Source organism: Pan paniscus, chromosome 19 (assembly GCF_029289425.2).
Source record: "Pan paniscus chromosome 19, NHGRI_mPanPan1-v2.0_pri, whole genome shotgun sequence".
Lineage (NCBI taxonomy): Eukaryota > Metazoa > Chordata > Mammalia > Primates > Hominidae > Pan > Pan paniscus.
Window position 1 is genome coordinate 12,378,691 of NC_073268.2, and position 60,862 is coordinate 12,439,552.

Genomic DNA, 60,862 nt, shown 5'->3' on the forward strand with positions numbered 1-60,862 from the left:
AAATAGCAGAGATTCTGGCTTTTCTCCATTTTCCACATTTCTGTAGTGGTCTGAGTGGGCCGCAGGGAGGGGCTGCATCAGGGGCCACTGGCTGGTGACACTTTCCAGGTGACAGCCTCATTGCATACCCTCTGAAGCCCTGCAGCCCTTCCTGCTACCCTCATCTCTTCATGGCACTCCCACATCCTACTTGAGCTAGGGTTCATTCTGTGGGGGCCTTCACTCTCCTGTTTGCTTCTGAGACCCAGGAGGCAGAGGTTGCAGTGAGCCGAGATCACACCACTAAACTCCAGCCCGGGCGACAGAGCAAGACTCCGTCTCAAAAAAAACAAAAAACCATTAGCCAGGTGTGGTGGCACACACCTATAGTCCTAGCTATTCGGGAGGCTGAGGTGGGAGGATCACTTAAGCCCAGGTGGTCAGGGCTGCAGGGAGCCATGATCCACTCCACACCAGCCTGGGCAACAAAGGGAGACCCTGGTCTCAAAAACATTTTTTTAATTAAAAAAAAAGAAGTCGACTGGGCGGCTTGGCTCATGCTTGTAATCCCAGCAGTTTGGGAGGCTGAGGCAGGTGGATCATTTGAGGTGAGGAGTTGGAGACCAGCCTGGCCAACATGGTGAAACCCCGTCTCTACTAAAAATACAAAAATTAGCTGGGTGTGGTGGTGGGCGCCTGTAATCCCAGCTACTTGGGAGGCTGAGGCAGGAGAATCGCTTGAACCCAGGAGGCGGAGGTTGCAGTGAGCCAAGATCACGCCACTGCTCTCCAGCCTGGGCGGCAGAGTGAGACTCTGTCTCAAGAAAAAAGAAGTTATCAAGGAAACTGCAGCACCCCAACAAAAACAGAACTTCTTTGACCTCAGAATGGAAAAAAGGCAGAAGCTGATTCTCACAGAGTTGGCTCAGATCGCATGGCTGTTGCTAAATCAAACACCGAGGCCAGCAGGATAGAACGCTCTCATCAATGAGGCCTAGGTCCCGAGCCCACCCTGAGAGACAGGTAGTGGCCTCAAGAGGAGGAGACATCAATAATCAAATACCAAGAAGACGAAATGCAAGGACAATAAGAGCCCACAATCACCTCTTTAATTTCTCCCTGGGAAGAATGCTGCCTGAGAGGCTAGCAGAAACGAAGAGGCCACCAAACATCTGCTCTGTGCTTCCTAGTTTACAAAATACTTCTCAGGTTGTCCCATTTAATCCTCACAAGTAGCGCACAAGGCAAGTGGCATCACTTATTTATTTATCTATTTATTTATTTATTTATTTATTTATTTATTTACTTTTTGAGACAGAGTTTCACTCTTGTCACTTATTTATTTATTTATTTTTCGAGACAGAGTTTCACTCTTGTCACCCAGGCTGGAGTGCAATGGCACAATCTCAGCTCACTGCAACCTCCACCTTCCAGGTTCAAGTGATCCTCCTGCTTCAGCCTCTCGAGTAGCTGGGATTACAGGTGCCCGCCACCATGCCCAGATAACTTTTGCATTTTTAGTAGTGACGGGGTTTCACCACGTTGGCCAGGCTGGTCTCAAACTCCTGACCTCAGGTGATCCACCCTCCTCGGCCTCCCAAAGTGCTGGGATTACAGGTGTGAGCCACCGTGCCCAGACACAAGTGGCAACTGAGACTTAAGAGACATGAAGGGGCTTGGCTAAGTTGCAAAGCAGGTATGGAACCAACAGAGGGGCTGCGGAGCTGTGCAGAAAAAGCAGGAAGGCACCAACCCGGGGTAGTGTGTCCATAGCCCCCACCTTGTCCAGCACCACATCCTCTCTTCACCTCAGGGCTGCAGCTCCTCCGCCTCCGCCTCCTCAGGGCCCACATCCTGTGCCTCTCTCCCTTATCATTCTGATCCTGCCAGTTTCTGCCACGCCTCTGTCTGAACTTTGCTCTGTGCTCCAGGCTTGTTTTCCTCTGGACCTGGGAACCACTGGCTTACTTTCACTCAGCGCCTGTCCTTCCTGACACCTCACCATGTGTACAGGAAAATGTGCCCGCTGTGTGGGGCTCTCCCTCATTACCCTCTGCCTGGTCTGCATTGTGGCCAACGCCCTCCTGCTGGTACCTAATGGGGAGACCTCCTGGACCAACACCAACCATCTCAGCTTGCAAGTCTGGCTCATGGGCGGCTTCATCGGCGGGGGCCTAATGGTGAGAAGGCTGGCAGGGGAGCCCGGGCCAGCTGGCTCGGTGCCACCTAAGGGGTTCCGAACAGGAGGGAGAGGGAGAGAGGAATAAGAATGGTTGCTTGGGAGAGGATGGCAATGGCTTCGTGGGGGCTAGCAGCCCTCTGGAGTCAGTCCTGGAGGAGCCCCAGGGTCCCAAGCTGAATGCCTGAGGGGCACAGAAAGGACGAGAGCCTCACTGCTCTAAAGAGCTCCCCTACCGGGTAGGGAGCATGTCCTGCCTGTCCTCCCTGTCCCCACTGTTGAGCAGATGCTGGGAAAACCTCACTACAATGGTCGAGGCAGAAGGAGCAGCTGGTTGTCAGAGACGTCATCAGGGCAGGATAATAACAGGCATGAGGGTGGGGTGCAGCGAAATTACCCAGAGCCAGGGACTGCCCTCACGGATCAGTCGCCCTCCCTTGCCTCCACGTCCATTCACTCTCACCCCACATTTCTGGAAGCCCAATCTGTGCGGACTGCTAAGGATAAACTCAGAACTTAGGTCAGCATGGCAGGGAGGATGCCCTCAAGTCGTCTTCCAGGAGATGAGAATCTATTTGCCAGGGGCGGAGGTGGGGGTTGGTTTTTGTGTTTGTTTGTTTGTTTGTTTGTTTGTTTTTGAGACAGGGTCTCTCTCTGTTGCCCAGGCTGGAGTGTGGTGGTGCGAACATGGCTCACTGTAGCCCCAAACTCCTGGGCCCAAGCAGTCCTCCCACCTCAGCCTCCGAGCAGCTGGAACCACAGGTGGGCATCACCACACCCAGCTAACTTTTAAATATTTTGTTTATTTTTATTATTTTTTTATTTTTTTTGAGCCGGAGTCTCGCTCTGTCGCCCAGGCTGGAGTGCAGTGGCGCCATCTCCGTTCACTGCAACCTCTGTCTCCTGGGTTTAAGCAATTCTCCTGCCTCAGCCTCCTGAGTAGCTGGGATTACGGTCACGTGCCACCACACCCAGCTAATTTTTGCATTTTCAGTAGAGACAGGGTTTCGCCACGTTGGCCAGGCTGGTCTCGAACTCCTGACCTCAGGTGATCCGCCCCCCTCGGCCTCCCAAAGTGCTGGGATTACAGATGTGAGCCACCGCCCCAGTTTACATTTTTTGTAGAGACGGAGTATCCCTGTGTTGCCCAGACTGGTCTCAAACTCCTGGGTTCAAGTGATCCTCCTGCCTCAGCCTCCCAAAGTGCTAGAATTATAGATGTGAGCCACCACGCCTGGCCAAGACTAGGATCTGTCAGAAGTGGAGGAAAAGGAGACACAGATTTCCCCAATTTACTAACCCCCATCTTCCAACTCTCCACCCACTTAGGGAAACTTCGGGATGGTCAACCTCGTTTAATAGCTTCATGCGATAAGGACAAAAGATCTACCCAGCACAGTTCCCCACTCCTCAGGACGGTTGGCTAATGACATTCTCCAGGGGAGAGCTCCCCTTGGTCCCTTTTGCTGGTCACACCTCGCTGGTCACACCTCTATTTGCTAAAAGAAGATACCTCTCCTTTAACCAACAATCCCCTCTTACTCTCTAGTATCTTTTCTTCTACTCCCTCCTCCTGCATGGATTCTTGGCTGCTGCACTCTACTCTATCGCTCTAAACTCAACTCTCTTTGAGAGTCACACTCCTCTCAGGCTGACACACTTAGCCATTGTCACGGGGTGCTCCCTCTGCAACCTAAATCACCCCTGTCTCCCCACACTCCTCTGCCCCATCTAACCAGCTTGCTTCAGCGGAGCTCCCTGAGTCTGCCTTCCCCAAATATGCATTCACAGCTGCCTTCCTTCCACCTCTGTGCCCAGAGTCACTCTCAAGAAGCACCACCCGGCGGGCATGGTGGCTCACGCCTGTAATCCCAACACTTTGGGAGGCCGAGGCGGGCCAATCACCTGAGGTCAGGAGTTCAAGACCAGCCTGGCCAACATGGTGAAACCCCATCTCTACTTAAAGAAATATACAAAAATTAGCCAGGCATAGTGGCGGGCGCCTGTAATCCCAGCTACTCAGGAGAGTGAGGCAGGAGAACCCGGGAGGCAGAGGTTGCAGTGAGCCGAGATTGCGCCCTTGTGCTCCAGCCTGGGCGACAGAGCAAGACTCCATCTCATACATAAATAAACAAATAAATAAGCACTGCTCTATATCACAGGGACACAGACAGGTTCCTGCTCTCCCTGAAGCTTGTGTTCCCTTTGGTAAGGCCACCAGTCTCACGGAAGCAAGGCTGGAAGTCCCACGAGAGCAAGCACTGCCTTCTTTGTTGGCCACTATGTACCCAGTGCTAGACCGGCACCTTGCACTAAACAGACACCCAATTAATAGTCATGGAATGGCAGCGTGTGCCTGTAGTCCTAGTTTGGGCCCAGAAATGAAAGATTGCAGTGAGCTATGACCACGCGCCACTGCACTCCAGCCTGGGCAACAGAGCGAGACCCTGTCTCAAGAAAATAAAAAATAAAAAAGTCATTGAATGAAGTATAGAACTAGGCAAGGCAATTTCAGATAGAAGTAGGTACCATCGGCCGGGCGCAGTGGCTCATGCCTGTAATCCCAGCACTTTGGGAGGCTGAGGCAGGCGGATCACCAAGGTCAGGAGTTCACGACCAGCCTGACCAACATGCAGAAATCCTGTCTCTACTAAAAATACAAAAATTAGCCAGGCGTGGTGGCGCATGCCTGTAGTCCCAGCTACTCAGGAAGCTGAGGCAGGAGAATTGCTTGAACCCGAGAGGCGGAGGTTGCAGTGAACCAAGATTGCACCATTGTACTCCAGCCTGGGCAACAAGAGTGAAACTCTGTCTCAAAAGTAAAAAATAAAAATAAAATGAAATGGTGCTGGCATGAAGAGCTCCTAGGCAAAGCAGATGCCACTTTTTATAGGATTTTCAGGGACGGGCTCTATGAGGTGATGTCTGAACTGAGACCCAAATGACAAGAAGAAGGTGTGAGTGTTGCAGACACTAGGGGCTGGTAGTACAAAGCCTAAGGTGGGAACAAGCTCTACACTTCTGAGGATCAGACAGGTGGCCGGTGAGGTGAGATGTAATGAGATGTGTTCTGAGGAGGGCAGAGGCTAGGCCTGGAACACCCTGAAAAGCCACAGTGGAGTCATTTGAATTTTTATTATTATAAGTACAACAGAAAACTATTGAAGGACTTTTTTTTTTTTTTGAGACCGAATCTCACTGTGTCGCCCGGGCTGCAGTGCAGTGGTGCGATCTTGGCTCACTACAAGCTCCACCTCTTGGGTTCACGCCATTCTCCTGCCTCAGCCTCCCGAGTAGCTGGGACTACAGGCGCCCGCCAACACGCACGGCAAATTTTTTTTTTGTATTTTTAGTAGAGATGGGGTTTCACCGTGTTAGCCAGGATGGTCTCGATCTCCTGACCTCATGATCCACCCGCCTCGGCCTCCCAAAGTGCTGGGATTACAGGAGTGAACCACCGCGCCAGGCCCTATTGAAGGACTTTTGGCACTTTGTTTTTTGACGGTTTAAAACTTTTTATTTAAGTCACACAGACAAGTACCCAGATCCTTAGTACAAAGCTCAACAAACTTTTACAAAGTGAGCACATCTGAGCCCAGGTCAAGAAACAGATCATTACCAGAAGCCCAGACATGCCTCTCACCACACACGGAACCCCAGAATCACTTCACCAACAAGCGTAACCACTATTCTGTCTTCTAACCCCATAGACGAGTTTGGCTTATTTTGCACTTTACACAAATGGAATCATAGAGTATGTGTCTGGCTTTTTTTTGAGACGGAGCTGTTGCCCAGGCTGGAGTGCAGTGGCGTTATCTCAGCTCACCGCAACCTCCGCCTCCCAGGTTCAAATGATTCTCATGCCTCAGCCTCCAGAGTAGCTGGGGTTACAGGCATGCGCCACCACGCCTGGCTAATTTTTGTATTTACTTTAGTAGAGATGGGGGTTTCGCCATGTTGGTCAGGCTGGTCTCGCACTCCCGACCTCAGGTGATCCACCCACCTCGGCCTCCCCAAGTGTTGGGATTACGAGCGTGAGCCACCGCGCCTGGCCTGTGTCTGGCTTCTTTAGCTCCATATTATGTTTGTGAGAGCCACCCATATTATTAGGTGTAGCTGTAGTTTTCTTTTTTTCTTATACATTCTATATGTGACTATACCTCATTTATACATTCTACTGTTTGTTTGTTTGTTTGTTTTGCTTTTTTGCTTTTTTTGTTTTTTTTGAAACAGAGTCTCGCTCTGTCACCCAGGCTGGAGTACAATGGCGCCATCTCGGCTCACTGCAACCTCTGACTCCCAGGTTCACATGATTCTCCTGCCTCAGCCTCCTGAGTAGCTGGGATTACAGGCATGTGCCACCGTGCCCAGTTAATTTTTGTATTTTTAGTAGAGACGGGGTTTCGCGATATTGGTCAGGCTGGTTTTGAACTCCCAACCTTAGGTGATCCGCCTGCCTCGGCCTCCCAGAGTACTGGGATTACAGGCATAAGCCACTGTGCCCGGCCCATTCTACTGTTGAAGGAGATCTGGATCATTCCCAGTTTGGTTTTTTTGCAAATAATGCTGCTATAAATATTCTTGTAGATGTATTTAGGTACAAATATGTGTGCATTTCTATGGGATAAAAACCTAGCAGTAAAACTGCTGATTCTTAAGACATGCAAATATTCAGTGTTAATAGATATTGCCAGTTTTCTGTAGTTCTTATGCCAATTTCATTCCCATTGGCAGTGTGAGAGGTCTGGTTGCTCCACATGCCACTGGAATGAAGAAGACTCCTTTGACCACTGTATGGAGAATGGGTAGTAGAAGGTCTGCAATATATACAGAAAAAGACCAAACTGAGCTGGGCGTGGGGCCTCACGCCTGTAATCCCAGCACTTTTGGAGGCCGAGGCCAGCGGATCATGAGGTCAGGAGTTCGAGACCAGCCTGACCAACATGGCGAAACCCCTCTCTACTAAAAATACAAAGTTAGCAGGGCATGGTGGTGCATGCCTGTAATCCCAGCTACTCGGAAGGCTGAGGCAGGAGAATCTCCTGAACCCAGCAGACAGAGGTTGCAGTGAGCCGAGATCATGCCACTGCACTCCAGCCTGGGTGACAGAGCAAGACTCCATCTCAAAAAGAAAAAAGAAAAAGAAAAGATCAAACTGAGGTCACGGAAGACATCCAGGAGGGATGAGAGTGGCTTGGACTAGGCCAGTGGCTATGGAAATGGAGAAATATGAGCTGATTCAGGCTATAAACACAGTGTTTTCTTCTTCATTTATGATGACACTTTTCACTAAGACAAAAAGATAGTGAAGAATGAGACAGAGAAGCACATACTACAAAGGGAAGCAAACACTTTAATCAAAAGAGTAAAAATCTCAAATAGGGCCAGGTGTGGTGGCTCATGCCTGTAAAATCCCAGCACTTTGGGAGGTGGAGGCAGGAGAATCGCTTGAGTCCCAGCATTCAAGACCAGCCTGGGCAACATAGTGAGACTCTATCTCAACAAAAATTTAAAAATTAGCTGGGTCTGGCCAGGTGCGGTGGCTCACACCTGTAATCCCAGCACTTTGGGAGGCCGAAGCAGCCTGATCAGCTGAGGTCAGGAGTTTGAGACCAGCCTGACCAACATGGAGAAACTTTGTCTCTACTAAAAATACAAAGTTAGCAGGGCGTGGTGGCGCATGCATGTAATCCCAGCTACTCAGGAGGCTGAGGCAGGAGAATCACCTGAACACGGGAGGCAGAGGTTACAGCGAGCCAAGATCGCGCCATTGCACTCCAGCCTGGGCAACAAGAGCAAAACTTCATCTCAAAAAAGAAAAAATTAGCTGAGTGTGGTGGAACAAGCCTGTAATCCCAGCTACTCTAATGCTAAGGTGAGAGGATCACTTGAGCCCAGGAGGTCGAGGCTGCAGTGAGCCATGATCATGCCACTGCACTCCAGTCTGGGCAACAGTATGAGACCCTCTCTCAAACAAAAGCAGAAACCTCAGACAAGTAGATCATTCAAAATTGGTAAATCCAAAAGGCAATTCTAGGTGTGTTTGGATCCATAAGCCTCCAGTAAGTGACCTAACCAGGGAGGTAAAGTAAGGTGTCAGCATGGGTCCTGGCCCTGCCATGAGACAGGAAGAGGAGAGAGCAGGTGTCTCTCTGAGGTTGCTGGGGATGACATAATAGAACTGAAACTCTCAGCCCTTTCCCTGGAGAAGCACAAAATGCTGTCTTGGATGGTATGTGCCAGATAAGACACATGAGGAGCCAGGCACAGTGGCTCATGCCTGTAATCCCAGCAATTTGGGACGCTGAAGCAGGAGGATTGCTTGAGCCCAGGAGTTCGAGATCAGCTAGGCAACATAGTAAGACATGAACTCTACAAAAAAATTAGCCAGGCATGTTGTTCCGCACCTTTAGCCCAGCTACTCGGGAGGCCGAGGTGAGAAGATCGTTTGAGCCCAGGAGGTTGAGGATGCAGTGAGCCATGATTGCGCCACTGCATTCCAGCCTGGGTGACAGAGTGAGATCCTGTCTCAAAAAGCAAACACACACACACATGAAAGCAAAAAGCAAGACAGCTGTGGAATTCCAGAGATAGGAGACAGGCAAAGAACCTGACCTGGTGCAACAAAGATAAAGGTAACGGAGCCAGATGAGGAGGCTTAAATGCCTTACAAGAGTTAGGCGTTCAAGTTACAAGTCTTGGCCAGGCGCGGTGGCTCACGCCTGTAATCCCAGCACTTTGGGAGGCTGAGGCGGGCGGATCACGAGGTCAGGAGATCAAGAACATCCTGGCCAACATGGTGAAACCCCGTCTCTACTAAAAATACAAAAAAATTAGCCCGGCGTGGTGGCATGTGCATGTAGTCCCAGCTACTCAGGAGGCTGAGGCAGGAGAATCACTTGAACCTGGGAGGTGGAGGTTGCAGTGAGCCAAGATCACACCACTGTACTCCAACCTGGTGACAGAGTGAGACTCCGTCTCAAAAAAAAAAAAAAAAAAAAAAGAGTTCAGTCTTGATGGGCTTCTCTGTGAAGAGACCCTAAAGGATTTGAGCAGAGAAAAGACCAGTTGAAAGCTATGTTTAGGCCAGATGCAGTGACTTACACCTGTAATCCCAGCAATTTGGTAGGCCAGGGCAGGAGGAGCCCAGGAGTTCAAGACCAGCCTGAGCAAATAGCAAGACCCCATGTCTACAAAATTTTTTTTAATTAGCTGGGAATGATGACACATGCCTGCGATACCAGCTACTCAGGAGGCTGAGGCAGGAGGATCACTTGAGCCCAGGAGGTCAAGGCTAAAGTCAGCCATGATCAAGCCACTGCATTCCAGCCTGGGTGGCAGAGTGAGACCCTGTTTCAAAAAGAAAGAAAGAAAGGAAAAAAACCTATGTTTAACCTGATAGAGGATAGAGTGTAGGGTGGCATGGGGCAAGAGCTATGGGAATGTAATAGGGAGGCTGAGAACACCCTCATGGGAGGTGATTAGGGATTCAATGTGGGGAGGAACTCGCAGATTCAGGAGCCACTTAAGGAAAAGTTGAGAAAATTTGATGTCTTTCTGGGTGCAAGATTAAAGATTTCCAGCCTGGCTGACCTAGTAGATGTTATTTTTTCCACTGATGGAGACAAGAAAGTCAAAGGGAGATGAATTTGAGGAATATTGTGAGATGAGCGTGAGGCTGGTTGAATTTGAGCTAAAACCAAGATATTCAAGTGAACATAGGATCTGGAGGCATCAGTTTTGGAGGCAACTTCTGGCAGAGTGAAGAGCTGATTCCCTGAAAGGGGATGGGCATTGTTAGGAAAGCCACAGGGAGAAAAAAAGACCAAGGGTTGAATCTTGGAAAATGCTACACTCCATATCAGACCATCCACTCGCACTCTTCCACACTCTACTGTAATCCCAATTCACCAGACACTCCAACACCTCTATCCCTTCCTGCTGCTGAGGGAACTTATAAATATTGAGTTACTCTGAGCTAGTCTTTTTTTTTTTTTTTTTTTTTTTGAGATGGAGTTTCGCTCTTATTGCCCAGGTTGGAGTACAATGGCACAATCTCAGCTCACCACAACCTCCACCTCCCAGGTTCAAGTAATTCTCCTGCCTCAGCCTCCCGAGTAGCTGAGATTATAGGCATGTGCCAACACGCCCGGCTAATTTTGTATTTTTAGCAGAGTTGGGGTTTCTCCATGTTGGTCAGGCTGGTCTTGAACTTCCGACCTCAGGTGATCCACCCGCCTCAGCCTCTCAACATGCTGGGATTTCAGGCGTGAACCACCGCGCCCGGCCCCTGAGCCAGTCTTAACACCTAGTCAGCTTGTTCTCCCATTAAATCCTGAGAACAGACCTGTGAGGTAGATCTTCCAGACCCATTTTACACAGGCAAAACTGAGACCCTGAGAGATGAATCAATTCATAGCCTGTGAAGTAGTTTCCCTGATTTCCATTCAGTAGGGCACCTACTATGTGCCAAGATTGGGGAAAATAATGATATTGGGCCCTACCCTCTAGAGGCCACAATCTGGACAGAGATAAGGTAGGCACATAAATAAGGATAAAGTAAGGTGAAGCCCAGCAGCTCCAGGAGACGTAGAGATAAGGTCTTCTACAGTCCAAAGGGCTGAAGGCATCACAGGCAGCTTCCTGAAGGAGGTAGGCACTGATGCAAGTCAGGCCTGGAGGATCTAGGGGGACGTGCTGTAACAATGACTCTTGTCCCACAGGTACTGTGTCCGGGGATTGCAGCCGTTCGGGCAGGGGGCAAGGGCTGCTGTGGTGCTGGGTGCTGTGGAAACCGCTGCAGGGTAAGATCCAGATTAAGAAGGAATTCAGGGCTGGGGGTGGTGTCTCATGCCTGTAATCCCAACACTTTAGCAGGCTGAGGTGGGAGTACGGCTTGAGCCAGGAGTTCTAGACCAGCCCAGGAAACATGGCAAGATCCCTATCTCTACTAACAATACAAAAATTAGCTGGGCGTGGTGGCAAGCACCTGCAATCTCGGCTACTCGGGAGGCTGAGGTGGGAGGGCCGCTTGAGCCCAGGAGGTCCAGGCTGCAGTAAGCAGTGATTTTAAAAAAACAAAGAGAAAAGATACAGAAATTAGCCAGGCGTGGTGGCGGGCACCTGTAATCCCAGCTACTCAGGAGGCTGAGGCAGGAAAATCACTTGAACCCAGGAGGCAGAGGTTGCAGTGGGCCGAGATCACGCCATTGCACTCCAGCCTGGGCAACAAGAGTGAAACTCTGTCTCAAAAAAAAGAAAAGAAAAGATACAGAAATTAGCCAGGTGTGGTGGCGGGCGCCTGTAATCCCAGCTACTCAGGAGGCTGAGGCAGGAGATTGCGGTGAGCCAAGATTGTGCCATTGCATTCCAGCCTGGGCAACAAGAGCAAAACTCCGCCTCAAAAAAAATGTATTTTTATTTTATTTTACATTTATTTATTTTATTTATTTTAGACATAGCCTTGGTCTGTCACCCAGGCTGGAGTGCAGTGGCACGATCTTGGCTCACTGCAGCTTCCACCTCCCTAGTTCAAGCCATTCTTGTTCTTCCAGCCTCCCAAATAGCTGGGACTACAGGCGCCTGCCACCACACCCAGCTAATTTTTATATTTTTAGTAGAGACGGGGTTTCACTGTTGGCCAGACTGGTCTGAAACTCCTGGCCTCAGTTGATCTGCCCCCCTTGGCCTCCCAAAGTGCTGGGATTACAGGTGTGAGATATCGTGCCCAGCCTCGAGTCAGGTTTAAAATAAATTTCCCTTCAAACCCCGGGCTTGCAGTTAGGCTAACCTGAAAGCCAGCGGCCGCCGAGATTCACTGGGGTTGTAGTTCCCCCCTCTCCCCCTCACCCGCCTACCCCTCAGGATCATTGAGATCTGAGATTTGTGGGTGCCAGGGAGGGGTGGGGTGGGGCCTGGGAGTCTGCAGAGGAGCTTGTGTAGCTAGGAATTCCATAGAGAGTGCTGTGGTTCTGCGAGGACAGGTGCAGAAACCGAGTCCGAATTTCTAATTTTTTTTTTTTTCTTTTTGAGACGGGGTCTCACTCTGTCGCCCAGGCTGGAGTGCAGTGGCGCGATCTCGGCTCACTGCAACCTCCGCCTCCCGTGTTCAAGCTATTCTCCTGCCTCAGCCTCGGGCATGTGCCACCACACCCGGCTAATTTTTGTATTTTCAGTAAAGACAAGGTTTCTCCATGTTGGCCAGGCTGGTCTTGAACTCTCGACCTCAGGAGATCCACCCGCCTCAGCCTCCCAAAGTGCTGAGATTACAGGGGTGAGCCACCGCGCCCGGCATTGAAAAATACATTTTAACAACCCGACTGGAGCAGATTTCGATAATGCGTGGGGGCTGGCGCTGAGCGTCGTCACCCACAGGTGGGGAGATTGGGCCTTACCTCCCCTTCCACACCACATCCAGATGCTGCGCTCGGTCTTCTCTTCGGCGTTCGGGGTGCTTGGTGCCATCTACTGCCTCTCGGTGTCTGGAGCTGGGCTCCGAAATGGACCCAGATGCTTAATAAACGGCGAGTGGGGCTACCACTTCGAAGACACCGCGTAAGGTTTAGCCTGTATTCGTGTCCTCCATTCTCTGCCTCTTCCCTCCCGCCCTTCCCCCGTGGACTGGGACACCTGGGCGGGACTCGACTTCGAGGGCACTCGTTCCACGTGGGCTACCTGGGCCTTAGCAAATCCCCTGGGACGTATCCTTGGGGGCGGGGGTGGCGCACGCGCACGCTGCCTTCTCCCACGTGGCCTTACCCCTCCCACAGGGGAGCTTACTTGCTCAACCGCACTCTATGGGATCGGTGCGAGGCGCCCCCTCGCGTGGTCCCCTGGAATGTGACGCTCTTCTCGCTGCTGGTGGCCGCCTCCTGCCTGGAGATAGTACTGTGTGGGATCCAGCTGGTGAACGCGACCATTGGTGTCTTCTGTGGCGATTGCAGGAAAAAACAGGTGAAATGGCTTGCGGTGGAGTTGTAGAGGGAACCTGCCTGGTCCTGGCTGCGTTCTCACCTTCTCTTTTCCGCAGGACGCCCCTCACTGAGGCTCCACTGACCGCCGGGTTACACCTGCTCCTTCCTGGACGCCTACCTGGCTCGCTCACTCCCTTGCTCGCTAGAATAAACTGCTTTGCGCTCTCTTCTCTGTCTGAGATTGTGCCTTCTGTAAGGAGGAGTGTGCGAGAGGCTACGGATACACCTGGCCTTTGGGGCCCCTGCACCCCAGTTGTACTTTCTTAACGAATAGATACTGAGCTATTTGGTTGCGCTGGAAATAAGGATGGTAAACAAGACAGACAAGTTTTATTCTCTCAAAGAACTTGGCATTCCAAGGGTGGAAGATAGGCAATTTTTAAAAGAAGCAAAAAATTATTTCAATAGGTAATAAGCACTTTTTTTTTTTTTTTTTTTTGACAGGGTCTCGCTGTCACTCAGGCTGGAAGGCCGTGGCACGATCTCGGCTCACTGCATCCTCCACCTCCTGGGCTCAAGCAATCCTCCCGTCTCAGCCTCCCAAGTAGCTGGGACCATAGGCATATGCCACCATGCCTTGCTAACTTTTTTGTATTTTTTGTAGAGACGAGGTTGCCCAGGCTGGTCTCGAACTCCTGAGCAAAAGTAATCCTCCCACTTCAGGCTCCCAAAGTATTGGGATTACAGGCTTGAGCCACCGTGCGCGGCCAATAAGCACTTTTTAAAAGCATGTTGGTAATGGGATTGACATTGACTTATGGAGAGACTCTCTTTTATGACAGGGAAAATTTGAGAAAATGAAATTTGAGCTAAGATCAGGAGGGCTTGCTAACCATCTGGATATTTGGGGGATTATAGGCAGAGAGAACAGCAAGGACAAAGATCCTAAACAGGGATCAGTTTTGTAGGAGAAAATAATGAAAACTATGGAAAAGACACTGTAACCTCTTAAGCTCTAGAAAATGGAACTGTGAAGCCATTGTGGCCTTGTCACCTCCTAATTTGGTAGAATTTTTTTTTTTTTTTTTTTTGACAGGGTCTCACTTTGTCACTCAGGCTGGAGTGCAGTGGCACGATCTTGGCTCATTGCAGCCTCCACCTCCTGGGCTAAAGCAATCCTCCTGCCTCTGCCTCCTGAGTAGCTGGGACTACAGGCGCACACCACCATACCCCTGCTAATTTTTGTACTTTTTGTAGAGAGGGGATTTCACCATGTTGCCCAGGCTGGTCTCCAACTGCTGAGCTTAAACAATCCACCCACCTCAGCCTCCCAGAGTGCTGAGATCACAGCTGTGAGCCACCACATCTGGCCATAATTTGGTAGAATTTTCTTAATCTTAGGTCACTGGTTCAGAAAGGAGACAACCTAGGCACCTAATGGGGGCAGGGTGTCTGCAGACTCTCTCAGAAAGCCAGACTTCCTGGCCCCGCACGATGGTGCAAGCCGGTAATCTCAACACTTTGGAAGGCTGAAGCCAGTGGATCACTTGAGGTCAGGAGTTTGAGACCAGCTTGGCCAACATGGGGAAACCCCATCTCTACTAAAAATATAAAAATTAGCTGGGCATGGTGGTGGGTACCAGTAGTCCCAACTACTCAGGAGGCTGAGGCAGAAGAATCGCTTGAACCCAGGAGGTGGAAGTTGCAGTGAGCCAAGATCATACCACTGCACTCCAGCCTGAGTGACAGAGTGAGACTCCTAAAAAAAAAAAAAAAAAAGCCAGACTTCCATCACTTCTCTGAAAATTATGTTTAAGTGCGTTTTTCTCGAGTCCATAACTTTTCAGCAATCTACCATAGACCCCTGAGACCAAATCCAAATGTATGCCTCACCTAATGCTAAATTAGGAGGGGAAAAGGAGACTCAGTTCCCCATCCCTTAAACAGGCGAGACCAGCCGGGCATGGTGTCTTACGCCTGTAATCCCAGCACTTTGGGAGGCCAAGGTGGGCGGATCATGAGGTCAGGAGATCGAGACCATCCTGGCTAACACGGTGAAACCCCGTCTCTACTAAAAATACCAAAAAAAAAAAAAAAAAAAAAATTAGCCGGGCGTGGTGGCGGGCGCCTGTAGTCCCAGCTACTCGGGAGGCTGAGGCAGGAGAATGGCGTGAACCCGGGAGGCAGAGCTTGCAGTGAGCCGAGTGAGCCACTGCACTCCAGCCTGGGGGACAGAGCGATACTCCGTCTCAAATAAATAAATAAATAAATAAATAAATAAATGAAATAAACAGGCGAGACCAAAGTCAACTCAGAGAAGCTTTAACAGCAAGGGGTGGGACTAGCCTCCTGGCCCGGGAGAGAGCGGCGGCGGCGGCGCCGTTCAACTGCGGCAGCAGAATAAGCGCGCGTCGTTCAGCGCAGTGTCATCGCCGAGGCCTCTAGGTCCCTGGATCTTGGTCTGCAGGCCGCACGCGCCCTTGGGGCAATGGTCACTCCAGTCTCCAAAGTCTCCCCAGCTCAGCCCAGGCCCCTGCAGTTCCTCGCCGTCTGAACAGCGGAAGCGCACGTTGTTCGCTGCTGTGTTGTCACCGAGGGTCGTGGGTGCCTCCACGCGAAGCGAGAAAGCCACTAGGTAGGCGCCGCCGCGACACCACAGCGGCTCACTCCATTCGCCCCAGCTGCAAGGCAAAGGGAGATGCGTTGCCTCTGCGGGCCCCCCATTCACCAAGCCCTTGAGACTTTCCAAGCCAAGTGCTGTGTATATGACCTGGTGGGCTGGGTGCTCCCCGACCTCCGCCGAGGAGCGGAGGAGGGGTCTTCCATCCACCTTTCGCCTCCCCGGTCTATACTGCCCCGTAGCTCTGGAGGAGCCAGCCTGCCTGTTGCGACGGAGTATGTAATAGAGGGTAAGGGACATACCATCACCCCAAGGGATCCTCGACCCCTGTGCCCCACCTTCCAGACTGGGACTCTACCACGTGCGTATTGCCTAGGACGTTCCCGCGCGCGCAGTGCAGCCTGATCCCATTCAGTGCAGTGTCGTCGCCAGGAATGCCTTGGGGAGGCTCCACCTGGGTATCGAGGAGAGGGGCAAGGGCGAGTCACGGAATTATCATCCTTGGCTCTATGGTCCCACGCATCTCCGCCCTCTCCAGGACCTACGCCTGAGCCCCAACCTTGAGCGAGAACCCGCTGGCGAAGAATCCATCGGGACACATCTCAGGCCAGGCCCAGTCGCCCCAGGGACCCCCGCTGGTCACTTCGATGACCGCCGTGTAGCCGTTCCGGCCATCTGCCTGTGCACATGTGAAACCAGTCGCCCGCAGAAGCAGCAGCAGCGGCAGCAGCTTGGCTCCTGCGCCCCGCTCCATCCTGCAGCGTCTGTGAATCAGGCCTCCTAAGCAGATTTATATCAGTTTGGCCTCTGTGAGGGCTCCGATTGCGGAAGGGCCTCCCAGATTAAGTGAAACCCAAAACTAATCCACTCCCGGAACCCTATTTCCTGCTCCCGGAGGCAGAGGCTCCCAGAGCTAGGGTAGGAGGGGCAGTGAGAGAGGGCGAATTAAAATAACCATCACCTACTGAATATTTACTATAGGCTACGAATTATGGTTAGCGCTTTGCAGTATTTTGTTTAACCCTCACAACAATTTTTTGGGGGTGAGAATTATCCTTCCTATTTTGTAGATGAGGGAACTGGCTCAAAAATGGCAAGCAACTTGCCTTAGGTTTACAGCCAAGCAAGCTGGGAAACATTCCAGCAGTGAGAGCGGAGACAGAGCGGAGACCAGGGCTAGGGATGGAAGTGACCTCCCGGGAGTCCCACCAGTGACGGGATGGGGCAAGAGCAACCCAGAGACCTCCAGGATGTGAGGGGACATCAGAGTGAGGATAGGACAAGAATCCTCGAACTGGAGAAGCTGAGAAAACTCCTGTCAGCTCAGAAGTCTCTTCCTCCTCTGAGAGGTCTTGAGAGATCAGGGCCCTAACACCTTGAGAATCCGGGACACTCCTCCCTACCTTAGAAGAAGACATACACAAACAGAAATAATTCTTTTTTATTTTTATTTTTTATTTTTTGAGTCGAGGTCTCACTCTGTCGCCCAGTGGCGGCATCGCAGTGGCGCGATCTCGGCTCACTGCTACCTCCACCTCCTGGGTTCAAGCGATTCTCCTGCCTCAGCCTCCCGAGTAGCTGGGACTACAGGCGCGCGCCAAGACGCCGCCCCGCTAATTTTTGTATTTTTAGTAGAGACCGGGTTTCACCGTGTTGGCCAGGATGGTCTCTATCTCTTGACCTTGTGATCCGCCTGCCTCGGCCTCCCAAAGTGCTGGGATTACAGGCGTGAGCCACCGCGCCCGGTCCAACAGGAATAACTCTAAGAAGTTTGGGGACAGGAGACTAAGAACCCCTAAGAAAAGATCATGCTGTTTCTTCCATTGCTTTCTGTATCCTTCTATCCTTTCCTGGAATGCCTTTCCCCCTGTAACCACCAGATGGACTCCTAATTTGCAAAACAAAAAGCGAGAAAATCTGGCTAAGTATGTTTTTTGTTTGTTTGTTTGTTTTGAGACGAAGTCTCACTCTGTTGCCCAGGTTGGAGTGCAGTGACGCCATCTCGGCTCACTGCAACCTCTGCCTCCCGGGTTCAAGCGATTCTCTTCCGTTAACCTCCCGAGTAGCTGGGATTACGGGCGTTCGCCACCACGCCCGGCTAATTTGTATATTTTTAGTAGAGACGGGGTGTTGCCATGTTAGCCAGGCTAACCTCAGGTGATCCGCCCATCTCGGCCTCCCAAAGTGCTGGGATTACAGACGTGAGCCACCGTGCCTGGCCTAAAAATGCCTGGCTAAATTTGTTAGGGGCCACAACCCCAGATTTACCTGCCCCTCATACACACTCCTTTGTTTATTCAATACCTATTTAGCAATAATATGTTTTGGCTTAAGCAATATTCCACTTGCTGTAAGCAAGAATAACAAGGCCCCTGTCATCAGAGGTCACATTCCAGTGGGGGAGACAGAGGATAAATTCTCCCCCAGTGGACCTTGAGCTCTGTGAAGGCACTTTTGTATTCTTGAAGCCTAGTACGTGCGGAAGTACTTAATAAAAGTTGGTGCAATGAATGATTGAAGAGCCAATCTGGAGTTTTGAAAATTAAACCACAAAAATGCAAAAGGATAAAGCCTGACGTACGTATATGATTGCAAGAGGTCATGTATCCAGGTCAAGACAAAGTCCCCTGGGAATAAGATAGAGAATTTAGAAGTGGGTGTTCCCGGCTGGGCGCGGTGGTTTACGCCTGTAATCCCAGCACTTTGGGAGGCCAAGTTGGGCGGATCACAAGGTCAGGAGTTCGAGACCAGCCTGGCCAGTATGGTGAAACCCTGTCTCTACTAAAAATATAAAAATTAGCCGGCACTTTCCAGCCTGGGCGACAGAGCGAGACTTTGTCTCAAAAAACAAAAAAAAAAAAAAAAAAAGAGAGAGAGAGAGAGCGAGAGAGAAGTGGGTGTTCTCTGGATCCCAGAGCCGTGCAATGCTTGAACTTAATAAGATTTATAGGGCAATTGTGGTCAGCTTTTCCATTTAGTGTTTTCACATACGTTATCATTTAATCCTCACATGAGGCTTGCAAAGTACCTATTATTATCCTCAATTTACAGTGGAGGGAACTCAAGCCCAGAGTGAATTTAGGGCCCACACCACTGCTCAGTAGGGGAGCTGTTCTGGACCCTGCCTCTCTTCCCAATACTCAGAGTGCCTCTTACTACAGCTGGCCCTACAGGGAACGGAAATGCACTGATCTGTCACTGCTGTCGAATCCCCCAAATTCCCTTCACCCAGTTCCTCACACCCAGGGTAGCTGCCCTTTGGGGCGAAGGGCACAGGGGAAGGGGCCTTAGTAGGTTAATTATTAACCCTTTGCGCCTCAGGGCACCACGGGCTTCTGTCCCCTCCTGGAGGCGGAGGGACACGGACTGGCTAGGCGCTGGTGAGGGGGCGGCGGTCCCAGCAGCAGGCATGGGAGTGGCGGTGCGGCCCCCAGCCCTGCGGCACTGGTTCAGCCACTCAATTCCTCTCGCTATCTTCGCGCTGCTGCTGCTTTATCTCAGTGTTCGGAGCCTAGGTGAGCTGCCCCTTCCCTCACTTGCTCCGGGAGGAAGCCCGGAATCCAGGCCCTCACGACTCAAGCCTCTTTCTCGAGCCCTCACCGCTCCGCTTCTCCTCTCCCCAGGCGCCCGCTCGGGCTGCGGACCCAGGGCGCAGCCCTGCGTTCCAGGGGGAACGGCGCCCTTCCAGGTACGCTAGGCGCAGGATTGGGCGCGGGCGCTCCAGGAGGGACCAGAACAGGGGGACGTGGAGCCAGGCTGAGGGTCCGGCAAAGGGCGGGTCCTCCCCCGGTCTACCCTCTCCCGTCGGAAGCTGAGCGCACAGCAGAAGAGCCACCAGCTAAACCTTCGGAACAATTTCTTCAGGGCGGAATCTGCTCCCACCTCTTCCCATCGTGTCTCCCCACCAGGTCCGGCAGGAGTCGGGAACCCTGGAGGCCCCGGAGAGGAAACAGCCTCCGTGTCTGGGCCCTCGGGGGATGCTGGGCCGCATGATGAGGCGGTTCCACGCCAGTCTGAAACCCGAAGGGGATGTGGGGCTGTCGCCGTACCTGGCGGGATGGAGGGCACTCGTCGAGTGAGTGGCCTCCCGCCCCCCAACCGGTCCCCGCCCCCTTGGCGGCTCCATCTCCATTCTCTCAAATCGTCTCGCCCGCAGGTTCCTGACTCCCCTCGGCTCCGTCTTCGCCTTCGCCACTAGGGAGGCCTTCACCAAGGTGACAGACCTGGAGGCTCGGGTGCACGGCCCGGACGCGGAGCACTACTGGTCGCTGGCGGCCATGGCGGCGTGGGAGCGGAGGGCGGGACTGCTGGAGCAGCCGGGGGCGGCCCCCCGGGACCTGACCCGGAGCTCGGGCTCTCGCACGCTGCTCCTGCTGCACCGCGCGCTGCGCTGGTCCCAGCTCTGCCTCCACCGGGTGGCGACCGGCGCGCTGGGAGGCCCGGACGCGGGCGTGCAGTGCAGCGACGCCTACCGTGCGGCCCTGGGTCCGCATCACCCCTGGCTGGTCCGTCAGACCGCCCGCCTCGCCTTCCTCGCCTTCCCGGGTCGCCGCCGCCTGCTGGAGCTGGCGTGTCCCGGAGCCACCGAGGCGGAGGCGCGGGCCGCGCTGGTCCGGGCCGCCGGCACCTTGGAGGATGTCTACAACCGCACCCAGAGCCTGCTGGCCGAGCGCGGCCTGCTCCAGCTGGCCTAAGACGGCGGCTGCGGGGACCGGCGGGAACGGAGCGGACCGCCCGGGGTGGGGCCGCGCAGCCCGGGGTCAGTCCTGCAGCCCGCGCCGCGGCCGCCTCCGTATCCCGCCTCTTCCGTGACGTCGCCGCGGCGAGGGCCGCCCCCGGCAGGGAATGGCGTTGAGCTCCCTCTGTCCGCAGTCTCGGAAAGACGGGAGGAGCTGTGAGGAATAAAAAAGCAATATTTGGCAGCGTCGACGTAGGGCGTTTTGTGTGATGACGACAGGCGCTTCAGGGAAATAAAAAACGAATGTGAGAAGATGTGTCATCTCTGTTCTCGGCAGCCGAGAGACTCACGCTTCCCCGGCCTATCGTAGTCACTCCCGTGGCTTCGGTTGCCAAACACACGCTGAGTCTCCAGCCCAGACTTGTCCCTGAGCTTCACCCCTGTGCAGCCAAGTATACAGCAAGCATCCTGCACACTCCACAGACGCTGCAAATGCAACACGTCCAACACGGGTCCCACCACCATCCCCCTAAGAACTGCACCTCCTCCTGTGTTCCCTGTCTCTGTGAATAAATGGCACCCTCACCCTTCAGCTACCCAAGCGCATGTGCGTCATGCCTCACACCAAGCAGGTGCTCAGCTCCATAATGTATGTTTATTAAATGACTCCACGGCCACTCCCACAATGAACATGAAAGATCTTGCCATTTCATACACTGATAACTCCCAAATCACAACTTCAATCCACTTTCTCCTGGACTCCAGAATCCTACATATACGATTGCCTATTCGGTATTTCCACTTGGATGTCACCTAGGCATAGCAAACCTACCATGTCCAACACTAAGCTCCAACACGCCCTCCCCACGAAAATTCTCCCTTCATAGTCTTTGCTGGCTCAGTGAATGACACTTCATTCTTCCAGGTCCTCAGACCAAAAACCTCGTCATCCAGACCCTTCTGGGGTTTTTTTTCGTTTTGGTTTGGTTTTCTTTCTTTCTTTTTTTTTTTTTTTTTTCTGAGACAGAGTTTTGCTCTTGTTACCCAGGCTGGAGTGCAATGGCGCGATCTTGGCTCACCGCAACCTCCACCTCCCGGGTTCAAGCAATTCTCCTGCCTCAGCCTCCCAAGTAGCTGGGATTACAGGCATGCACCACCACACCAGGCTACTTTTTGTATTTTTAGTAGAGACAGGCTGTCTCCGTGTTGGTCAGGCTGGTCTTGAATTCCCGACCTCAGGTTATCCGCCCGCCTCGGCCTCCCAAAGTGCAGGGATTACAGGTGTGAGGCACTGCGCCCAGCCCCAGCCCTTCTGTTTCTCTTTCATCACATCAGCATCCAATCTGTGAAAATCTGAGCAGTGCCCACTTTCTCCACTCCTAGTACCTTTGACTATGAAGGGAGACTATATCCTAGATTACTGCACTAGCCTCCTCATTGTTTCTCTGTCCATCCTTTCCCTCCCTATAATGTATTTTATTTTTGTGCCCCCTCTCCCACCCTCCTATAATGTTTTGTTTTGTTTTGTTTTTTACTTATTTTGAGACGGAGTTTCACTATTGTCACTGAGGCTGGAGTGCAGTGGTGCAATCTCGCCTCACTGCAACCTCCACCTCCCAGGTTCAAGTGATTCTTCTGCCTCAGCCTCCTGAGTAGCTGGGATTACAGGCATCCACCACCACTCCCGGCTAATTTTTGTATTTTTAGTAGAGACGGGGTTTCGCCATGTTGGCCAGGCTGGTCTCGAACTCCTGACCTCAGGTGATCCACCCACCTCGGCCTCCCAAAGTGCTGGGATTATAGGTGCGAGCCACTGCGCCTGGCCAACGATTGTTTTTTATTATGAGAGAATGTTGGATTTTTAAATTGCTTTTCTGAGTTTATTGAGATAATTTTGCATTTTTCCTTTATTAATATGGTATATTGCATTAATTTTCATATGTTGAACCAATGTTGTATTCCTTTTTTTTTTTTTTTTTTTTTTTTTTGAGAACAACTCTTGCTCTGTTGCCCAGGCTGGAGTGCAGTGGCACGATCTAGGCTCACTGAAACTTCTGCCTCCCGAGTTCAAGTGATTCTCCTGCCTCAGCCTCCCGAGTAGCTGGGACTACAGGCACACCACCATGCCAGGCTAATTTTTGTATTTTTAGTAGAGACTGGCCAACATGGTGAAACCCCGTCTCTACTAAAAATACAAAAATTAGCCGGGCACAGTGGCATGTGCCTGTAATCCCAACACTTTGGAAGGAGAATCACTGGAACCCGGGAGGCAGAGCCTGCAGTGAGCCGAAATGGTGCCACTGCACTCCAGCTTGGGCAACAGCACAAGACTCTGTCTCAAAAAAACAAAAAAGAAAAAAACAACAAACAAAAAAAAATCAACAAACTAGGAATAGAAGGGAACTTCCCCTGCCTAGGCATCTGTGAAAAACCCAGGGCTAACAGCACTCTCAATGATGAAAGACTTTTCCCTAAGCTTTCTCCTAAGCTTTTCCCCTAAAATGAGAAACAAGACAAAGATGTCTGCTTTTGCCAATCTATTCAACATTGTGTGAAGTAACTAGCCAGAGCAACTGGGCAAGATAATGAAATAAAAGGCATCCAGATTGGAAAGGAAGAGATAAAATTATCTCTATTTGCAGATGATATGATGGTTTATATAGAAAAACCCTGAAGAATATAGACACAAACTCTTAGAACTAATAAATGGCCAGGCACGGTGGCTCACGCCTGTAATCCCAACACTGGGAGGCTGAGGCAGGCAGATCACGAGGTCAGGAGTTCAAGACCAGCCTGACCAACAGGGTGAAACTCCATCTCTACTAAAAATACAAAAATTAACCGGGCATGGTGGCGCTCACAGGAGAACTGCTTGAGCCCGGGAGGTGGAGGTTGCAGTGAGCCGAGATTGCGCCACTGTACTCCAGCCTGGGCAACAGAGTAAGACTGTCTCAAAAACAAAAAAACAAAAAAGAACTAATAAATGGTTCAATGAAGTTGCAGAATACAAGATCAAAACCAAAATCAGTTGTATTTCTATGTACTAGCAATGAACAATCCAAAAATGAAATTAAGAAGACAATGTCACTTATAACAGCATCAAAAAGAATAAAATACTTGGGAACAAATTTAACCAAAGAAGTGCAAGACCTATATATTGAAAACTATTATAAATACTGTTAAAAGAAATTAAAGGGCCGGGCGCAGTGGCTCACGCCTGTAATCCCAGCACTTTGGGAGGCCGAGGCGGACAGATCACGAGGTCAGGAGTTTGAGACCAACCTGGCCAATATGGTGAAACCCCGTCTCTACCAAAATTACAAAAATTAGCCTGGCGTGGTGGCAGGCGCCTGTAGTCGCAGCTACTTCAGAGGCTGAGGCAAAAGAACTGCTTGAACCTGGGAGGTGGAAGTTGCAGTGAGCCAAGATCACACCACTGTTCTCCAGCCTGGGTGACAGAGCAAGACTCTGTCAAGAAAGAAAAGAAAAGAAACAAAGAAGGAAGGAAGGAAGGAAAGAAAAGAAAAGAAAAGAAGAAAAGAAAATAAAAGAAGTACTACAAAGCTACAGTAATCGAGACAATATGATACTGGCATAAGGATAGACATATAGATCAATGAAACAAAACTGAGAATCCAGAAGTAAGTCCATACATGTACGGTCAATGATTTTTAACAAGGGTGCCAAGATCATTCAATGGGGAGACAGTCTTTTTTTTTTTTTTTTTTTTTTTTTTTTTTTTGAGACAGAGTCTTGCTCTGTTGCCCAGGCTTGGGAGTGCAGTGGCCCGATCTCGGCTCACTGCAAGCTCCGCCTCCCGGGCTCAGACCATTCTCCTGCCTCAGCCTCCCGAGTAGCTGGGACCATAGGCGCCCACCACTATACCCGGCTAATTTTTTTTTTGTATTTTTAGTAGAGGGGTTTCACCGTGTTAGCCAGGATGGTCTCAATCTCCTGACCTCGTGATCCGCCTGCCTCAGCCTCCCAAAGTGCTGGGATTACAGGCGTGAGCCACTGCACCCAGCAGGTCTTTTCAACAAATGGTGCTGGAAGAACTAACTGACTATCCATATGCAAAAGCATGGATTTGGACTTCTACTTCACATCACATACAAAAATTAACTCAAAATGGACCACAGACCTAAAAATGTAAGAGCTGGCACTATAAACTTTCATGCTTCAAAGAACACCAATGAAGGACATGAAAAGACAATCCAATGGGAGAAAATATTTTCAAATCATGTATCTGATGTTTCTAGTACCTAGAATATTAAAAAGGACCCTTACAACTCAACAATAAAAAGACAAATAGAGCCAGGCACAGTGGCTCATGCCTGTAATCCTAGCACTTTGGGAGGCCGAGGCGGGAGGATCACCTGAGGTTAGGAGTTCGAGACCGGCCTGGCCAACATGGCAAAACCCCATCTCTTTAATAAAAATACAAAAATTAGCCGGGCATGGTGGCGCGTGCCTGTAATCCCAGCTACTTGGGAGGCTGAGGCAAGAGAATTGCTGGAACCCGGGAGGCGGAAGCTGCAGTGAGCCAAGATCACACCAGTATAAAAAGACAAATAGAGCTGGGTTCAGTGGCACACACCTGTAGTCCCAGCTACTTGAGAAGCTGAGGCAGGAGTATCACTGGAGCCCAGGAGTTCGAGGCTGATATAGTGCACCATGATCCCATCTGCACTCCAGCCTGGGAAACACCACAAGACAAACCCACCCCACACACACACCCCACCCTCGTCTCAAAAAAAAATTAAACCCCTAAAATATATTAAATAAAAGACATATCCCAATTTTAGAATGTGCAAAGAACTTGAATAAACATTGCATCAAAAAAGACATACAAATGGCCAATTATCTCATGGAAATATGCTCAGCATCACTAATCATTAGAAAAATACCAATGAAAACCACAGGGTACCACTTCACACCCACTAGAATGGCTATAACTAAAATAATGCACAATAACAAGTGTTGGTGAGGATGTGGAAAAATTGGTGGAACCCTCACACATGGCTTGTAGGGATGTAAAATGGTGCAGTTTCTGTGGAAAACAGTTTGTCGGTTGCTCAAAATGTTAAACATACAGTTATCATAGAACCTATAAATTCCTCTGCCAGCATATACTCCTAAGTATATAACTAAAAGAAATGAAAACATGGTGTGGTCACTTTAGCCCAAAGACTCTCAGGTTTATTTTGTGGGCCCTTTGGACTGTAACTCCATGAGATCGGTACGGCGCAAGCCACTAGGACTGTTTTTTGTTTTGTTTTGTTTTTGTTTTTGTTTTGAGACAGTCTTGCTCTGTCGCTCAGGCTGGAGTGCAGTGGCGTGATCTCGGCTCACTGTAACCTCCGCCTCCCAGGCTCAAGCGATTCTCCTGCCTCAGCCTCCCCAGTAGCCGGGATTACAGGCGCGCCCCACCACGCCTGGCTAATTTTTGTATTTTTTAGTAGAGAATGAGTTTCACCATGTTGGCCAGGCTGGTCTTGAACTCCTAACCTCATGATCCGCCCGCCTCAGCCTCCCAAAGTGCCAAACGGTTTTTGGGGTTTTTTTTTTTGGCTTTTTGGGGGGTTTTTTTGCTGACTTTCTTGTTTTGTTTGTTGCTTGCCACGCTGCCATCAAGTGCTCACTGTCGCAAAAGAACCGTCCCCATGCAGCACTGTACTTTTCTTTTCCCTTCTGCCGTCAACCTCGGAGTAGCTTCGCTCCCAGAAGGCCTCAAAGCGCGACCAAAGAGCGTGACAGAGCGCTTTACGACAGTTGCTTTGAGGCAGTACCGGAGGAGAAAGATGGCGGCTACCTTACTAGCTGCTCGGGGAGCCGGGCCAGCACCGGCTTGGGGGCCGGAGGCCTTCACTCCAGACTGGGAAAGCCGAGAAGTCTCCACTGGGGTGAGGAAGGAGTCGGGGTTCATAGGACGTGCACAAGGCCTGACGCGATAAAGCCTGAGTGGGGTTGAGAGATCTGGCAGGGGTGGAGGGGAGGTGGAATGTGTTGTGCTCCAGGAATGGGGAGAGGTACCCCGAGGATGGTGGAGTGGTGCGGTAGCTTCGTAGTGGGAGGTAGAGGGTGGGCTGAAGTTTGAAATTCTGAAATCCTGCGAGGCTAGTGAAGATCTTGGGCTTAAGTACGGGATGAGTCTTTTGAGATTTGAGGGTTGGCATTCTGGTATTCTGCGGGGTGCTGAGGCCCCTATAAGATTTGAAAATGGTTCAGCGACGCACAGATTTTGTATTTTGGGAACTAGGTAGAGAGATCATTGAGGTTTGTGTCTGCTGCAGAATGTAGACTTACTCCTTTTTCCCTTTTCCCAGACCACTATCATGGCCGTGCAATTTGACGGGGGCGTGGTTCTGGGGGCGGACTCCAGAACAACCACTGGGTGAGCTCAGGACAGATTTGTGAAAGGTCTTCCCATCTTCCTTTTCCTTTCCTGCCTGCCAGCCCACCCTGCCTGCCTCCACAGACCACTGTGGGAAGAGAGGTTTCTTCTCTCTCTGGAGATAAAGATTTGTCCCAACTTTTGTTACTTTCAGTTCCCCTCACTCGTTAGTGGAATCCTTACAAAAGTCTGTTCTCCAGCCCGCTTCAGTTTGGATGAGAATAAGCAATACTGGTGGCCAGGCACGGTGGCTCACGCCTGTAATCCCAGCACTTTGGGTGGATCACCTGAGGTCAGGAGTTCGAGACCAGCCTGGCCAACATGGCGAAACCCCGTCTCTACTAAAAAAATACAAAAATTAGCCGTGCGTGGCGGTGCGTGCCTGCAGTCCCAGCTACTTGGGAGGCTAGGGCTAGAGAATCGCTTGGACCCAGGAGGTGGATGTTGCAGTGAGCAGAGATCGCGTCACTGTACTCCAGCCTGGGCAACAGAGCGAGACTCCATCTCAAAGAAAAAGGAAAAAAAGGCAATACTGGACATCCTATCCCTGAGCCCTAAGAGAGTGGGTAGTGATGGGATGGAGGTGGAAGACAGGTGGGCTCCTTTCCTCACTATTCTGCCATCCTGCAGGTCCTACATCGCCAATCGAGTGACTGACAAGCTGACACCTATTCACGACCGCATTTTCTGCTGTCGCTCAGGCTCAGCTGCTGATACCCAGGCAGTAGCTGATGCTGTCACCTACCAGCTCGGTTTCCACAGGTGCTTGTGGGCAGGGGAGGGGCAAGTATCTGAAGGGAGTTGGAAGCTGAGGAGCTAAATAGCCTGACTTCTAGGTCTTGAAACTTTCTCTGTGACTTCCCTGACCCTCTAGCATTGAACTGAATGAGCCTCCACTGGTCCACACAGCAGCCAGCCTCTTTAAGGAGATGTGTTACCGATACCGGGAAGACCTGATGGCGGGAATCATCATCGCAGGCTGGGACCCTCAAGAAGGAGGGCAGGTCAGATCCCCACCCGACCAGAGCACACTTGAGCCAGGACTTTTATCCTCTCCCCAGCCATTTTCTTTTTCTTTCCAGTCTCTACCTCACTTATTCTTACTATTAACGTGCCTCAGACCAATAGCAGAATGGACAGGTGAATGTACATGTGTTGGAGGGAGGATATGACTGGTGACTCCTCTCCTTCTATCTGGCAGGTGTACTCAGTGCCTATGGGGGGTATGATGGTAAGGCAGTCCTTTGCCATTGGAGGCTCCGGGAGCTCCTACATCTATGGCTATGTTGATGCTACCTACCGGGAAGGCATGACCAAGGAAGAGTGTCTGCAATTCACTGCCAATGGTGAGAGCTTAGGCTTCTGGGCCTATGAGCTTCAACCCCAACTACCCAAGCCAGGCCAGCATTCCTCATTCCTTGCAGTGATCCCAGCATCTGAATGTGAACCCAGCTTTCTCCTTTTATCCACAGCTCTCGCTTTGGCCATGGAGCGGGATGGCTCCAGTGGAGGAGTGATCCGCCTGGCAGCCATTGCAGAGTCAGGGGTAGAGCGGCAAGTACTTTTGGGAGACCAGATACCCAAATTCGCCATTGCCACTTTACCACCCGCCTGAATCCTGGGATTCTAGTATGCAATAAGAGATGCCCTGTACTGATGCAAAATTTAATAAAGTTTGTCACAGAGAATCTTTGTACTTTGGGGTTCTTTTTTTTTTGACTTCAAGCCTGAATTTGTCTGGCCCATTCCTATTTGTAAAAACCATTGCACTGAACTCAGAGCAAGTTGGAGAGGAGATGAAAGGAGTTTATGAATGCTTTATTCCCCAATAAACTTTTACATGGGTGGTTTTCAAACCTCTTCTCCAAATTGCCTTCCCCCAAACTTCCTTTCCCCCACCATATCCAGGTCCTTGAACCACTGGATTGTGGTTGGTGTTGGGGGTACCAGCAACACCCACTCCCTATTCAAGCCCAAGGTGGAACTCGGAATTCTGACTAAAACTGGAGTCACCTTCCTTCAGCCTGCTTCCTGCCAGTCATCCTGGGTGACTACTGTCCCTAAGGCCACAAAGACCAGCCTCCTCCAGCCCAGCCTCATGGTCCCCTCTCTCCACACTTAACCTCTGTTACCTCACCTTGTGGTCAGCAGTAGCACTGTGACTTCCTTGGCTTTTGGGAGAAAGGTGGGCCTTGTCTGCAAATGGAATTTAAGATGAATGATGACTGGGAGAACAAAACCACTGGGAGTGGTTTGGCCAGCTCTGGAAGCCACCATTCCCATGGTAGGGGGTGTGATCAACCTCTTGGATGAGAGGCTGAAAATAGACTCTGGCCCTTCCGAAGCTGTCCCCACTCAAGCCAGGGACATAAAGGAGCTCAATAGCTGGGACTACAGGTGTGTGTCACCTCACCTCAGGCTAATTTTATTATTATGTATTTTTTAGAGACAGAGTCTCGCTCTGTCATCCAGGCAGCAGTGTCACTGTCATAGCTCACTGTAACCTCAAACTCGTGGGCTTAAGTGATTCTCCTGCCTCAGCCTACCAGTGTGCTGGGATTATAGGCGTGAGCCACTGTGCCCATCCTTTTTTTATTTTATTTAGTTATTTATTTTATTTTTTTTGAGATGGAGTCTCACTCTGTTGCCCGGGCTGGAGTGCAGTAGCCTGGTCTTGGCTCACTGCAACCTCCGCCTCCCAGGTTCTGGCGATTCTCTTGTCTCAGCCTCCCAAGTAAGTGGGATTATAGGCTCGCACCACTGTGCCTGGCTAGTTTTTGTGTTTTTAGTAGAGATGGGGTTTTGCCAAGTTGACCAGGCTGGTCTTGAACTCCTGACCTCAGGTGATCCACCCACCTCAGCCTCCAAAAGTTCTGGGATTACAGGCATGAGCCACCACACCCAGCCTTAAATATTTTTTAGAGACAAGGTCTCCCTATGTTGCCCAAGCTGGTCTTGAAGTGGCCTCAAGAGATCCTCTTGCCTCAGCCTCTTGAGTAGCTGGGATTATAGGCGTGAGCCACTGCACCCAGCTCTTTTTAAATAAATTTTTTTTTTTTTTTGAGACAGTGTTTCACTCTTATTGCCCAGGCTGGAATGCAATGGCGTGATCTTGGCTCACTGCAACCTGCACATCCCGGATTCAAGCAATTCTCCTGTCTCAGCCTCCCGAGTAGCTGGGATTACAGGCATGTGCCACCACGTTCAGCTAATTTTGTATTTTTAGTAGAGACGGAGTTTCTCCACTTTGGTCAGGCTGGTCTCAAACTCCCGACCTCAGGTGATCCACCTGCCTCGGCCTCCCAAATTTTTTTTTTCTTTTAAGACAGAGTCTGGCTCTGTCCCCCAGGCTGGAGTGCAGTGGTGTGATCTCGGCTCACTGCAACCTCCACCTCCTGGGTTCAAGTGATTCTCCTGCCTCAGCCTCCTGAGTAGCTGGGATTATAGGCGTCCACCACCATGTCTGGCTAATTTTTTTGTATTTTTAGTAGAGACAGGGTTCCACCAAGTCGGCCAGGCTGGTCTCGAACTCCTGACCTCAGGTGATCCACCTGCCCGGGCCTCCCAAAGTGCTGGGATTACAGGCGTGAGCCACCGCGCCCAGCCTAAAATTCATTTTTTAGATCAGTTTTAGGTTCACAGCAAAATTGAGTCAAAAATACAGATATTTCCCATGTGCTCCTCTCCCCACGTGGGCAACCTCCCCCACTGTCAACATTCTGCACCAGAGATGGCCATTTGTTGGAACTAGTAAACCTGCACTGACACATCACTCCCAGATTTCCACATGGCTGCTCATCATTCAGCTCTCAGCTCAAATGTCACCTCATCAGAAAGGCCTTTCCCAACCACCTGAAACTGAAGAATCACCACCCCCCAATCCCACTCTCACATGACCCTGTTTCATTTTCTTCAAAGCAGCACACATCACCATCTTGGGTTCTGCTTAGCTGTTACCTGTGTATGATTGTCTCCCTCCCTCTACTAGCAAGTCAGTTCAGTGAGAAGAGAGAATTGTTCCTTCCTGGTTCATTGATACATCCTCCATGCCTGGCAGGGGTGGACACTCGGCATTTACTGAATGAATATGCTTTCTCATCCCATCTGCTATCCTGCCCTGCCCTCAGCCACCCCAGCCTGCCTTCACCACACTCAACCCCGAAGCTTGACGTCAGCCAATTCTTACTTTCCCGCTTGTCACACCTGGGCTCTGCGTTAGGTCAGCTGCCTCATATTCATCATTCGTGCGTCTCACTCCCACCGTAGACAACACTTCCCATCTCAGCCCCATAACCCAGCCCTGCAGCCTTGGCCCCATCTACACCCCCAGCACACACACACACAGCACTTAGCAACTATGAACACATTTAATGAGAAGGTTAGAAAGGACTTGGGGAGGTGGACATTAGGATCGCTGAGAAATCTGGGGAAGGAAGCTTGCTAAGCCTTCCTGGAGGGTCAGCTCCTCGCCATCCCCTTCAAATGGTGGAGTCATTGGCCGATGCTATGTCATGCAGCTGGTGGCGGAAGGAGAGTCGGGCTTTCCTGCTGAAGTAGGCACCAGGCCCTGGCAAGGGTACTCCTCCCTCAGCCATGATGGGGGCTATAGCTGGACTGGGATCTGGAGGGGCAGCAGGACTCAGGCCTAAAAGATTGGAGGAGGAAGAAGGAAGTTGTAGGTCAGGGTTCACCTCCTCCCTCACCCCCAACCCAGGGTTGAGGAGGGAAGAAGCAAGGGAAGACACCTGGGGCCTGGGGGCTGGTGAGGAGTGTTGGTGGCGGCAGCAGGGGGAGGGAGAGGGGCTGTTGCAGAGCAAGCAGGGCTGGCTCGCACACACGTGACCTGTGCAGTTGCATAGGATCCTCCGACTCAGAAGGGCCACCGTGCTTGGCATAGGTCTCTGCTGTCACCATCTTGAAATTCTTAATTTTTTTTTTTTTTTGAGACAGAGTCTCACTCTGTTGCCCAGGCTGGAGTACAATGGCACTATTTCGGCTCACTGCAACCTCCACCTCCCGGGTTCAAGTGATTCTCCTGCCTCAGCCTCCCGAGTAGCTGGGATTACAGGCGCCCGCCACCACACCCGGCTAATTTTTTGTATTTTTAGTAGAGATGGGTTTCACCGTGTTAGCCAGGATGGTCTCCATCCCCTGACCTCCTGATCTACCCACCTTGGCCTCCCAAAGTGCTAGGATTACAGGCATGAGCCACCGTACCCGGCCGAAATTCTTAAATTGTTAACAAGGGGCCCCACTTGGTCATTTCGAACTGGGCCCTACAAAGTATTTAGCCTGTCCTGTGAGGACTTCGGTGATCCATCTCCCACCCAGGGAGACAGATGATCCTTTTCCCTTTGCTGGTTTGAGCATTTCTCTCCCCGCCATGCAGTTGTCTCTCTGTCTGCCTGACAGCCCCGCTTTACCCTCAGTCTACTCCATACCTGCTCCTCTTTCAGTCCCCCGCTGCCTCCGGCACCCGCACCATGGGAAACACCATGCCCCCTTCAGACCCATCTCAACAGTGGAGGCGATCAGAGCTGGGAATGGCCAGGAGGGCCCCCGGGAGAGGGGTGTGGTTTCCAAGCCCCCCCACCATGGGCAAAACTACCACTTAGCCTCAGACCGCCTGGTGATTACAGGCGCCAGGGATGGAAAGGGGAGAGGAGGGAGGAAGAAAGGGGTGGGGGTACACTCCCATTCAGACACCTATTTTTATGCCCCATTAATTTGGAGGTCCTTTCTGATCCCCATGGAGAAGCAGGAGGTGGTTGGGAGAGGTGGCACGGCAGGGACAGACGCAGAGGTGCTGTGACAGACAGATGCAGTCACATTTCACTATGGCAATGCCCGACAACTTGGCGCCAGGCTGGACACCGCTGGGGATTCCTTTGTATTTTAGAATGAGAATTGAAGTGCCCAAGATGTAAACTTTCAAAGAATACTCTATTTTTTTAGAATAAGAAACTTTATTATTCAGGGAGATGTTAGATTCTCATTAAATGGTCTGATAGTTCCTGTCCCCCGTTATGAAGATGATTGTAATTGATTAACTATGCTGTGTCAGGTAAATGCTAGAGACTTTTACATGTTATCTCATTTCACTTAATCACGTCAAAGATCTTTTTTTTGGGGGACAGAGTCTCACTCTCTCGCCCAGGGTGGAGTGCAGTGGCGCAATCTCGGCTCACTGCAACTCTGCCTCCTGGGTTGAAGTGATTTTCCTGCCTCAGCCTCCCGAGTACCTGGGACTACAGGTGTACACCACCATGCCCAGCTAATTTTTTTGTATTTTTAGTAGAGACGGGGTTTCACCATGTTAGCCAGGCTAGTCTCGAACTCCTGACCTCAGGCAATCCACCCGCCTTGTCCTCCCAAAGTGCTGGGATTACAGGTGTCAGCCACCACACCCGGCCTCAAAGATCTTTTGAGGTAAGTCCCTCACTGGTTAGGTAAGTCTATCCTGGTTTTACAGATGTGAAAAAGCAGGCACTGACAGGTAAGGTGATTTGCCCAAGGTCACGCAGGCAGTTATTAGCCGAGTAGGAACCATGCCCAGCTCACAACCCTCACCTTGAGTCAGTCTGACCCCAAAAATCTATTGTTTTTTTTATTTTTTATTTTATTTTTTTTTGAGACAGAGTCTCGCTCTGTCACTCAGGCTGGAGTGCAGTGGCGCGGTCTTGGCTGACTGCAAACTCCGCCTCCCGGGTTCACGCCATTCTCCTGCCTCAGCCTCCTGAGTAGCTGGGACTACAGGCGCCCACCACCACACCCGGCTAATTTTTTTTGTATTTTTAGTAGAGATGGGGTTTCACTGTGTTAGCCAGGATGGTCTCGATCTCCTGATCTGGTGATCCGGCCACCTCGGCCTCCCAAAGTGCTGGGATTACAGGTGTGAGACACAGCACCCGGCCTTTTTTTAATTTTTGAGATGGAGTCTTGCTCTGTTGTCCAGGCTGGATTACAGTGGTGCAATCTCGTCTCACTGCAACCTCCGTCTCCAGGGCTCAAGCGAGTCTCCTGTCCCAGCCTCCCAAGTAGCTGGGATTACAGGCACCCGCCACCATCCCCAGCCACATTTTGTATTTTTAGTAGAGATGGGCTTTCACCACGTTGGCCAGGCTGTTCTCCAACTCCTGACCTCAAGTGATCTGCCTGCCTCAGCCTCCCAAAGTGCTGGGATTACAGGCATCAGCCACCACACCCAGCCCAGAATCTACTCTTTTAACCAGTACACTGAGCTTCTGAAGCATGTCCTCAAGCAAGCATCGATGCCCTCAGCCAGTTTGGGGTGGCCAGAGCCAAGGCTGGGAGCATCTAGTCAAGAGCATCCTAGCCAAGGACTCTAAGTGCTCTTAAGTAAAGCTGTGGAAGTGCTGTGTTTTTTTTCTTTTTTTTTTTTTTTTGAGATGGAGTCTCGCTCTGTCGCCCAGGCTGGAGTGCAGTGGCACGATCTCAGCTCACTGCAACCTCCGCCTCCCGGGTTCACGCCATTCTCCTGCCTCAGCCTCCCAAGTAGCTGGGACTACAGGTGCCCGCCACCACGCCTGGCTAATTTTTTGTATTTTTAATAGAGACAGGGTTTCACTGTGTTAGCCAGGATGGTCTCGATATCGTGACCTCGTGATCTGCCCTCCTCAGCCTCGCAAAGTGCTGGGATTCCAAGCGTGAGCCACTGCGCCCAGCCACAAGTGCTGTTTCATCATTCCCTGAGGGTGCCACAACGTGGGGAATGTTAGGTTGCTGATTACAGGGTACTGCCTGAGTTACACAGAAATGTTTCTTTCTTTTTTTTTTTTTTTTTTTTTGAGACAGAGTCTCACTCTGTCACCAGGCCGGAGTGTAGTGGCACTGTCCCGGCTCACTGCAATTTCTGACTCCCTGGTTCAAATGATTCTCCTGCCTCAGCCTCCCGAGTAGCACACATCACCACACTCAGCTAATTTTTTGTATTTTTAGTAGAGACGGGGTTCACCATGTTAGCCTAGATGGTCTCGATCTCCTGACCTTGTGATCTGCCCGCCTCGGCCTCCCAAAGTGCTGGGATTACAGGTGTGAGCCACCACGCCCCGCCTTCTTTTTCTTTCAATGAACTTTATTGAAGCAAAAATGCACATGCAATGTAATGCACACATCTTAACGTACAGTTCCATGAATATTACCAAGTGTATGCTCCTATGCAATCACCACTCCTATCAAAATACAGGGCATTCTTATCATCCTGGAATGTTCCCTCACGTGTCCCTTTACAGGCAATCTTTTCCCTACACCCTGCCACAAGCAACTACTGATCTGATTTCCATCACTATAGATTGTTTTTGCCTGTTTTATAAGTTTAAGACCGGGTGCAGTGGCTCACGCCTGTAATCCCAGCACTTTAGGCCAAGGAGGGCGGATCATTTGAGGTCAGGAGTTCGATGCCAGCCTGACCAACATGGAGGAACCCCGTCTCTACTAAAAATACAAAAAATTAGCTAGGCGTGGTGGCGGGTGCCTGTAATCCCAGCTACTCAGGAGGCTGAGGCAGGAGAGAACCCGGGAGGCGGAGGTTGCAGTGAGCCGAGATCGCGCCATTGCACTCCAGCCTGGGCAACAACAGCGAAACTCTGTCTCAAAAAAAAAAAAATTAGCAAAAGGCCGGGAACGGTGGCTCACGCCTGTAATCCCAGCACTTTGGGAGGCTGAGGAGGGCGGATCACTTGAGGTCTGGAGTTTGAGACCAGCCCGGCCAACATGGTGAAACCCCGTCTCTACTAAAAATACAAAAATTAGCCGGAAATCCCTTGAACCTGGAAGGGGGAGGTTGCAGTGAGCCGAGATCACACCACTGCACTCCAGCATGGGCAACAAGAGCGAGACTCTGGCCGGGCGCGGTGGCTCACGCCTGGAATCCCAGTACTTTGGAAGGCCGAGGAGGGCGGATCACGAGGTCAAGAGATCAAGACCATCCTGGATAACACGGTGAGACCCCGTTTCTACTAAAAATACAAAAAAAATTAGCCGGGCGTGGTGGCGGACGCTTGTAGTCCCAGCTACTCAGGAGGCTGAGGCAGAAGAATGGCGTGAACCTGGGAGGCGGAGCTTGCAGTGAGCCGAGATCGCGCCACTGCACTCCAGCCTGGGCAACAGAGCAAGACTCCATCTCAAAAAAAGAAAAAAAAAAAGAGCGAGACTCCGTCTCAAAAAAATAAAAATAAAAATAAATAAAAAATAGCAAAAGACTGACTAGGCACTTTATAAAAGAAGACATACAAATGGCCAATCAGCACATGAAACATGGTCAATATCATTGATCTCCAGAGAAATGCAAATCAAATTGCAGTGATGTGCCTAGAACACCCATTAAATGGCCAACGCTAAAGACTGACAATATCCAATGTTGGCCATGCCATGGAATAACTGGAACCACCATACACTGATTTTGGAAATCTAGAATAGAAAAACCATTTAGAAAAAAATCGTTTGGCAGTTTCTTATAAGTTAAACATACACTGATATGATCGAACAACCCCACTCCCTAGTTACCCAAGATAAAGGAAAACTATCCATGCAAACTTACAGGAATGTTTACAGGAGCTAAAACAATGGGCAAAACTAGAAACCCACATGTCTATCAAAAGAGAAAAATAAATCTGCTTTTTAAAAAAGATGGAAATATCTTGTATTTTAATACCCGAAAAAATTTTATTTCCGCCTAGACTGCCAATTCCAGCTGAGCAGGCTCTCTAACCATCTTATTTACTACCATACTCTCAGTGTCTGGCACGGAGTAAGCGCGCAATAAATGTTTGGTGAATGAATGAAAGAATGCCCGCTTTCATACACTAGTGGGTTTGTAGCCACCAGCCCTCAGGCCTTTTACGCCCTCATTCCTTCCAGGTACAAACGCTATCTGGGCTAGGCCAAATGTGACTCGCAGCGGGTCCGGGAGCGGGGCACCTACCGTCAGCTCCCGCAGCGGAGGCGCATCCCCCCGGGGGCCGAGGCAGCGCCCGCGGCTGGAGGGGCCCGGGGCGGGCGCCGAGCCCGAGGGATGCGCGCAGCGCGGGGTACCCCGGGAGGCAGCGGCCGGGCACGCTGGGACCGACGGCGCGGGACGCCCCGACGCAGGGCAGCACTTGCCCGCCGCACCGAGAAAGCTACGCGGCCCCGCGGCCCTGCAGGGCACAGGGCGGCCCCCCGCCCCGGGATCTCGGTGGCGCACTGGGCGGCGGGGCGGGCCGAGGGCAGCGGGGGCGGGACAGGACAGACGAGAATCCCGCGGAGGTGAGGCCGGGGGCCGTCCCGCCCCCGAGGGCAGGCTCTGAGCCCCGGCCCCGCCTCGGCCGGCCCCGCCTCGGCCGGGGCGTGGGCTCCGGCTGCAGCTCCGCTCTGCTCTCTTGGCTTGGGAACCCCCGCGGGCGCTGGCTCCGTCTGCCAGGGTGAGGGGGCCGGGAAGGGGCGCGCGGGGGTCCCGGGTCTCGGAAATCGGGCGGGGACGGAACGGGCTCGGGCTGCGGGGCCTCCAGACTCAGTCGCGCGCTCAGATTTCGGGATTTCTACCCCCGGCTGGGATCGCGTAACTTCCTCATTCCCGCCTGGACCCCTGCCCCCGGCCCGCCTGGCCTGGCGTGAGCCCCGTAGCCGCGCGCTCTCCCGACCACCCGGGGCCGCTTCCCCGCGCAGCTGCTGCGCCGCCCCAGGTCGGAGCCTTCCGGGCCTGGCTGGGTGTTCCCCGGGGCTCTGGTTACGGGACGGGGCGGGGGGCGGGACTGGGATTGTGGATGAAGGACTAAGGAAGGGGATGGGGGCTCGAAGGGGTCGGTGGGGCGTTGCAAACTGGTCAGGCGTCATCCGCGGGCGGTCAGGAGTCCGTGGGGGAAGAGGAGGATCTGGAAGAGATGGAGGACCTGCGGGAGTTAGGATGGGGGCGGGTTCTGCAGGACAGCTCGCCTCCCTGAGGCTTCCCGATGTTCCTAGGATGACGGCGACCCCTGAGAGCCTCTTCCCCACTGGGGACGAACTGGACTCCAGCCAGCTCCAGATGGAGTCCGATGAGGTGGACACCCTGAAGGAGGGAGAGGACCCAGGTACACAGGGAAGATGGATGGCCCTCAGGGAGGAGAGGCGTTCGGGAGCCAGGGGGCTGGGGCCTGTTGTGGTCTACACTCCTCGACTTTCTTTCCTCCCAGCCGACCGGATGCACCCGTTTCTGGCCATCTATGAGCTTCAGTCTCTGAAAGTGCACCCCTTGGTGTTCGCACCTGGGGTCCCTGTCACAGCCCAGGTGGTGGGCACCGAAAGATATACCAGCGGATCCAAGGTGGCCAGACTGGCCCCAGGGAGGGGGAAAGGGAGGGCGGCCCGGAATGGATCCAAGGTGGCTGGGCTGGCCCCAGGGAAGGGGCAAAAGGAGGGCTGGCCAGAGTGGGGAGGCGGGGACCCACGCAGGGGACATCCATTCAGTTCCTCATACCCCTAGGTGGGAACCTGCACTCTGTATTCTGTCCGCTTGACTCACGGCGACTTTTCCTGGACAACCAAGAAGAAATACCGTCATTTTCAGGAGCTGCATCGGGACCTCCTGAGACACAAAGTCTTGATGAGTCTGCTCCCTCTGGCTCGGTGAGGGCGACCGGACTGCTTCCTGTAGAGGGCAGGTGCTCCCCACCCTCCTTTCTGTCTGTCTCACCCCGGGGCCACAACCTTTCCTCCCTGCAACTCTGGCCACTGTGCTGCCTCCCCTGACCCCAGTTACCAGGAAACTTTCCCTGCTCAGCTTTCCCTGTCCATGGTTCTGTGCCAGCATCTCAGCTGGGCGGGATGCCCAAAAAGCTCTTGGCAGCCTCACCCTTTTCTAGTCTCCATTCCCAGGGTAGGGGGCCTCCGTTTTGCCAGCCTCTAGGCCTTTTGTTTGTTTTTTGCTTTTGTTTTGTACAAGGTCTCCCTCTGTCACCCAGGCTAGAGTGCAGTGGTATGATCTTGGCTCATGGCAACCTCCTGGGCTCAAGCGGTCCTCCCATCTCAGCCTCCAGAGTAGCTAGGACCACAGCCACCACACCCAACTAATTTTTGTATATTTTGTAGAGATGGGGTACTGCTGTGTTGCCCAGGCTGGTCTTAAATTCCTGAGCTCAAGTGATCCACCTGCTGCGGCCTCCCCAAGTGCTGGGATTCCAGGCATGAGCCACCACGCCTGGCCACCTCCAGGCCTCTTCTTTTCCTCCAAGCCCCATCTCCAGTGTTTTCAGGAACCAGAGCACCCAGCCTCCCAGCTCTTACCTGACCTTCATCCATCCTTTCCACAGATTTGCCGTTGCCTATTCCCCAGCCCGAGATGCAGGCAACAGAGAGATGCCCTCTCTACCCCGGGCAGGTCCTGAGGGCTCCACCAGACATGCAGCCAGCAAACAGGTGGGACCAGATGCCAGGTCCTCCGGGAAGGCATTGGAGGTACAAATGGCTCGGTCCCATCTGTCTCTCTCTCTCTCTCATCTCCACTTCAGAAATACCTGGAGAATTACCTCAACCGTCTCTTGACCATGTCTTTCTATCGCAACTACCATGCCATGGTAAGGTCCAGGGGCCGATTTTAGATGTGGAGCAGGATTATCAGACCCTCGGGGAGGAGGGCCAGGGGCCCCAGGGTCTGAGGGGCTGAAAGCCAGGTGTCTCCTCCGGGCTTTTGTTTTCCTCTGCAGACAGAGTTCCTGGAAGTCAGTCAGCTGTCCTTTATCCCAGACTTGGGCCGCAAAGGACTGTGAGTGTCTGGCCCCCTTCACCCAGGCATCCGTAGACATCACTCTTAATTTCTCCCTGCCTGAGATTGGGGCAAGCAGTGCAGGGTGGGCTGGGGGTCTGGAGTCCTCATCCCGCCTCTCTTCCTGATTGTCCCACAGGGAGGGGATGATCCGGAAGCGCTCAGGTGGCCACCGTGTTCCTGGCCTCACCTGCTGTGGCCGAGACCAAGTTTGTTATCGCTGGTCCAAGAGGTACGGGCTATGGCCAAGCAGCTGGGCAGTGGGTGGGGGTGAGGAAGAAAATTTTGAGGGCAGAGAGGAACACAGGGAGCCCTTCTGCTCTAGGTGGCTGGTGGTGAAGGACTCCTTCCTGCTGTACATGTGCCTCGAGACGGGTGCCATCTCATTTGTTCAGCTCTTTGACCCTGGCTTTGAGGTGCAAGTGGGGAAAAGGAGCACGGAGGCACGGCACGGCGTGCGGATCGATACCTCCCACAGGTGAGGCCTCCCTGGGGTGAGAGACACCAGCTGAGTGGTGAGCCCACCCACGGCCTTGCTGGGAGTTGAGAAAGAGAGACCACAGGAGAGAGGAAGGCTTTTCCACCTCCCTGGATCCGGACATAGTTTTGAACCAGGAACTGGTCTAGCCAGATGCTTGGGACTGCTCTTAGACTGGGCCCAGAGAAAGGGGATTAGTAGAAGCCTGGGAAGGGAACTGCTGACATAAACGAAATTCCATTTGTTCATTTGTTCATTCAACAAACCCGAGTGCCTGGTACAATACTGGTTGCTGATGCAATACTAGGATCCAACTATGAGTAAGGTGGATATGGCCGGGCGCGGTGGCTCACACCTACAATCCCAGCACTTTGGGAGGCCGAGGCGGGTGGATCCCCTGAGGTCAGGAGTTCGAGACCAGCCCAGCCAACATGCTAAAACCTTGTCTCTACTAAAAATACAAAAATTAGCCGGGCCTGGTGGTGCGTGCCTGTAATCCCAGCTATTTGGGAGGCTGAGGCAGGAGAATCGCTTGAAGCTGGGGTACAGAGGTTGCAGTGAGCAGAGATCGCACCACTGCACTCCAGCCTGGGGGACAAGAGCTAAACTCTGTCTCAAAAATAAATAAATAAATAAGGCAGATACATACACGCCCTGTCCCTGTGCAGTTGTGATTAGGGACTAAGAGAGGAAGTGGGAAAGAAAGGGGAGGTCTCTAGGCAAGATCACAGGTATGGAGGGCGAGGATTTATGGACATCTCATCGTTCCCATCCAGGTCCTTGATTCTCAAGTGCAGCAGCTACCGGCAGGCACGGTGGTGGGCCCAAGAGATCACTGAGCTGGCACAGGGCCCAGGCAGAGACTTCCTACAGCTGCACCAGCATGACAGCTACGCCCCACCCCGGCCTGGGACCTTGGCCCGGTGGTGAGACACTGACATCCCTTCTGAGCTTGTCTGTGGCTTTCTTGACCCCCTGTGTAATCTCTGAGTCCTTCATCCTCTCTTTTCTCATCTGAACCCTCCTGATCTCAATGACCCGCCCCGTGACTTCTTTAATCTTCCTGACCTTTGACATCTTTAACCACATTGATCTCTCTGATTTCGCGCCGACCTTTCTGACCCCCAAACTTGGTCATCTCTTCTGACCCTTGACCTCTCTAACCTCCTATAACCTTTTAAACCCCTCTCTACAATACTGACCCTCTCTGTTCTCCATGATCTTCTCAAATCTCTCTGATTTAGTCCTTCATTTAATAAACATTTTCTTTTCTTTTTTTTTTTTTATTTGAGAGAGAGTTTTGTTCTGTTGATCTCGGCTCACTGCAACCTCCGCCTCCCAGGTTCAAGCGATTCTTCTGCCTCAGCCTCCCGAGTAGCCGGATTACAGGCGCCCACCACCACACCTGGCTAATTTTTGTATTTTTAGTAGAGACGGGGTTTCACCATGTTGGCCAGGCTCTTCTCGAACTCCTGACCTCGGGTGATCCGCCCGCCTCGGCCTCCCGAAGTGCTGGGATTACAGGCGTGAGCCACCGCGCCCAGCCTTAATAAACATTTTTCTAAGCACCTAGCAGTGCTGGCAGTAACACACAGTCCTCTCTGGGTTAGGGACGTAGGTGATCAAATCGTGAAACAATGTGAACTTGCCGTACTGGTGATAGGTAGAAGGTGACACGCACAGAGAGGAAGTACCTGACCCAGCAGGGATATCAGGACAGGTTTCCAGGAGGTGGTGACCCTCAGGTAGTTTTGCTTTAAATCAGAGACTGACACAATATTAATTTTGTTGGTTTTTGTTGGAGACAGTGTCTTGCTCTGTCACCAGGCGTGTAGTGCAGTAGTGTGATCATGGCTCACGGCAACTTCAACCTCCCAGGCTCAAATCATCCTCCTGCCTCAGCCTCCCAAGTAGCTGAGACTACAGGCACATGCCACCACACCCGGCTAATTAAAAACATTTTTTTTTACAAAAAATTTTAAAAATTAGACGGGTGTGGTCTCGAACTCCTGGGCTCAAGGGATCATCCTGCCTCGGCCTCCCCAAAGTGCTGGAATTGCAGGCATGAGCGACAGTGCCTGGCCTATATACTTTTTTTTTTTTAAGGCAGAGTTTCGCTCTCGTTGCCCAGGCTAGCGTGCAGTGGCACAATCTCAGCTCACTGCAACCTCAGCCTCCCAGGTTCAAGGGATTCTCCTGCCTCAGCCTCCCAAGTAGCTGGGATCACAGGTGCATGCCACCACACCCAGCTAATTTTTGTTTTTGTTTTTGTTTTTGTTTTTGTTTTGAGATGGAGTCTGTCTCTGTCACCAGGCTGGAGTGCAGTAGCGGGATCCCACCTCACTGCAACCTCTGACTCCCCGGTTCAAGTGATTCTTCTGCCTCAGCCTCCTGAGTAGCTAGGATTACAGGCATATGCCACCATGTCCAGCTAATTTTTGTATTTTTAGTAGAGCCAGGGTTTCACCATGTTGGCCAGGATGGTCTCGATCTCCTGACCTCGTGATCTGCCCACCTCGGCCTCCCAAAGTGCTGGGATTACAGGCATGAGCCACTGCACCTGGCTATAAACTTCTAAAACAGCCAAAACCAATCCACAGTGATGGAAATCAGATCAGCAGTTGCCTGTGGCAGGGTATGGGGAAATGATTGCCTGTAGTGGGGCACACGAGGGAACATTCCAGGACGATAAAAATGTCCTATATTTTGATAGGACTGGTGATTGCGTGGGAACATACACTTGCTGATCCTCATGGAACTATACAAGATAAAGAAAATGCAGAACAGTCCAGGCACAGAAGACAGAAATAGCTCAGGGTGTTTGGGAACCACCAGGACATATTGTTGTTACTGAGTGAGGAGGAGCAGTCAGAGGAGAAGCTGGGAGTCAGTGGCACCTGATCTCACAGGGTCCCATGTGCTAATATCACAGGCACACAGGGCAGTCATGGAAGGAAGTTTTGTTTGTTCGTTTGTTTTGTTTTGGTTTGGTTTGGTTTTTGAGATGGAGTCTGGCTCTGTCGCCTAAGCTGGAGTGCAGTGGCGCGATACTGGCTTACTGCAGTCTCTGCCCCCCGGGTTCAAGCGATTCTCCTGCCTCGGCCTCCTGAGGAGCTGGGATTACAGGCGTGCACCACCATGCTCAGTTGATTTTTGTATTTTTAGTAGAGATAGGATTTCACCATGTTGGCCAGGCTGGTCACGAACTCCTGACCTTAAGTGATCCACCCGCTTCGGCTTCCCAAAGTGCTGGGATTACAGGCATGAGCCGCCTTGCCCAGCCTTCCTGCATATTTTCACATGTGCATGCACGTGTTACTTTTGTTTCAACATAAATGAGATCATGCAACCTCTTCTGTGACTTATTTTTTCACTTAATACCTGTGTGAGAGATTAGACACTTAGATTATTTCCCATTTTTCACTCTTACAAACAATGTGATGAACACAACATTTGCCTAAGCATTGTATAGGATGTATTCCTAGACATGTAATTACCATGTATATTTAATGATATTAAAGGGTATATGCATTTAATATTTTGATACTGCTGACCAGTCGCTTTGGCTCATGCCTGTAATCCCAGCACTTTGGGAGGCCGAGGCGGGTAGATCATTGGGGTCAGGAGTTCAAGACCAACCTGGCCAACATGGCAAAAACCCGTTTCTACTAAAAATACAAAAATTAGCCAGGCGTGGTGGTGGGCGCCTGTAATTTCAGTTACTTGGGAGGCTGAGACAGGAAAATTGCTTGAACCCAAGAGGCGAAGGTTGCAGTGAGCCAAGATCATGCCATTGCACTCCAGCCTGGGTGACAGAGCGGGACACCATCTCCAAAAAGCTATATATATATTTTTTGATAGTGCCAAATTGTCTCCTAAAAGTTATATTCCCATAGTCTATGAGAATACCCACTTCCCCAGCATATTGAATATTGATATTGAATGTTACCAGTGATTTGAATTATTACCAATCTAATGGATTTTTTAAATGTAATTTCATTTTAATTTCGTTGTTTACTAGTGAAACTGAACATTTGCCACGATTGGCCATTTTAATTTCTCTGTGAACTGTCAGTTCTTACTCTTTGCTCATTTTTCAGTTGGCTCATGTGACTTTTTCTTGTCGATTTATTGGTGTTCTTTATGTATGATGTATTAATCCTCCTGTTCTTTAGTTGATTAGGTTATTGTGTCTTTTTGTAATTTTTATTTGTATTTAGCGCATATGGGCAAACACTATTTTGATGTGTCTGATACCACTTGTGTTCTCTGATCATTTCTGATCTTTGACCTTGCTGTCACCTCTGACCCACGACTGTCCTCCGGTCTTCACTCTCCAGAGCTTTCTGGCTTCTGACTCCCCTGACCTCCTTGGCTTGGCCTCCCCCCAGGTTTGTGAATGGGGCAGGTTACTTTGCTGCTGTGGCAGATGCCATCCTTCGAGCTCAAGAGGAGATTTTCATCACAGACTGGTGGTGAGTGGGAAAAGTCCCCAACAACATGGGGCAGGATAGAGCCTGGGGCAGATCAGCATTAGGAGGAGAAGGGGGGTGCAGCTGGTGGTCTGGGGCTTCGTTTGCCCCTAATCCACTGCCCTGAATCCCAGGTTGAGTCCTGAGGTTTACCTGAAGCGTCCGGCCCATTCAGATGACTGGAGACTGGACATTATGCTCAAGAGGAAGGCGGTGAGGAGAGTGGTCAGGCCGCAGGGGGAGGGGGTTGCCTGTGGGTGGAGGTTGATTAGCAGGGCTGCAATGTGGGAGAATTAGGCAGTCTGAGGCTTCAGGGGAGGCAAAAATGCCCATCCTGGTGCAGCACCTGTCAGACATCACCTCCGCCCTCTCCCTCTGCCCTAAGGAGAATTGACAACTTCCTCTTCATGCTCCCTCCACCTGGCAGGGACTTCCCTCCCACTATACATAATACTTTATTGTGTTATCTGGGGGTATACATGTCTATCTCTCTCACTGGACTAGTTAATATCACTGTTCCACTACACGGCACAGTACCTGCCATGGAGGGGGCATGTGTGGTGTTGATGGACAGGAAGAAGGATGCATGGATGATGCAGGGTGGCTGGGCAGGTGGATGGACAGAGGACAGAAAGGGTGATGGATGGAAGGATATGAGTTGGAAAGGTGGAGGGCTAGGAGGGTAGGCGGGTAGATGGATGAGTGATAGACGGTACATAAAGGGATGAGTAAATGCTTGGGAAGATGGATGGATGGATGATGGAGGGTGGGTGGATAGATGTGTGGATGGGTGAGTGGGTGAGCACACAGATGACATTTAGTCTAAGTCTGCGGCAAGCAGCAAAGCAGGGCATATGTGGCAGAGCCTCTAGGATCTCCAGACAAGCTGGAGGGACACACATGGAAAAGGTTTGGGAGTGTGGAAAGGGGCTACTCTGGGAGAGGCACTAGGATCTGATTCCCCAACTCACCACCAGGAGGAGGGTGTCCGCGTGTCTATTCTGCTGTTTAAAGAAGTGGAATTGGCCTTGGGCATCAACAGTGGCTATAGCAAGAGGGCGCTGATGCTGCTGCACCCCAACATAAAGGTGACTCTGGGCCTCAGAGACCCTTCCACATGACAGCCCTTCTCCCCACACTGTCCCAGCCCCCAGCGCTCCCGCTCCCTGACGGTCTCATCTTTCCATCTTTCCTCTCTCCCTCCCAGTACCTCCTGTTTTCCTTCACCTAAACCCACCCTCATGAACCCTCCATGCCTGCTCCAGGTGATGCGTCACCCAGACCAAGTGACGTTGTGGGCCCATCATGAGAAGCTCCTGGTGGTGGACCAAGTGGTAGCATTCCTGGGGGGACTGGACCTTGCCTATGGCCGCTGGGATGACCTGCACTACCGACTGACTGACCTTGGAGACTCCTCTGAATCAGCTGCCTCCCAGGTAATCCCCCTGAGGCTTTCCTGAGCACCCCCAAACTCAGATAAGCTCAATCAACACCGTTTCCCAGCTCCAGCCTTTCCCCCTCAGTCATTCCAGGCCCTGCCCACCTCAGGGTTCCTCAGACTTTCTGGGACTCCAAGAACCCACTTTGAAAGTGCTGTAACTGGCCGGGAGCCATGGCTTATGCCTGTAATCCCAGCACTTTGGGAGGCCAAGGCGGGTGGATACCTGAGGTCTGGAGTTCGAGACCAGCCTGACTGACATGGTGAAACCCTGTCTCTACTAAAAAAGCAAAAAATTAGCCGGGCATGGTGGCAGTTGCCTGTCATTCAAGCTACTCGGGAGGCTGAGGCAGGAGAATCACTTGAACCCAGGAGGCGGAGGTTGCAGTGAGCCGAGATTGTGCCATTGTACTCCACCCTGGGCAACAGAGCGAGACTCTGTCTCAAAAAAAAAAAAAAAAAAAAGTGCTGTCACCCACCCAGTCCTTTCCCCATTTTCACTGACCATCACCCCATTCCTCTAAAAGTGTCAAAGGCAGCTGGAGGGGAGGGCTGGGGAATCAGACCCTCTGTTTCATTCTTCCTCTCGGTCTCTCTCACTCTTTCAGTGCTCCTCTCTTTGGCCCTGGCTCTGTACAGCCCCATGACTTCCCCTTGCCCCTGGCTTGGGTGTGTTCCCCCTACAGCCTCCCACCCTGTGCCCAGACTCGCCAGCCACCCCAGACCTCTCTCACAACCAATTCTTCTGGCTGGGCAAGGACTACAGCAATCTTATCACTAAGGACTGGGTGCAGCTGGACCGGCCTTTCGAAGGTGAAGCCTCCCACCCGCCAAAGCCCCAGAGAGCTGAGAGCAGGGTCAGAAGCTGAGGCTGGTACTGAGAGTGGGATGAGAGGGGTCAAGGGTGGGACAGCCCTCCCTCTGGCAGGCTCCTTCTCCCTGCCCCAAGTGTCCCAAGGAGTCCAGCCCTGACGTCTCCCCTGACTCTCCTGGGACCCCCCAGATTTCATTGACAGGGAGACGACCCCTCGGATGCCATGGCGGGACGTTGGGGTGGTCATCCATGGCCTACCAGCCCGGGACCTCGCCCGGCACTTCATCCAGCGCTGGAATTTCACCAAGGTGTTCATTCCCTCCGATAGGGGCTGGAGGTAGGGAGGGAGCCAGGGCAGATTGGCACCTCCTGCTGACTCTGCCATCCCTCCACGTCAGACCACCAAGGCCAAGTACAAGACTCCCACATACCCCTACCTGCTTCCCAAGTCTACCAGCACGGCCAATCAGCTCCCCTTCACACTTCCAGGAGGGCAATGCACCACCGTACAGGTGAGGCCCCCCACTTCAGCCAGCCCTCCCCTTTGTCTCCTTCAGCCTAACACCCCAACCCACTCTCCCTGGTGTGAGAGCTGCCCACACTCTCATTTCCTGGGGTTAAGAAGCACATCACGGCCGGGCACAGTGGCTCACGCCTATAATCCCAGCACTTTGGAAGGCCAAGGCAGGCGGATCACAAGATCCGGAGATCGAGACCATCCTGGCTAACATGGTGAAACCCCATCTCTACTAAAAATACAAAAAATTAGCCGGGCGTGGTGGTGCGTACCTGTAGTCCCAGCTACTAGGGAGGCTAAGGCAGGAGAATCGCTTGAACCCAGGAGGAGGATGTTGTAGTGAGCTGAGATCACGCCACTGCACTCCAGCCTGGGCAACAGAGTGAGACTCCATCTCAAAAATAAAATAAAAGGCCGGGCGCAGTGGCTTACGCCTATAATCCCAGCACTTTGGGAGGCCGAGGCAGGCAGATCACGAGGTCCGGATATCAAGACCATCCTGGCTAACACCATGAAACCCTGTCTCTACTAAAAATACAAAAAATTAGCCGGGCGTGGTGGCAGGCACCTGTAGTCCCAGCTACTTAGGAGGCTGAGGCAGGAGAATGGCGTGAACCCGGGAGGCAGAGCTTGCAGTGAGCGGAGATCATGCCACTGCACTCCAGCCTAGGCAACAGAGCAAGACTCTGTCTTAAAAAAGAAAAGAAATGAAGCACATCGCATTCACCATTCCCTAGGTCTTGCGATCAGTGGACCGCTGGTCAGCAGGGACTCTGGAGAACTCCATCCTCAATGCCTACCTGCACACCATCAGGGAGAGCCGGCACTTCCTCTACATTGAGGTCTGACTGGGAGGAGGTGGGGGAGAGCATGGAAGGGGTGTCCCAGGAGAGAGACCTGGGGAATGAGTGGAGTCAGTCATTGAGGGCTGGTGGAGCAGAAGCAGATGCCTGGAGCCTGGGACCAAGGCTGGAGGCCGAGGACAGGGCCAGGGGCCAGGCTGCTGATGTCTGTCTCTGATTCTTGCCCCAGAATCAGTTCTTCATTAGCTGCTCAGATGGGCGGACGGTTCTGAACAAGGTGGGCGATGAGATTGTGGACAGAATCCTGAAGGCCCACAAGTAAGGTGGACTGTCAGGAAGGTGGGGACTGTGGGTGTGGTTTGAGCCCGGTTGAAGGGGGTGGGGTTTGAGGGACCAGTCGCACTTCTGACTCCACCCCCTCCCCAGACAGGGGCAGTGTTACCGAGTCTACGTGCTTTTGCCCTTACTCCCTGGCTTCGAGGGTGACATCTCCACGGGCGGTGGCAACTCCATCCAGGCCATTCTGCACTTTACTTACAGGTGACCCCCCAGGCCGACTCCAGCTCTCAGTGGCCCCATCCCACCCGTGTCCCCCTCCTGATTCTGTCCTGATCCCTTCCTGCGGGGCCTTAAAGGAGGGTCACCTCTCCTGACCTCCCCTCCCCTCTGCCAGCCTCCACTTCTCTCCCTCTTTCTTTTCTCTCAGGACCCTGTGTCGTGGGGAGTATTCAATCCTGCATCGCCTTAAAGCAGCCAGTGAGTGCTGGGGGCTGGGGGCTCAAGCCCTGGGCCCCTGGGAGAGGGAGATTGGGGCGCTGCAGGCCTGGGGGTGGGGGAAGGAGGCTGTCATTCCTGTGAGCCTCTGACGCTATGCAGACCATAGCTGGCCTTTCACTGCAGGGAGAAGGAGAGAGACCAGACTCTATGTAGGAAGAGCTTCTGGAGTGAGAGGAGGTGGGACAGGGCCCTGTGCACACAGAGCCACCTCTCACCTCACTTCCCCTCCTGTCACGCAGTGGGGACAGCATGGCGGGACTATATTTCCATCTGCGGGCTTCGTACACACGGAGAGCTGGGCGGGCACCCCGTCTCGGAGCTCATCTACATCCACAGCAAGGTGCTCATCGCAGATGACCGGACAGTCATCATTGGTCAGTGCCGGATCTGGGCCTCTGGCAGGGAGAGGGTGTGGGGACAGGCGAAGAGATGAGAGGCGGGATGACAGAGACTGCAGCTGAGGCTCATGTAGGGGTGGAGGGTCCAAGAAGGAATGTTGCAGGCCAGTGCTTTAGTAGAGGGGATGGGGTACTGGGGGAGTGCCCTGGGCCCAAGCAGACGGTGTGCCCCGCATCCACCCCAGGTTCTGCAAACATCAATGACCGGAGCTTGCTGGGGAAGCGGGACAGTGAGCTGGCCGTGCTGATCGAGGACACAGAGACGGAACCATCCCTCATGAATGGGGCAGAGTATCAGGCGGGCAGGTTTGCCTTGAGTCTGCGGAAGCACTGCTTCAGGTAGAGCTGGGGCGGGATGCCACAGGGTGGGAGGGAGATGGGGGGGTCTGCCTTTTGAGCAGGACAAGAGGTAGCACCGCATAGGTACTCCCGGAGCCAGAGGTAGAGGCAGTACTAGATTCTCAATAGGCAAGGCTGGGCGCGGCAGCTCACGCCTCTAATCCCAGCACTTTGGGAGGCCAAGGCGGGTGGATTGCCTGAGGTCAGGATTTTGAGACCAGCCTGGCTAACATAGTGAAACCCGTCTCTACTAAAAATACAAAAAATCAGCTGGGTGTGGTGGCGGGCGCCTGTGATCCCAGCTACTAGGACTAATCAGTTTAGAGTATCAGTAAAGCAGGAACACCAAAAAAAAAAAGAGAAACAAATCTTTTTTTTTGAGATGGAGTTTTGCTCTTGTTGCCCAGGCTGGAGTGCAATGGCGAGATCTCAGCTCACTGCAACCTCTGCCCTGGGTTCAAGCGATTCTCCTGCCTCAGCCTCCCGAGTAGCTGGGATTACAGGCATGCGCCACCACGCCCAGCTAATTTTGTATTTTTAGTAGAGATGGGGTTTCGCCATGTTGGTCAGGCTGGTCTCGAACTCCCGACCTCAGGTGATCCACCCACTTCAGCATCCCAAAGTGCTGGGATTACAGGTGTGAGCCACTGCACCTGGCCGCGAAAAAGAAATCTTTTCTGTTGTTGTTGTTGTTGTTGAGACACGGTTTCACTCTTGTTGCCCAGGCTGGAGTGCAATGGCACGATCCTGGCTCACTGCAACCTCCGCCTCCTGGGTTCAAGCAATTCTTCTGCCTCAGCCTCCGGAGTAGCTGGGATTACAGGCGCCCACCACCACGCCCAGCTAATTTTTGTATTTTTAGTAGAGACAGGGTTTCGCTGTGTTGGCCAGGCTGATCTTGAACTCCTGACCTCAGGCTTCGGCCTCCCAAAGTGCTGGGATTACAGGCATGAACCACCGCCCCTGGCCAAAAAAAAAAAAAAAAATCTTTTTTTTTTTTCTTTTTTTTTGAGAGGGAGTCTCACTGTCGCCCAGGCTGGAGTGCAGTGGCGCGATCTCGGCTCACTGCAGGCTCCGCCGCCCAGGGTTCATGCCATTCTCCTGCCTCAGCCTCCCAAGTAGCTGGGACTACAGGCGCCCGCCACCTCACCCGGCTAATTTTTTGTATTTTTAGTAGAGACGGGGTTTCACCGTGTTAGCCAGGATGGTCTAGATCTCTTGACCTCATGATCCGCCCACCTCGGCCTCCCAAAGTGCTGGGATTACAGGCATGAGCCACCACGCCCGGCCAAAAAAAAAAAACTTTTGTGTTTTGTTTGTTTGCTTGTTTTCTTTTTGAGACGGAGTCGCTCTGTCACCCACGCTGGAGTGCAGTGGCGCGATCTCGGCTCACTGCAAGCTCCGCCTCCCGGGTTCACACCATTCTCCTGCCTCAGCCTCCCGAGTAGCTGGGATTACAGGCGCCCGCCATCATGCCCAGCTAATTTTTTGTATTTTTAGTATAGATGGGGTTTCACCATGTTAGCCAGGATGGTCTCGATCTCCTGACCTCGTGATCCGCCCGTCTCAGCCTCCCAAAGTGCTGGGATTACAGGCATGAGCCACCGTGCCCGGCCAAAAAAAAAATCTTTTAAAAGTAATTTTTTTCACAGGTTCTGAGGATTGGGGAAAGAACAGAAAAAGAAGAAAATTTAAAATAAAAATAATTTTTTAAAGCATCAAGGTAGTCATCAAAGTCAAGACAAATCAGAACTCTGTTGGCTTCTTTTACACTTATTTTACTATTTTATATTGCATTTATTTTGTTTTTGTTTGTTTGTTTGTTTGTTTTGAGATAGGGTCTTGCTCTGTCACCCAGCTGGAGTTCAGTGGCGTTACCACGGCTCACTGCAACCTCGACTTTGCCAGCTGAAGTGATCCTCCCACTTCAGCCTCCCAAGTAGCTGGGACTACAGGCACATGCCACCGCGCCTGGCTAATTTTTGTATTTTTTTGTAGAGATGGGGTTTTGCCATATTGCCCAGGCTGGTCTTGAATTCCTGAGCTCAAGCAATCCACCGGCCTCGTCCTCTCAAAGTGCTGGGAATACAGGCGTGAGCCACCACGCCCAGCCAATTTTGAATTACCTGAGTAGGGACAATGTAACTTTTCTGGTACTCAGGTTCTCTAAGGATCTTAATCTGGCCCTGCTGGGACCCCTTTCTCCTATAGTGTGATTCTTGGAGCAAATACCCGGCCAGACTTGGATCTCCGAGACCCCATCTGTGATGACTTCTTCCAGTTGTGGCAAGACACGGCTGAGAGCAACGCCAATATCTATGAGCAGGTGGGAACTTGGGAGGGGTGGGGGAGAGTGGCCTGGGGAAATTTGTGGATTATCCTGCTCAGGGTAGGATGGAGAGAAGCGCCACCATACAGTCATTCTCGGAAGGGGGATGAGGGCCTGGGGACATTTGCTATCAAGAGATTTAGTGGCCCAGGCCGGGTGCAGTGGCTCATGCCTGTAATCCCAGCACTTTGGGAGGCCAAGGCCCGGTGGATCACCTGAGGTCAGGAGTTTGAGACCAGCCTCCCAACATGGCGAAACCCCGTCTCTACTAAAAAAAATACAAAAAAATTAGCTAGGTGTGGCTGGGAGGCTGAGGCAGGAGAATCTCTTGAACTCAGGAGGCAGAGATTTCAGTAAGCCGAGATCACGCCATTGCACTCCAGCCACCTGTGCAACAAGAGCAAAACTCTGTCTCAAAAAAAAAAAGTACAAAAGTTAGCCGGGCATGGTCGTGGGCACCTGTAATCCCAGCTACTCAGGAGGCAGAGGCAGGAGAATCACTTGAACCCGAGAGGTGGAGATTGTAGTGAGCCGAGATCGCACCATTGCACTCCAGCCTGGGCAAAAAGAGTGAAACTCCGTCTCAAAAAAAAAAAAAGAGAGAGAGTTAGTGGCCCAGGGTCAATGGGGGGTATGGAGAGATGGTATGGGGGAAGGGGTCTAGCCTAGTTGGACTTAGATTGTTGGGAGAGTCTCCCCAAGCCTTACTGGCGTCCATGCCCCCGCCCACAGATCTTCCGCTGCCTGCCATCCAATGCCACGCGTTCCCTGCGGACTCTCCGGGAGTACGTGGCCGTGGAGCCCTTGGCCACGGTCAGTCCCCCCTTGGCTCGGTCTGAGCTCACCCAGGTCCAGGGCCACCTGGTCCACTTCCCCCTCAAGTTCCTAGAGGATGAGTCTTTGCTGCCCCCGCTGGGTAGCAAGGAGGGCATGATCCCCCTAGAAGTGTGGACATAGTTGAGGCCCCCGTCAGAGAGAGGTCACCAGCTGCTGTGCCCCACCACATCTGGCTCCCTGCCCCTTAACCCCAAGGACTGAGGGCAGTGCCCTTTGAGATCTGGGGAGGCAGGCATTCCTGAAGGGAACTAGAGGTGTTACAGAGGACCCTTACGTGAGAAATAGCTGAAAAGGGCACTCCCAACCCCGGGCTGGGGAGGAGGAGAGAGTCCCAGAGCTCATCCCCCCTGCTGCCCAGTGCAAACCACTTCTCCATGCTGCAAAGGAGAAGCACAGCTCCTGCCAGGTTGAGCAGGGTCAAGCCTCTTATTCCAGGAGAAGGGGGCTCTGCCCCAGGCCCTACTACCCATTGTTCCCTTCCTCTTCCTGCCCTTGAACCCCCTCCCTGTCCCAGGGCCCTCCCAGCCCATTGCTGCCAAGGTGGAGGGAAGGATAAACCACTTCTGGCTTCAGCCCCCACCAGGGGAAGGAAGGAGGGCACATTAACTCCCTCCACCAGCCTGCTGACAGACACTAACTTTGTATCCGTTCAATAAGCATTTCATAAATAAAGGTGTAGAAAAGGTTCATGCGTCTTCCTTGGAGGAACTAACTGCTTGTTCCAGCCTCCCGTTCCTGCCCACACGGGGCACCAGTCCCCTTCACCTTATCTCCACCCTCCTCCGTTCTCCTCTCTCCACCTCTGTCTGTTCTACCTATCTGTGGCTTCGGGAGCTCGGTCACCTGGCTCCTGAGAGGAGAAGGTGTTGACACCGTGCCGCCTGGGTAGAAGGACGGGCAGGGCCCAACCAGGGCACCTGGAGAACTGTGGAGCTGCTATCACAACTGCAGGTGAGGGAGATGCTCTGAGAAGGACCTGGAGAGGCTGCCTCTTGTTCAAGCAACAGCCCTGGTAGAGGCTTAATGAAGGCCCTGTGGGAGTGGTTGAGGGTATAGGCTTAAGGTCAGGAAGACCTGGACCCAAATCCTGGACTCCTCAATGAGAAGCAAGGTGAACTTGTCAAGTCATTCACTTCTCTGGGCCTCAGTGGTCCCCGCTGGGAAATGGGAATAATACTTACATGACTAGCTTGCTGTCAAGACTCAGCCATTGACTTAAATATTTATTGATTCCCTGCTATTTGCCAGCTCTGTTCTAGACTCACAGAAGTGAGTGCAACAAAGTCCTCACCCGTATGGCACTTCTGTTCTGGAGCCTCACTGTCCAGTACGGTAGCCACTAGCCACTAGCCACGTTTGGCTATTTCTTTTTCTATTTATTATTATTATTATTATTATTTTTGAGACAGAGTCTTCTCTGTCACCCAGGCTGGAGTGCAGTGGCATGATCTCAGCTCACTGCAACCTCCACTTCCCAGGTTCAAGCGATTCTCCTGCCTCAGCCTCCTGAGTAGCTGGGACTACAGGTGTGTGCCACCACGCCTGGCTAATTTTTTTTTTTTTTTTTTTTTTTTTTTTTTTTTGAGACAGAGTCTTGCTCTGTCGTCCAGGCTGGAGTGTAGTGGCGTGATCTCAGCTCACTGCAACCTCCACCTCCTGGGCTCAAGTGATTCTCCTGCCTCAGCCTCCTGAACAGCTGGGATTACAGGCGCCCGCCACCACGCCTGGCTAATTTGTATATTTTTTAGTTGGCCAGGCTGGTCTCAAACTCCTGACCTCATCATCCGCCCACCTCAGCCTCCCAAAGTGCTGGGACTACAGGCATGAGCCACTGCACCCAGACTAATTTTTGTATTTTTAGTAGAGACAGGGTTTTGCTATGTTGGCCAGGCTGGTCTCGAACTCCTGACCTCAGATGATTCACCCACCTCGGCCTCCCAAAGTGCTGGGATTACAGGTGTGAGCCACCGTGCTGGGCCTGGCTATTTCAATTTAAGTGAATTAAAATTAGAATTAAAAATGTAGGGGCTGGGCGCAGTGGCTCACGCCTGTAATCCCAGCACTTTGGGAGGCCAAGGTGGGTGGATCACTTGAGGTCAGGAGTTCGAGACCAGCCTGGCCAACGTGGTGAAACCCTGTCTCTACAAAAATAAAAAAATTAGCCGGGTATGATGGCGGGTGCCTGTAATCCCAGCTACTCAGGAGGCTGAGGCATGAGAATCGCTTGAATCCAGGAGGCAGAACTTGCAGTGAGCCGAGATTGCACCACTGCACTCCAGCCTGGGCGACAGAGCAAGCAAGGCTTTGTCTCAAAAAAAAAAAAAAAAAAAATTTAGTCCCTTACACTAGCTACATTTCAAGTGCTCAGTAGCCAATTGTTGCCAGTAACTAACATATTGGACAGTGCAAGTATAGACCATTTCCATCACTGCACAGAGTTCTACTGGACAGCCCTCTTCCCAGAGGGAAGAGGTGGAAAATATGGCAAGGTCTATGGAAGTGTATTGCACATACCAAACTGGGAATGGTTACCTTCCAGAAGAGGTATACAGAGAGAATGTCACTGGTAACAATGGTAAATTTTTTTGATGGGGAGGGGCAGACAGAGTCTTGTTCTGTCCCCCAGGCTGGAGTGCAATGGCACAATCATAGCTCATTGCAATGTTGAACTCCTGGACTCGAGATCCTCCTGCCTCAGCCTCCTGAATAGATGGGACTACAAGCATGTGCCGCCACACCTGGCTAATGTTTTTATTTTTTGTAGAGATGGGGTCTTGCTCTGTTGCCCAAGCTGGTCTTGAGCTCCTGGGCTTAAGTCATCTTCCCACCTCAGCCTCCTAAAGTGCTGAGATTACAGGCATAAATAGCACCTGGCCCTTTTTATTTCTTTTCTTTTTTTCTTTTTCTTTTTTTTTTTCGAGATGGAGTCTTGCTCTGTTGCCCAGGCTGGAGTGCAGTGGCGCAATCTCAGCTCACTGCACCCTCCGCCTCCCAGGTTCAAGCAATTCTCCTGTCTCAGCTTCCTGAGTAGCTGGGACTACAGGCGTCCACTACCACATTTGACTAATTTTTTTGTATTTTTAGTAGAGATGGAGTTTCACCATGTTGGCCAGGCTGGTCTTGAACTCCTGACCTCAGGTGATCCACCCTCCTCGGCCTCCCAAAGTGCTGGGATTACAGGCACAAGCCACAGCACCTGGCCCCTTTTGTTTCTTAAACTGAGTGTATATAAAAGCTGGGCATGGTGGCTAAAGCCTGTAATCCCAGCTATTCAGGAGGCTGAGGCAGGAGGACCAAGAGTTCAAGCTCAGCCTGGGCAATATAGCAAGACTCCCATCTCTAAAAATTTCTTAATTAAAAAAAATAAACACATATATTCATAACTTTTTGTATGTCTGAAATTTTTTATTTTTGTTCCTTTTTATTTTTTAGAGACAGGTCCTGCTTTGTGGCCCAGGCTAGAGTGCAGTGGTGCGATCACAGCTCTCTGCAGCTTTGACTTCCTCGGCTCAAGCAATCCACCTCAGCCTCCAGAGTAGCTGGGACTACAGGTGCATGCCATGGTGCCCGGCTTATTTATTTTTTCATTTTTGAGACAGGCTCTCAGTCTGTTGCTAAGGCTGGAGTGCAGTGCAGTGGGTAATCATGGCTCACTGCAGCCTGGAACTCCTGGGCTCAATCAATCCTTCCGCCTCAGCCTCCCGAGTAGCTGGGATTACAGGCAGGCGCCACCATGCCTGGCTAATTTTTGCATATTTTAGTAGAGACGGGGTTTCACTGTGTTGGCCAGGCTGGTCTCAAACTCCTGACCTCATGATCCGCCCTCCTCGGCCTCCCAAAGTGCTGGGATTAGAGGCATGAGCCACCGTGCCTAGCCCAAAATATTTTCTTTTCTTTTTTTTTTTTTTTTTTTTGAGACAGAGTTTCAGTCGTTGCCCAGGCTGGAGTGCAATGGCGCGATCTTGGCTCACCGCAACCTACGCCTCCCGGGTTCAAGTGATTCTCCTGCCTCAGCCTCCCAAGTAGCTGGGATTAGAGGCATGTGCGACCACGCCCGGCTAATTTTATATTTTTTAGTAGAGACAGGGTTTCTCCATGTTGGTCAGGCTGGTCTCGAACTCCCGACCTCAAGTGATCCGCCTGCCTCGGCCTCCCAAAGTACTGGGATTACAGGCGTGAGCCACCGCACCCGGACCCAAAATAATTTCAATTAGAAAAAAATGTAGGTTGGGCACGGTGGCTCATGCCTGTAATCCCAGCACTTTGGGAGGCCGAGGTGGAGGGATCACGAGATCAGGAGATAGAGACCATCCTGGCTAACGTGGCGAAACCCCCTCTCTACTAAAAATACAAAAACAGCCAGGCACGGTGGTGGGCGCCTGTAGTCCCAGCTACTGGGGAAGCTGAGGCAGGAGAATCGCTTGAACCCGGGAGGTGAAGGTTGCAGTGAGCTGAGATTGCGCCATTGTACTCCAGCCTGGGCGACAGAGCGAGACTCCATCTCAAAAAAAAAAGAAAGAAAGAAAGAAAAAAATGTAGCACAAGTCCTGGCTCTTGCCCTTCATTCCCACAGCCTCACGCCCCAGTCTCAGAACTGACCGCAGATGCAGGAGGAAACTGAGGGGGGTGAAGTATGGAGATTAGGAAGCCCTCCTGGAAGAGAGATGTGCTGGGTGGGTGAGGCATGAAGAGGGGATGATGTTGCTCTGCCTCATCCTCTCCTTCGAGTTCAGCCCTCAGTCCTCACAAGAAGCTAAAGAAGCTACTTCTGTGCCAGAATTCCCCCCTCCTACATATAGCGGTCTCCTGGTACTAATTGGCATTCTGTTAATTAGCCTCATTGTCGGCACTAACTGCCTCTTTCCCAAGGGCGACCATTACCTCATTCACCGTGGAGTGAGATAGAGGCAGCGGTTGCCCCAGGCTGGGCCAGGGGTGCCGAGGGCTTCTGCTTCAAACTCTCTGCCTTCGCCTCCCTAGTCCTGGAGGTTTTTGTTTGTTTTCGGTTTTTTTTGAGATGGAGTCTTGCTCTGTCACCCAGGCTGGAGTGCAGTGGCACAATCTTGGCTCACTGCAACCTCCACCTCCCGGGTTCAAGCAATTCTCCTGCCTCAGCCTCCCGAGTAGTTGGGATTACAGGCCCCCTGCACCGTGCCCGGCTAATTTTTGTATTTTTAGTAGACACAGGGTTTCACCATGTTGGCCAGGCTGGCCTGGAACTCCTGATCTCATGATCCACCCGCTTTAGCCTCCCAAAGTGCTGGGATTGCAGGCATGAGCCACTGTGCCCAGCCTAGTCCTGGAGTTTTTTAAATGGAGACCAACCATAGTGAGGGGGGGTGGGTAGTGGAAGCAGAGGGCTTAGAATCAGAAGAGTTGGCTCTAAACCCAGAATGGAAAGAGTAGCCTCTATGACTGTGGCATTAGTAAATTTATTGAGGACCTAGTATATGCTAAGTGCTTTACATAAATTATTTTATCCTAACCTCCCTATTATTATCATCTCCATTTTACAGATGACAGAGTTGAGCCTCAGAGAGGTTAGTGATTTGCCTAACACACTACCTCCAAATTCTATGCTTTTTCCTACTATCCCATGGTCTTGACTTTGAACTGCTACAGTGCCCACCCAGACAACAGATGCCTTCATTACTTTTTTTTTTTTTTGGGGGGATGGAGTCTCGCTCTGTCGCCTGGGCTGGAGTGCAGTGGCGTGATCACAGCTCACTGCAACCTCCGCTTCCCGGGTTCAAGCAATTCCCCTGCCTCAGCCTCCCGCCTAGCCGGGATTACAGGTGCACACCACCACACCCAGCTAATTTTTGTATTTTTCGTAGAGACAGGTTTTCACCATATTGGTCAGGCTGGTCTCGAACCCCTGACCTCAGGTGATCCACCCGCCTCAGCCTCCCAAAGTGCTGGGATTACAGGCATGGGCCACGGTGCCTGGCCACCTTCATTGCTTAAGTGTTAGTGATTTTCTTTCTTTTGTTTTTTTTTTAAGCGTTATTGATTTTCTAGTGGGTGCCAGGCCATGTGCTGAACAAGACTAATATTATTCCTGCTTTTAAGGAGATTCAAAAGACATTTACAATTCAAATCATTAAAGGTTACCATGGACTACAGCCAGGCAGCTAAAACAGAAGAACCAAACTTAGTCTTGGTGAGTCAAGGAACGCTTCATGGAGGAGGTGATTTAGACACGTAGGACAAAGCAAAGCACGGTGAGAATGGGCATGGTCAAGAGGCTAGGGAATATTCCAAAGAGAAAACAGAGTACATGCAAAGGTTGGGGGAGAGAAAGTTGAGTTCTGGGAAGTGAGTAGAGTATTTCAGTATGGCTGGAAAATGTGAGGTCTAATAGTTGAGTATTGAAAAGTAAGGCAGGCACTGAGCAGGGTGGTTCATGCCTATAATCCCAGCAACTCAAGAGCCTGAGGCAGTATTATCACTTGAGCCCAGGAGTTGGAGGCTGCTGTAAGCCATGATCGTGCCACTACACTCTAGCCTGGGTGATAGAGCAAGACCCCAACTCCTAAAGAAACAAACCGTTAACAAAGAAAAAGAAGGCAAGAAAAGCCAGCAGAATCTTGAAGGGTCTTTGATGCCACACTTTGCCTTTTTTTTTTTTTTTTTTGTGAGACAGAGTCTCACGCTGTCGCCCAGGCGGGAGTGCAGTGGTGCAATCTCAGCTCACTGCAACCTCTGCCTCCTGGGTTCAAGCAATCCTCTTGCCTCAGCCTCCCAAGTAGCTGGGATTATAGGCACACCCCACCACACCCGGCTAATTTTTTGTATTTTTAGTAGAGACGGCATTTCACCATGTTGGCCAGGCTGGTCTCGAACTCCCAATCTCAGGTGATCCACCTGCCTCGGCCTCCCAAAGTGCGGGGATTACAGGTGTGAGCCACCATGCCCAGCCAATCTGGTTTTTGTTTTGTTTTGTTTTGAGATGGAGTTTCGCTCTTGTTGCCCAAGCTGGAGTGCAATGGCATGATCTCGGCTCACCACAACCTCCGCCTCCCAGATTCAAGAGATTCTCCTGCCCCGGCCTCCTAAGTAGCTGGGATTACAGGCATGCGCCACCACACACGGCCAATTTTGTATTTTTAGTAGAGACGGGGTTTCTCCATGTTTGTCAGGATGGTCTCGATCTCTTGACCTCGTGATCCACCTGCCTTGGCCTCCCAAAGTGCTGGGATTACAGGCGTGAGCCACCGTGCCTGGCCTTTTTTTTTTTTTTTTTGAGACAGAGTCTCGCGCTGTTGCCCAGGCTGGAGTGCAGTCGCCTGCCTTGGCTTCCCCAAGTGCTGGGATTGCAGGCATGAGCCACCACGCCCGGCCAATTTTTTTTTTTTTTTTTTTTGAGACGGAGTCTTGCTCTGTCACCCAGGCTGGAGTGCAGTGGCACGACCTCGGCTCACTGCAAGCTCCGCCTCCGGGGTTCACACCATTCTCCTGCCTCAGCCTCCGGAGTAGCTGGGACTACAGGCGCCCACCACCACGCCCGGCTAATTTTTTTTTGTATTTTTGGTAGAGACGGGGTTTCACCGTGTTAGCCAGGATGGTCTTGATCTCCTGACCTCGTGATCCTCCCGCCTCAGCCTCCCATAGTGCTGGGATTACAGGCGTGAGCCACTGCACCCGGCTTTTTTTTTTTTTTTTTTTTTTGAGATGTTGTCTTGCTCTGTCACCCAGGCTGGAGTGCAGTGGCACGTTCTCGGCTCACTGCAACCTCTGCCTCCCGGGTTCAAGCGATTCTTCTGCATCGGCATCCCGAATAGCTGGGATTACAGGCGCCTGCCACCATGCCCGGCTAATTTTTGTATTTTTAGTAGAGACATGGTTTCACCATGTTGTCCAGGCTGGTCTCAAACTCCTGACCTCAGGTGATCCACTCGTCTCGGCCTCCCCAAAAGTGCTGGGATTACAGGCGCGAGCCACCGTGCCCGGCCAATTTTTTGTATTTTTAATAGAGACAGAGTTTCACCATGTCTGCCAGGCTTGGCCGGTTGTGGTGGTTCACGCCTGTAATCCCTGCACTTTGGGAGGCCAATGCAGGTGGATCACCTGAGATCAGGAGTTCGAGACCAGCCTGGCCAACATGATGAAACCCCGTCTCAACTGAAAATACAAAAAATTAGCTGGGCGTGGTGGC

At 51.8% G+C, this 60,862-nt stretch overlaps 5 protein-coding genes across 11 annotated transcripts; 4 read left to right on the forward strand and 1 right to left on the reverse strand.

Moving 5' to 3' along the window:
- Positions 1 to 1,588: 1,588 nt before the first annotated feature.
- On the forward strand, positions 1,589 to 15,238 carry TM4SF5 (transmembrane 4 L six family member 5). The gene is made up of 4 exons (XM_055101843.2): positions 1,589 to 2,159; positions 10,882 to 10,962; positions 12,576 to 12,712; positions 12,928 to 15,238. The coding sequence occupies exons 1-4, from the start codon at positions 1,983 to 1,985 to the stop codon at positions 13,136 to 13,138; spliced, it is 606 nt and encodes a 201-aa protein (XP_054957818.2). The 5' UTR covers positions 1,589 to 1,982; the 3' UTR covers positions 13,139 to 15,238.
- A 139-nt stretch (positions 15,239 to 15,377) lies between these two features.
- On the reverse strand, positions 15,378 to 18,801 carry VMO1 (vitelline membrane outer layer 1 homolog). 3 transcript variants are annotated; one of them, XM_008962565.5, is made up of 3 exons: positions 16,251 to 18,801; positions 16,050 to 16,145; positions 15,378 to 15,752 (listed from the first exon to the last, which is right to left on the reverse strand). In XM_008962565.5, exons 1-3 carry the CDS (start codon positions 16,443 to 16,445, stop codon positions 15,735 to 15,737), a joined length of 309 nt encoding a protein of 102 aa, XP_008960813.2. In that variant the 5' UTR covers positions 16,446 to 18,801; the 3' UTR covers positions 15,378 to 15,734. The 3 variants fall into 3 exon arrangements, with proteins under 3 accessions (XP_008960813.2, XP_003810248.2, XP_008960812.2); XM_003810200.5 differs by having other exon boundaries at positions 16,030 to 16,145; XM_008962564.4 differs by having other exon boundaries at positions 15,619 to 15,752; positions 15,994 to 16,145.
- A 251-nt stretch (positions 18,802 to 19,052) lies between these two features.
- Positions 19,053 to 20,385, forward strand: GLTPD2 (glycolipid transfer protein domain containing 2). Of its 3 annotated transcripts, XM_003810199.6 has the most exons (4): positions 19,077 to 19,206; positions 19,315 to 19,379; positions 19,600 to 19,766; positions 19,848 to 20,385. In XM_003810199.6, the coding sequence occupies exons 1-4, from the start codon at positions 19,101 to 19,103 to the stop codon at positions 20,383 to 20,385; spliced, it is 876 nt and encodes a 291-aa protein (XP_003810247.1). In that variant the 5' UTR covers positions 19,077 to 19,100. The 3 variants fall into 3 exon arrangements, 2 of the variants coding, with proteins under 2 accessions (XP_014197410.1, XP_003810247.1); XM_014341924.4 differs by having other exon boundaries at positions 19,053 to 19,379; XR_010110527.1 differs by lacking the exons at positions 19,077 to 19,206; positions 19,315 to 19,379; positions 19,600 to 19,766 and adding an exon at positions 19,465 to 19,599 and having other exon boundaries at positions 19,848 to 19,977.
- Positions 20,386 to 25,951: 5,566 nt separating this feature from the next.
- Positions 25,952 to 28,451, forward strand: PSMB6 (proteasome 20S subunit beta 6). 2 transcript variants are annotated; one of them, XM_003810195.5, is made up of 6 exons: positions 25,952 to 26,272; positions 26,696 to 26,763; positions 27,394 to 27,525; positions 27,638 to 27,767; positions 27,965 to 28,109; positions 28,236 to 28,451. In XM_003810195.5, exons 1-6 carry the CDS (start codon positions 26,033 to 26,035, stop codon positions 28,376 to 28,378), a joined length of 858 nt encoding a protein of 285 aa, XP_003810243.2. In that variant the 5' UTR covers positions 25,952 to 26,032; the 3' UTR covers positions 28,379 to 28,451. The 2 variants fall into 2 exon arrangements, with proteins under 2 accessions (XP_003810243.2, XP_003810246.1); XM_003810198.5 differs by having other exon boundaries at positions 26,115 to 26,272; positions 28,216 to 28,451.
- An 8,397-nt stretch (positions 28,452 to 36,848) lies between these two features.
- PLD2 (phospholipase D2) lies at positions 36,849 to 53,389 on the forward strand. 2 transcript variants are annotated; one of them, XM_034941340.3, is made up of 25 exons: positions 36,849 to 37,184; positions 37,723 to 37,832; positions 37,935 to 38,065; positions 38,225 to 38,367; positions 39,051 to 39,156; positions 39,249 to 39,314; positions 39,444 to 39,502; positions 39,642 to 39,734; positions 39,828 to 39,980; positions 40,757 to 40,906; positions 44,372 to 44,455; positions 44,587 to 44,665; positions 45,430 to 45,540; positions 45,718 to 45,888; positions 46,577 to 46,703; positions 46,894 to 47,012; positions 47,103 to 47,216; positions 47,959 to 48,063; positions 48,254 to 48,342; positions 48,451 to 48,564; positions 48,731 to 48,780; positions 49,041 to 49,175; positions 49,385 to 49,538; positions 51,750 to 51,864; positions 52,600 to 53,389. In XM_034941340.3, the coding sequence occupies exons 2-25, from the start codon at positions 37,724 to 37,726 to the stop codon at positions 52,822 to 52,824; spliced, it is 2,802 nt and encodes a 933-aa protein (XP_034797231.1). In that variant the 5' UTR covers positions 36,849 to 37,184; position 37,723; the 3' UTR covers positions 52,825 to 53,389. The 2 variants fall into 2 exon arrangements, with proteins under 2 accessions (XP_034797231.1, XP_063454945.1); XM_063598875.1 differs by lacking the exons at positions 36,849 to 37,184; positions 37,935 to 38,065.
- Positions 53,390 to 60,862: the final 7,473 nt, after the last annotated feature.

Bases quoted from the DNA above. Each gene is read 5' to 3' on its own strand.
- PSMB6 (XM_003810195.5), top strand. From the start codon at position 26,033: ATGCAGCACTGTACTTTTCTTTTCCCTTCTGCCGTCAACCTCGGAGTA. The intron at 26,764-27,393 runs GTGAGCTCAGGA...GCCATCCTGCAG, and splicing joins GACTCCAGAACAACCACTGG to GTCCTACATCGCCAATCGAG. The intron at 28,110-28,235 runs GTGAGAGCTTAG...TTTTATCCACAG, and splicing joins TCTGCAATTCACTGCCAATG to CTCTCGCTTTGGCCATGGAG.
- GLTPD2 (XM_014341924.4), top strand. From the start codon at position 19,101: ATGGGAGTGGCGGTGCGGCCCCCAGCCCTGCGGCACTGGTTCAGCCAC. The intron at 19,380-19,599 runs GTACGCTAGGCG...TCTCCCCACCAG, and splicing joins GGGGAACGGCGCCCTTCCAG to GTCCGGCAGGAGTCGGGAAC. The intron at 19,767-19,847 runs GTGAGTGGCCTC...TCTCGCCCGCAG, and splicing joins GGATGGAGGGCACTCGTCGA to GTTCCTGACTCCCCTCGGCT.
- VMO1 (XM_003810200.5), bottom strand. From the start codon at position 16,445: ATGGAGCGGGGCGCAGGAGCCAAGCTGCTGCCGCTGCTGCTGCTTCTG. The intron at 16,146-16,250 runs GTTGGGGCTCAG...CTCGATACCCAG, and splicing joins CCAGCGGGTTCTCGCTCAAG to GTGGAGCCTCCCCAAGGCAT. The intron at 15,753-16,029 runs GTGGGGCACAGG...TTTGCCTTGCAG, and splicing joins GTAGAGTCCCAGTCTGGAAG to CTGGGGCGAATGGAGTGAGC.
- TM4SF5 (XM_055101843.2), top strand. From the start codon at position 1,983: ATGTGTACAGGAAAATGTGCCCGCTGTGTGGGGCTCTCCCTCATTACC. The intron at 2,160-10,881 runs GTGAGAAGGCTG...CTTGTCCCACAG, and splicing joins TCATCGGCGGGGGCCTAATG to GTACTGTGTCCGGGGATTGC. The intron at 12,713-12,927 runs GTAAGGTTTAGC...CCCCTCCCACAG, and splicing joins TACCACTTCGAAGACACCGC to GGGAGCTTACTTGCTCAACC.
- PLD2 (XM_034941340.3), top strand. From the start codon at position 37,724: ATGACGGCGACCCCTGAGAGCCTCTTCCCCACTGGGGACGAACTGGAC. The intron at 45,541-45,717 runs GTGACTCTGGGC...TGCCTGCTCCAG, and splicing joins TGCTGCACCCCAACATAAAG to GTGATGCGTCACCCAGACCA. The intron at 49,176-49,384 runs GTCAGTGCCGGA...CATCCACCCCAG, and splicing joins TGACCGGACAGTCATCATTG to GTTCTGCAAACATCAATGAC.